Below are 53,505 nucleotides of genomic sequence, written 5' to 3' on the forward strand. Positions count from 1 at the left end.
CTCGCCCCTCTTCCCGTGCCAGCTATAGCCGAAATCAGTGGAGAGGAGCTTTGCCGCGGCGAAGTGCGGGGCGGGGGGCGAGGGACGTGCTGGCCTTGTCCTGTGCGGGAAAGGCGCTGCAGGAGGAGGAGCGCACGCACCTGTGGCTGCTCCCCTCCTCCCCCTCCCCACTCGCAGCGGGCCCGGGGCTGGCCCTGCGCAAGCGCCGCCGTCCCCCACGTCGGTGCCCGGTGCTGATCCGCTGCTTCCCTTTCGTTCCCGTTTGTTCCGGCGGCCGGACGCGCCCGTGTTGCTGCTCTTTCGGGCAGCGGCCGGTGGAGAGGCCGGCATGGCGGAGAGCCCGGGACGGCCCGGCTCCCTGCCGCTGGAGGGAAGCGGTGTCCCTCGGGAAGGAGGCGATGAGGAAGCGGCCGCCGGGGAGCCGCAGCCAGGGGTGTCCACAGAGGAGACGGCGGAGTCCCCGGACGGGTCCCTCCACTGCGAGGCGCCGCGGCTGAGCGGGGTGGCGATGGCTGGGCAGGAGGCCGCCGAGGCGGAGGTGGCCCCGGGCGGCAGCGCCGGGACGGGGAGCGGATTCCCCGACGGGGCGGCGGAGAGGTCAGGCCGGCCGGGCGCGGAGCAGCGGCCTCCGGCGGGGGCTGAGCAGCGAGTTCCCGATGGGGAAAGCCTGGGGGGCGAGGGTCTGCCGGGAGGGGAGCAGGTGGAGGAGGCCGCGGAGGTAGACGTGCCCAAGGTCTCCACACCGGCAAGGGCGGAACTCGAGGGCGCGGCGGTGTCCCCGGTGAGCGCTGAGCCTGAGGAGGCAGCCCCGGAAGGTACGGAGCCCGAGGGGACAGCCGCAGCAGGGACGGAGCCCGAAGAGGCAGCCTCGGCGGGAACGGAGCCCGAGGACGCGGCCACGGCCCCGGCGGGGACGGAGCCCGGGGAGGTTGAGGCAGCCCCGGCGGGGCCAGACCTCGAGGAGGAGATGGGGACAGTCCCGGTAGGGACAGACCCTGAAGAGGCAGTGAGAGAAGAAGCCCCGTCGGGGACAGACTTCGAGGAGACGATGGCAAAAGACCCGACGGAGACAAACCCCGAAGAGCCGGCCGGGCCAGACCCTGAGGAGGCAGTGAGAGAAGAAGCCCCGTCGGGGACAGACTTTGAGGAGACTATGGCAAAAGACCCGGCGGAGACAAACCCCGAAGAGGCGGCGGGGCCAGACCCTGAGGAGGCAGTGAGAGAAGAAGCCCCGTCGGGGACAGACTTTGAGGAGACGATGGCAAAAGACCCGGCGGAGACAAACCCCGAAGAGGCGGCGGGGCCAGACCCCGAGGAGGAGGTGAGGGAGGAAGCTCCGGCGGGGACAGACCTCGAGAAGCCTGCGGGGATAGATCCGGCGGGGACAAATCCCGAAGAGGCGGTGCGGGAGCCAGCCCCCGCTGGGACAGACCCGGAGGAGCCTGCAGGGACAGCACCGGCTGGGAAAGACCTCGAAGATGCGGTGCGGGAGGCAGCCCTGATGGCAGCCGAGGAGGCGGTGGCCCCGGCGAGGAGCGAGGTGGCTCCCAGTAGCGGTGAGGAAGCAGAGGTGGCGTTGCCGGCCGGAGGAGAGGCCGACGGCGGGCGCCGGTCGTCGGTCGGCCCTGCCCGAGAGGACGGAGTGGAGACAGCGGTGGCGGAGGAGGGAGCCGGTGCCCCGGCGGTGGCGGAAGAGGGGAGCGAGGCCGCAGGGGCAGGGGGAGCGGCGGAGCAGCGCAGCGGGTCCCCGGGCCCCGAGGGGGACACGGCACGTCGGAGCCTTAACGGCCGGGCGGAGGACGAGAACGAGAGAGGTTCGCCTGCCGCCCTGGAGGAGGAAGAGGAGGATGAGGAGAAACAGGAACACGACATCTCTCTCTTCGTCAAGGTAAGGTGCTGGTGCGGAAACCTGGGTGCGCGACCTTCCCCTCCTCCAGGAGCCCTGGACAGCTCCTGTGATGGGTAGCATTTAAATCTGGCAGGCAGAAGTCCAGCCTAGCAAAGGTGACTCGATTATTAACACCTGTAATAAACTTACTGCTGGCTCCTCGTTCCTCCAGCAGGCAGGATGGTATAGGGCTCCCAGCACGGTGACTGAAGGTCAGTCCCTACTCCTCCCCTCGCCTCTGGGAGCTGGTGGGGCTGCACAGATATGACGGTCTCCCCCAGTTTCCCCTGATGGGCCCTGTGCTAGTCTACTTGAGGATTCTCTAGGTTGAAATGGAAAGGGTATGCAGGGATCTCAGTTTTTGTGGACTTGGGCATGCTGCTTGTGACCTCCTCACCGTGGGGCTGGGACCGAGAGCAGAGGTAGGACTGTACCCAGCAGCATCCGTTTGCTAGCTGGGACTTGTGACATGAGTTCTCAAGGGATTTTAAGATCCACAGAATGCAGTGAGAAGGGGTTGAGGTAGAATAAACTGGAAAATACTATTTAAAATGTGATACTGGGATTTTCCAACATGAACTGTGGTTGACGGCCATGCTGTCTGCAATTTTCTTCAAGCAGTAGTAGTTCGAATGAATTATGATAAACATACTCCTTCTCCACGAGTATCTGGGTTTACCTTTGCAAGGTTAGGCTACCTTTGCAAGGTAAGGTTACCTTTGCAAGGTTAGGTTACCTTTGCAAGGACCAGTTTGTAACTTGCTAAATTCTTGTTGTATGCTCTTACGTTCATCAGAGAATGCTGGAGAGTGGCAGAGGCCAAAGTCAGAAGGACTACGTGTGCATTATTGCACTTGGGTGCGTGCTTCATGGAATAGCAGTGTGGTCAAAAGTAGAGCTGTTGTGACTTTGTAGTCCCCAAATACTAGGATTAAGCACAGTTTTTGAAAATATCTGTGAATTAATAAAGACCAAAGAAGGAGCATTTTTTCATGATTGACTTAGCATTAGTCACTTAAGAATGCCTAGAAAATAATATAGCTGCTTTTCTAATGATTTCAGGGGAGAAATGTTACAAAGCTTGAATATTTTACCTCACCTGCAGCTAGATTATTATTTTTTTTTAGCTGAGGCTGGTTTAGTTGAGATTGGATTAGTTTTTTAGGGGTTGGAACAAATTTCTCCAGTTTAATGGAGGAAAAAAGTACCTGCAAGACAGCATCTCCCTACCCACCAAAATGTTCCAGGCCACCATCCTGGGAAATGAGAAGCACTTCCATTTCCTGCTGTCAGAAAAGTTCATGTACATGCTGTTCTTGCTGTCATGTTGAGACACACTCGCTATCTTTCCACTCTTCTCTTGGCAGCAAGAAAGGAGTATAAAAAGAGGGAGATTGTTATGTATGTTAAAGTAGGTTTTAACATACGTAATGGTGTGCTTAAATAGCTGCTGATACATTTTGATGGGGAAAAAGGGGAGAGTGGATTCCAGCATGGGAAACCATGAACTCTGGGATTATTGAATGTTTGTATCTGATCACAGCATGTGGTCCACAGACATGGTGCTCCTTTCTGAGCCATTGCTAAAACTAAAGGGTTAAGGAAGTGAGAAGGTGATCCAAACTGGATGCAAACATTTGTTTTCAGCCTTTAATGCTTTCCTTCCCATGTGTGTTTCTAATGGACATGGTCACCCCTCTTATGCTCCATAATATCACTACTCTATGTCTGCCTATTAGGTCTTACATGCTTTTGAGATTTTGACACCCACCTCTACTTTGCAGGTGCTGCTGACTTCTTCCACCCTTCTGCTGCCTTTCTCACAAGCACCTTCTGTGCTTCCTCTGTGCAGCTGGGGGTTTCCTTATAAATACACTATTCATCAGCTCCCTGACCTTCTTCAAACATCTGTTTAAAAGTAGCATTCTACAGCACTGCTAGAAGCAGGGAAGTGATTAGGCTGTTTAAAATACTGAGACTGATGTGTGTCCTGTTTCTGATTTCTTTGCCATGCCTATTGCTGTTAATTTCACCTGTCTATTGATTTTTGGCTTTTTCATAAATGGTCAAGATGGGGGGGTGGGGGGTGGGGGGGTGGGGGAATGGGACTGTCAGCCTGCTGTCTCTGCCTGCATGCACAGTGCTAGAAATAGGAGGGCTGTGCCATGATTTGATAGCACAATACAAATACAGAAGAATTTTAAGAGTAAGTCCCATGATTAGAGAAAACTCATAAGAAAATAATACAGTAATAGTGATTGAATGATCATCACGGTTTCCCTGCTAGGGAGCATTACACTAGATTTGGCTAACACTGAAGTACTTGGTAATAATGTTCCAAGAATAACAAACAGAAGCATGACCATCAGAAAGAAACTTTTAAGAAATAACTGTATGACGAGTAGTGTTTCTTGTTTTAATTATTGTTGATCAAGCTTGTTCTTTTTAGAGTGTTAGTAGCATCTATCGTAGATAATGCCCTTGTGGACTAGCAGCTCAATGCCAGGCAGGCTACACTAGGGCATCTCAAAGACAGCAGACAACTGTGTTTGGGTGACGGAATTTAATGAAGCTGAACTACATAAGACTTTTTGGTTGTAAGGACAAAGCCGTATTAGAATCGCTTTGAGATTTTCACTTAGGTGCTTACCTGGTTTCCATTTTACCATGAAACAGTATCTATCATATATTTCCTTTAGATAGCAACATTGTGTGTTGCTGGTGTTTCAAAGGTAAATGTTTGCAAAGTATATCATCCAGATACACTTTCCAATCAGTCTTTGGTAATACAACCAAGCATATGTGGGACCTTGGGTAGGACACCCTGTGGATGTTGAAGCTTGCTAGCTGGTCTTCTAAGGTCAATGGTATAGGTATGCTTTTCTTTTTCCTTATGTGGTAAAAGACCTTTATTTGCCAGGAAACTTCAGTAAATGTCATATTTATCATAACATTTGAATGAAATGGAGTTCTCACTAAAATTAGTCAGTTAATTTTAAGCAATTTAAACCTTTATGTAGGACTTAAGAGTTTATTTCTAAATGAAATAAACCCCCACAAACCTAAACCTGAAAACAACAACAAAAAAACCCAAACAGAATCCCCCAAAACAGTCAATCATAAAACTCCCACACTCCTCAAAAAAAAAAAAAACACGAACAACCAAAAACCTCCAGGGTTATCTACTGATGAATTTCAAATTTTCTTACAGATAGGAAATATAAACACCAGAGTCAGAACTGCGTAATTCATTGTTCCAGAGATTTCTAGGGATAGTGATTTATCTGTAGTTGCTGAACACAAACAGTCAGCCAAACAACCAAGCTTGAGCACAGGGCCTTCTCTGAAAATCTTCTTCTGAGATTTTGCTCATCTTCCAAAACATTACTTGCTTAGTTTCTGGGTTAAAGAGTATACAGTAGAAGTTGACCATGAACCTCAGGGAATAGATTTTATTCAATGAAAAGTAATAGACTTTCATAACATATTCCATTTCATGACATTCTTGGTCTCTAAATCAAAGTAATTTATTTTGGTTCAGTTATTTAATTCCTGCCAGGGGCCAAGGTTACTTTACTGAAACAGAATTTCCTTGCACCATTCCTGAGACGTGCTTGACTGATTTCACATACTTAGAGCTGTGCTGAATTATCAAAAGTGCTAATAAATGAGAAAGCAAAAGCCTTGTTGTGAGTAGAGACAGGAGATAGGACAGGAATAACAAGTGTTTGCATCTGTGCCTCCAAACGCTGCAGTTAACATATCCAACTTAAATGGCAATGGGTGTTTTATACTAGAGCACAAAACAGAATCTCCTTTTCTGTGATGCGATGGATCTGTGGTTTATATATATTTAAGGTATAAACTGAACTTCTGGGCTCTGAGTGCTGTAGGTAAAAAGTCCATGGGCAGCAGGAGCTCAGATCCTTGGAAAAAAGCCTGTAATGCCCATTCAGTGGACTCTGCTGTGTATGATGCTTAATGTAAACATCTACAGTAAGTATTTGTGCTTAAGATCTTAATTTTTGCTCACTGATGCAATCAGTCTGTAAATCAGTTAGGTGAGTATGGTTTATAAGGAGAACAGCTGATGTAGAATCATAGAATAGTCAGTCATAGAATAGTTCCAACCCCACCGCCATGGGCAGGGGTACCTCGCACTAAAGCAAGGCTATGTCCAGCCTGGCCTTGAATGCTGCCAGGGATGGAATCCTGTATTAAAATGCAAGTATACACATGCTTATTGTCCTATTTTAGTGCAGGTTCACCATGGGAGCCCCATGTTTAGATGACTTTGGGAAAGTGGAAAGTAAAGATTTCTATGTGCGGAGTCATGCTAGCTCCGTGTTTACAGATTAAAAGAGTTTTGGGGAAAAGTTTAGTTATTGAATATTTATCCAAGCAAAGGGAGCTCTACAGAGCTTGCCAAAGGTGAGCACATTAGGTTAGTGTGATGCCACTGAATACAGTTTGCCATGAAATGAGCAGGGGACCATTTGATATGGTTTGGGCAGTGGTAGAAAACAGCCAGCCTCTCTTTGCCTGCATTCCAACCACTGCTGCCGCATTTCACTTTCTGTGAAAACCACACTGCGTTTTCCTTGAGGAACACACCTACTCCTTTCTCCTCACCCTCTGTTTTTATACTTCTCAAGTTCCATTTTGTGTACCTTCTTCAAGCATGACATTTCTGCCGGTAAAATTCTGTCACTTTTTAAAATACGTTGTTTCCCTCCACCACTTTCGGCTGTTTTGTTTTACAGTTGGCTAAGAGACCTATGTGCTTTTATAACTGAGTAGTCATGAAAGTTAACCTAGAACAAGGGAAAAGTCATTCAGGAGAAAGCCCCTCCCCTGGAGTGTAGCAGGAGCATGGTGTAGGCTAGATGTGCTGAAACCAGAATCAAACCAAATCTGCTCAGGACTGAGCCTTATGAGGCTGCCCAGTGAAACCAGCATGGCCCTTCTTTTCTGGCTCCTGGTTAATGAGCTATTTGTATGGTGATTTTGATTCTTTGACTACTTACAGCTGTACAAGAAGTACCAAATCAGCAGAGGTGTGTTTGTTCAAAGACATTTTGTGGGTCTGTTCCCAAGACTGTAGTACAAAGCAGGAAGCTGGCTTCTTTCCCGTGGGTATTTGCCCTTTCTCAGCCCTTTTTATTTTCTATTCAGAAATGGAATATGGCAATTTTGGGTTCCGTAATGCAGCTTAAGAGGAACTGGCATTACGAATTCCTTTCATACTCTTTAGGTTATTGTGTGTGCTGGGTGCACCTGCAGCAGTTTTTCTGGGAGCTGAGTACTCTTCCAGCAGTCTTCAATTAAACTGTGCTTGGTAGACTTTGGTGTGAAAGCAATACCAACCTTTCTCTGGAAAAGCTGTGCAGATTTCTTGAATGTGCAGTCTTTTTCATTTGTACTTCTCATGCTTGCTTTCTGGCCATTCAGGTTGCCACCTTCCTAAGGCTTAGACTGCTACAGAGAAACAAGGATCCTTGGAACTGCTGACTACAGAGCAGTTTTGAAAGCTACAGCAAAAACAGTTTTGCTGCTTTGCTCCCGGAGGGGCTCTTAGCAGAGCAGTGGTGCGCTCTGTTTATGCCAGTGTCAGTTCTGACAACTGACAGGCCAAGTCCTGTTTCAGAAAGACACAAAGCAACAGATAGACGTAAGTGATGAGAAATGCAAAGTTGCATGTAATGTGCTCTGTGTGTGTGTAATCTAGTCATGCTTCTTGGAGTCATCTTTTTGTCCGTGCTTTGGAAGTCCTAAAATTGCATGTGCCATAGGACTGTACAAGCCTTAAGCATCTATTTATTGTGTGACTGCAGATCTCTGCACTTTGCAGGCTTGTTTTAGTCAAAAGAAGTTCTGAAATAAAGTAAATTTCTTTAAAGCTCCATTCCTAGACCTTTTCCCATCTTTTCTTACTCTGAGCTCACTGCTTCAGTAAAGCACCTCACCATGTGTTTTGCTTAAGCACAAGCTTAAAGTCACGTGCTATTTTAAGCTGTTTGCTAAACAGCGGAGAGACTGTCCTGATTCAGCCGTAGGGCACAGCTTGCATTTCTTGCTGGCTGAATCCAGCAGCAGCTTCTGACAAGGTCAGTTTGCTGCCCAAAATTCAACCATACTGCCTCCACTCTTTGAGGTTTGTCTTTGTTAAAAGGCCGGTCTTACCTGTGCTCATCAGAGACCAGGGCAAGGATGGAAGTTTTCCTTGTCTGCTTTCTGTCTTAGGTCCCTGTTTGTCTGAAGTGAACCTTCATTTCATAAATCTGGTTGGAGACCTGCAGCCTTCTTCAGAAACATTGGTGATTGCTGCATGATTATCGTGCAGTTGTGCCTGGGAATTTTCATGCTGTCTGTTTAATTTGAGGCTTGATTCCTGTTTGTGTGTAGATGGATAACAAACCAATCTACAGGACTTATGGCATTCATGAATATGAAGCATAAGTGTGTGGTGAATGATTTTCTGGGCAAGTGGAGGAAAGGGATTTAGCCAATTAGTTAAAAATTACAACTATACTAAAATTAAACTATTAGAAAATTCAGGTGAAAATTTACAAATGGTCTTCATTAAATAAAAATTAAGAGCTTTTTTTGGGGGAAATATTACCTGTCAATGTTAGGCCTATATTCATTCATAAGGGGTTTAGGCATAGCTGCCGAAACGCAGGAGACAGCAATAGCTGCCCTGTACTTAGGATGTCGGATGTGGGTGACTGAGATTGTGATGTTACCTGGATCATAAGTGGAAGATCAGTGTGTGTCCCTTTGTCATGCCAGAGCCATAGACACATAGACTTATCCCTGCTCTCTCTCTGACACCATCAACATACAATAATTGCTTGCAAAGTGAGACAGCATTAGAAAGATAAAATGCAAGGAGCCAGGAATATCCAGTGATCATACCGTTAGGCAATATATGGCCTATTTGCTGTTATTTCCCATTGTAGCAGTATATAGGTTTTCAATGGCATTCAGCAGCCTCTGGTTTCTGTGGATTTTGCGATTGCTTATGGAATAAGAGATGTGTTACTCATGTGCTTTGAGAAACCAGGGTACGATAGGCATTAAAAAGATGAAAAGGTACCATGTCCCTTTCCCAGCAAGATTGTAACAAATCATGCCCAGTCCACTTGAGAATCTGGATTTTGGTTTTACTAACATCCCTAACACTAAATATAAACCATTATTTGTTGATTTTAAAAAGTCTGTTTCTGTTTATTAGATATCTTTAATACTAACCCAATTTTTTCTCCCATGACTTCTTCCATTTGAAATGGGTTCACTGCAGGACTTTGCTGTCCTGTTCATGGGAAGGATTAGGCAACCTTGTGATGGTTCCACTTCCACAAACAATTCTGCCTTTTTGGGCTTTCCACCTTGATGGGTATACCAGCCAAGGTTAGCCATCCTAGGACCATTGTGTTTTGGCATTTCCTGCGGTCTCGTATGGATTCATGCAAAATTATATTTGTGACTGTTTTTTAGAAGTTAGTTTAAATATTGTGAAGCAGGAGTGACAATGGAAATTATTAATATGACCACACTTTTTCAGGATGCTGACCTCTGGTGAAGCCGCTTTGAATCGTCAGCGGACATGTACTTTTAAGCAAGAGACAGATCTCTGATCTTTAGAGCTAGGAAAGGGAGTAAGGTAGTGAAAGGAAATGTTATACATATTACATGAAAGGGGAGGTGAAGGATGGAGAATGACTCCAGCGCCATCACTGACTCTATTCTCTATGTCTCCCCTAAAAAAGTCCTGTTGCTTCTTTTAAAAAGTAAGAAATTGCATGTTCCTTGAACTCTGCCCGAGGAGTGTAAGTAAATGCCATGTGAAGGTTAAATGATTATTTTCATGCTCAGATAATAAAATGTCACACTGTGATAAAGACTTGTATGCATTTCCATTTGCAATGTCTGATTATTTACTGATAAAGGCCTGAACAAGTTGAGTGACTCCGTTCCAGTTCCTTTCAATAATACCTGCCTTGTCAGCGCTGAAGTGTTTTAATTCCTTCATAAAAATATTTAGCTTCTCAAAGCAAACAGCGGTAACTTGTACAGCCTGCCACCAACCCCATTGCTGGAGGCTTTCCCTGGGAAGAAGGTGCCTGTCACAGCCTCCTGCCTGCAAGGAGCCTGGGGCTGGCACACCGGCTGGCTGCCTGGTGTGCCATGTGCAGAGAGGTGGTTATGGTGAAACCTCACAGGCAGGCAGAGATGCCAGTGTGGCATCTCTGGTCTTGTCTGTTTCCTCTTCATATGCCGAAATTTTAGCACATATGTGAATATTCAAAATAGACTGGAAATATAATTGTTAAGAGTGAACTACATACAGCAGGACTGGAGTTGCAGATTTGTGCCCTTTTCCAAGTTATTCAAATGGGGTATTTATAAAGAAGTTAAACGTTTACTCAGATTTCAGAAAAATGCTAATTTGTGTCTTGGAGAATCATTGACATTTACCTGATAGTTATTTTTGAAATTATTTTTAAAAGCTGTTACATAACCTGAGTAGTTTTCTTTCCGTAATGGTGGCAGATGAAACTTGAAATGGGATCCAAATATACCATGAAGACCTAAAGATTTTGAGGCCTATGCTGCCTGCAGAAGCAAACACGCTACCAACCTCTCAGCAAGTCCATCAGCCTCCTTTTTGCCAGGAGCACAGCAGGGGCCAGGGGCTCCCCAGGGGCAGGGACCACAAACAGTCTTTATTTTGAGGAATATCAGTGTTATAGCTGATTGGTTTGCAGCATGGTTCATGTAGTCTGTATTTATTTAAAACCTGTATTTTAATTAGCAATACCGTGTATCCCATATTTTCCCAAAGCCTGTGAATAGAAATGAGGTGGTGGGGAGAGCCAGATGAAGAATACCCCTGAGTTAGAATTTGCACCAGGAAGGGAAGGAATAGAGTTTCAGCTACCCTCTCTGTCAAGCTAATGGGGTTTGGCTGGTACTTACGTCCAGTTTTCAACTGCTCTTTCAGGACACATCTTTGCCAGTTCCCTCTGGAGCTGGCAGGTTTTTTATATGATATTTTACCTGGTTATTTGAATTATGTGCTATGTGGACCAAAATATCACAAATTGTTGGAGGGTAATCTTTCACTTTCACCTCTTGATTTAAACATTAGACTTTGGAATGCCATTGGCAAGTTATTTTCTCAGGCCTTCAGTGACCAACTCCCTGAAGCTACATTAAATAGTTTATTTATTTGGGTATTTCTTATTTATTTGTTTACAACACAAATCACAGATATATAGTTTTTGCATTTAGATTGAAACAGCATGTCTGTGTGTCACAGGTTAAGTATTATATGATGAAGTATAAAACAGGATGTGTCATTGAAATGCCAGTTAATCTTTTTTTCCCAGACCTATGTGTTCAAGAATATAATGCTCTTTTGTTGAAGTAATTCCCTGTAAGACTTTAAAAAGGATGTAAGAATTTTGTCTCCATGTAGAATGTTCAGCTGGTATCTTGCCATGTTATTAAATACGGATTAGAAATAGCACTGAGGTATTTAAACATAATTCTTGTAACAGGATAAATAGCTAATAGCATTTGGTTTGCTGCTTGTGTGCTTGTGACCTGGTAATGTTCCCATTAAACCAAACACAGATGGCCCAAGCTCTGTAGGCAGAATTCCCAGCAGAAGAAAATTTGGTTTTGAACTAGTTGATATAAGATTAAAGCAGTGATCTCTAACTGAGTGGTGCTTCCCAGCTCAGATTTTCACCTGTGTTCACTTAAAAGGCTCTTGGTATCCTTAGAATACTTGCAGGTTTTTGAAGATAATCTTGAATCATAAGGAATGGATAGGAACTGGGGGGGGGGGGGGGATCTTTTTGAATACTGTGTATTTTTATTTACTAGCCAGGATATTTCTGTTGTGGTTAAAGTGGATGATGGTATTCCCTCTCCTCAATTGCAGGGGGAGGGGAGCTTGGTCCCCTGCGCAGCCATTCCCCTTTGCCTCTCCTTAAAACCTTCCCTTTTGAATACACCACTTGATTAGTTTTTTGATTTATTTATTTTTTCCTCTAATAAGCAATGGAGATTTTTGTCACGTCTCACGTTAAAATAAACTGGCTTCTGTATTGGAGGGGTGGCAATGATTCTTTACATTGCTTTGAGAAGTCTCGGTCACTGTGTGTAATACACATAATTCATTATCATTGTGTAATAAATAAGTAAATAAGTAGTGGTGACTGAAAGTAATGCTATTTTGAGTGAGACACAAAACAAGTATAGTTCATGCAATATGCCAATTACTTGTGTAGAAGAATGATATCCATAAATTGGGCAAGACTAATTTATACCCTACTAAATTATAGCTGATTTTTTTCCGGTGGTTGCTATACACACATTCATTTTCCTGCTTATTTTTACATTTAATTTTTCTTGCCTTGCCTCTGTTCTCCTGGCCGTGCACAGTTCCTGGAAGCTTGCTCTTCGCTGTCATCTAAGTAAGTCTTATTTTATAAGAGATAAGTAATAACTCATTGATAATAATGGTGGGATAAAGCAGTATTTGTTGAAATAATTTTCCAAGTTGTTTTAGGGAAAAAGTAAACTGTCACAAAGGGCTGCTGTATTCATGGATTGTTGCTGGGGGATAGACGTCTAAAAAACCATAGAAAGGATGTTTACTTTGCCTTAAGCGTTTAATATCTGGCAAAGGAAAGACTGTGCATGACTGCTGCACTAAAACCAGAGATGGAAACCTGGGAAAATGCTGAATTTTGCCCAGCTTTCTACCAGGGCTTGCTGGCCTCCTCCCTCGGTTGCCAGCTGAATGCGACACAGAATGGGAAGCACCACAGGCCACTGCCCAGGTGGGCACTCCTGATTGGCAGGAGCATGAGACAAAGATTTCCCCATCAAAGCCGAAGCAGCACCAGGAGAACCTCTTTCTGATGCCCTCTCAAATGCTGGTGTTGCAACAGGAGCATCCAGTTTCCCCTCTCCACAGCGGGAGAGGATCTGCTTGTGCAAGGAGCCTCCTTCAGAGAGCTCTGCTTGGCCAGGACTTATCACTGAAACAATTTATGAATTATTTAAGCAAATGATTGTTGAGCTCACAAAGCAGTGGATTCCTGGTTGCTGATTGCTTTTGAGTGATCGCCACATATTTACTGTTCTGTGGATGGCAGGTAGCTATATGCAAGCATCTTCTATGTTTAATTAGTTGCCTTCCCATCATGAGAGGCACCAGTCGTTTTGCTCTAAAACCAGGCTCAGCACTGTGCCAGGTTATGCTAAATACTGTAGCTACCAGAGTGGCTTTATGTGTAGACCTGGTACAGGCAGCTGAAAGATATCTGAGAAAATAAACCTGTAATTTGCATTTTTCCTTTGCGATTTCTTTTGGTTTTAGCCATTTTTTTAAGTACCTCTATTGACTGCCTTTAGTTGCCGTGTAGAGAGCCACAGCTGTAGATGGGAATACCTGTGGCCACGTGAAGGGCCCGGCCTAAGGCCAGCAACAGCAGTGTACGTAACATCACAGAATTGGTTTACTTTACTTTTCTGTAAGACTGCATACATACATAAGTTTAATCTTCAACCTCTTTAGTGCAAATAAGAGTGAATATTAGTAAAACCTGCATGGCCAGCAGGTTGAGGGAGGTGATTTCTCCCTATCTGCTCTGCTCTCTTGAGACCCCACCTGCAGTACTGCATTCAGCTCTGGGGCGCCCTGCACAAGAGGAACATGGACATGCTCGAGCTAGTCCAGAGGAGGCCACAAAGATGCTGAGAGGGCTGGAGCACCTCTGCTATGTAGACAGGCTGAGAGAGTTGGGGTTGTTCAGCCTGGAGAAGAGAAGTCTCCAGGGAGACCTTAGAGCAGCTTCCAGTGCCTAAAGGGGCCTACAAGAAATCTGGAGAGGGACTTTTTACAAGGGTGTGTAGTCACAAGACAAGGGGGAATGGCTTTAAGCTGAAAGAGGGTAGATTTAGATTAGATATTATGAAGAAATTCTTCCCTGTGAGGGTGGTGAGGCACCGGCACAGGTTGCCCAGAGAAGCTGTGGCTGCCCCATCTCTGGCAGTGCTCAAGGCCAGACTGGACGTGGCTTTGAGCAACCTGGTCTTGTGGAAGGTGTCCGTGCCCATGGCAGGGGGTTGGAACTGGATAAGCTTTAAGGTCTCTTCCAACACAAACCATTCTGTGATTCTGTGAACCACAGCCTCTACAAATGTATTACAAGATATTGCACATCTTAATTTTTACCCACAGTCTCTTGTGTTTTGTTCACTTTACAGTATTATCATTTAATGATTCCTTTATTTATAATTTTTGTCAGAACTGTAAGGTCAGGGTTCAGGCAGACCTACTGTTCAGCAGAAGTACTGGGCAGACTGCTATTGAAATCAAAAGTAAACAGATTTCATCTAAGTAACAGGAGTGAATTTGAGCCTTTTGTTTCTCATTATTTATAAAGTAACTGGACAAAGGTAAAAAGTTTATTGCTACAAAGTTCCTTCTTAATGAAGGAAAATTTCTTCCTATGCATCAAAAGCATTTAATTGCTTACTAAGTAATCAAGTTAATTTCAGCAATAATTACCCAGCAGACCGTAAGTACATAATGCAGCTAAAGTTAGAATAAAGGAGGCTTTTTCTGCTCTGAAATGGCTGCTGGCACGTAGGGGAGAGAGAGACCTGAAACCAGAGGAAATTACAGCTTCAGAATTCTTTACCTTTCTGTCATCTGGAAAAGACTGGACTTGCCAGATGTATATAACCCTTTTAAGCTGTGACCACTGCTCACTACATAAAAACAGGGTTGAGGGAAATATCCCATAAAGAAACTCCAACACACTGTTAATCCCTCAGCGTGAACTGAGGACCAAGACCATTTGAAGAACCATTTCTAGCAAAGTGTTGTACTGAACATTTGAATTATGAAATCTAATAAAACAAAATAATCATAAGTTAATGCAAGCACTGCATGAAAAAAAGTATAGTGTAATTTCAGAAGCCTAACAGAGTGAGAAAAGCCTTAATAATGAAACTGTTAGAAGATGTTATGAAATGCTAATGGGTGGCCAGGCCAGGAGACATAAATTGCCCAAGCTTCAAATGTTAAAATATGAGGTAGCAAGAGTTTCATTGTTTCTCCAGGTGGGGACTTAGCCCGAACTCATTGTCAATTCCAGAAGAACCCTAAATTGCATAAATTATCATCCTGTTTGTAGGCAGACTCGGCCTTTACCTTATAATCGTGGTCACGCAAAAAACAGCTTAATGGTGTTTTGTGGTCAGTTGAAGATGTGCAGGTGAAAAGTTAATTCCTTTTACTGCCTTGCACCTGCACGTGTTTCCTTTCATTCTCTTTCCCTTGACATCTCTTTTTGGCCTAGCTTTGTCTAATCTCCATCATGTTTTGTAAAAAGACTTCCAAAAATCATTTGGCATTCCCACTAATGGTCTATATATAAGTTTTCTGTTTGTTTTTTTTTAAGTTAGGAGCAGTCTTTCAGTTAATATTTTCACTGTACTTATACATATTTGTACAGTACTTAATTTTTAGTGCCTAGATGCTTCTATAATGGTCTACATTTCCCTGTATTCATGAGTTAAAAAAGGAAAGCAGGGCTAAGAAATCCTTCTGTCTGAGGATCCCAGCCACACCTTTTCCATAGTTTTGTATTTGCATCAGTTTGGCAGCTGCTTGGTGTCCTGGAGCTCCACAAGCTGACAGCATTTTAAAGCAGGACTCCTAAGATCTCATCTTTGTAGCCTGTTTTGTGGTTGGCTATTAACATCTGATGAGTACAGACAACTGCTGATGGGTTTCAGCACCCAGAGCAGCCTCCTGATGTCTGGTCCATGAACTCAGTGACTTAGACCTGTCTGAAAGTTACCACTTTTTATCACCAGCCATTTTGCCACTATCTTAAACTCAGGGTTATCAGTTTGTGGCGTATTCACTCTGTTCAAAAAGCACTGGAAGTGCTCCTGCTGTTCCTTCTGGTTCGCAGGCTCCATCTGCAGGTCTGGTTGTTATCATTAGATAGCTCCCCAGCATGGCTCTGGCTGAAACTTGTCCTTATGTTTTGCTGAAATGCCAGACAGGACCTCCAAGGTTCCCTCCTGAACCATTGTGCATTTCCATTTTTTGTGAGGTGGAGGAAGAGAACAGGAAAGCTGGCATACCCAGTGATCTGAAACACTTCCAGCTACCCTGGTGCTCTAGAAGACATGTGCTTCTTGGTTAATCCCATTCTGTTCTGTGCAGTGGGACTCTGCACTGCTGCCTGTCCATGTGGCACATGGCATCCATTGACCTGGATGGAGAGGGTTCGTGTTTCTGTAACAAAACCAGGCTCTCCCCACCAGTATCGTAGCAGGTAATGGTCAAGCCTAGTGCACACTAATTGAGTTGCTGGTTCTCCCCCAGGTTTCCTTCCTGCAGTTGTGCCTGCAGCTGTCTTCAGGTTTTGTGCATCTTGCTAATCTGGGCACCTACCCTTTTTTAATACGTCCTCTTCCCAAAGCACCTCAATTTGCAGATTGGATTACTGAGGTGTAAAGTCAGCTAGTGCTCTACTTTGTCATTTCCCCTCCACTACTTAGTGCACAGGACTTATGATGAGTCTGCTTTATTCTAAAGCCAAAATCAAATCCACTTGAGTGGATAACCAGCTGCACTTCATGCTGTCATTCAAGAGGATATTTAGCAGATACAAAACTTAAAGAATCTGTCCATCCATTTGCAGTTGGTGAGCTAACATGCTTGTTTAAAAGTTATAGGCACACCTAAATACATTGGCTGATTGTGACTTCAATGAGAGGTGGGAGAAAGGGGAGAAAGTGGAAGACATCCAGAGACCAGAGACCCCAGGGTCCATTTTTCAGCTGACCATCCAGATTAGAAATTTTGCATGCTCTGTAAGATCTATTGCAACGTGTTGGCATGTTTTAGCTTGGAAGAGTGGTCATGGGGATCCTTGCACCCTGGCACTGAATGACCTCACTACTGAGGCTATCTCATGAAACACCCAAACACGTGCTTGAGGAGGGGTGTACAGAGTGAGAACTGCGATACAGCTGAAGGCTGCAGCTGTGATATTCTTTGCAGCCCTAACTTGGTTCTTATGTAGGGGGTGATGGGTAAAGGGGATCATTCCTGCTCAAGTGGGAAAGGGCCATGCTTCCTACAGAGTTCAACATGGACACTCTTCTGAGGGAAGACTTAGCTACTCAATTGCTAGAAGCTGTTTGCATTGGAAAGAGAGTGCTCAGGGTTTGTCCCCAGTTGCATTTGAGTCAGCAGGGGCAGACTTCCAGCTTTAGCAGGAAAAAGGGGTCTTACGAGTGATATCATAGGAGAGGGTGATGGAAGTCAAACCACCTCTTCTCATTTTAGTATACTTGCTCCCTCCTTCCCCTGCATGCTTTTGTGTCTTAGCACCTTAAAAAGAGAAAGAATCTATTTTCAGCAGGATGCTTGTGGTTACGTTTACTGTTGCCTCCTTAACCTGAAAACTTAATTAGGGTTTAGGACAAAAAGTGTGCTATGAACTTGCATGTTAAAAGTTGTAATCCTTTAAGTATGTTTGGTGTTCTCTAAACCTTGTAATACTGTTCAAGATAAAAGATAGATGTTATTAGTATTTCTAAATATAAAATAAGATACATTTGTTTTAAAAACAAAAATCCTTATGGAACGCTTTCCATATCAAGGTGCTTATTTTGTTCTTAAAAGAGAAAAGGAAGTGGAAATGGGAAATTATTTTACCTGAAGGAGCATCCAACTGCTGTTTAACACAGGTTTCTCATTGAACTTCTCTACTGCGGATGTCACACACAGCAAGAGTCTACCCTGGGGAGTACAAAAATTACAGTTTATGAGCAGGAATCACAACTACCAGCCACATTTGCATATGACTATTCCTTCTGTTTGGCTGAGAAATTAAACAGCAGCTGGAAACATCTGTTTTAAGTGTTGGGTATTATCGGATAGGCAGACCTACATGACTGTTCAAAAGTATTGGAATAATAAGTCGCAAAAGTTTTCTTTGTCCATTAAAATGTACTTTAAATTGCAGATGCTGTATCTAAGAACTTAGCCTGGAAGCACAATTTCAGCATCTTAACTATTCTTATAACTGCCATTAGCGAAAAGCAAGGGTTCTTGCTGCAGAGGTGGCTCTGAGCTGAGCTTCTCATGATGAGATATACTTATGTCTGAGGCTGCTGCTGCTCATTGCTTCAGGAGCACAAATCAAGATTTCCATTTCAAGCCCAGTAGGTGGCATCAAACGAATTCTCTAAAATCCAGTGTTTAGGTGTTCGTGTCCTAGCTGTAGCCACAAAATAAACACAGTGCTTAGAGAAAAATCCAGGTAATCTGTCTCACCCTCACAAAAAAGCTTTGTTTTGAATGTGATCTAACCCAAATGACATGCCTGTGGTGCTCCTGTGCCTAGCACAGAATATCGTATCTTATTAAGTGTATTAGAGTTGCTGTCAGTGAAGCAAAATGACTTGTAGTAACTATATTTTTATCGCATTCATAACAGAAGTAATATTGCCAATTTTAGGGGTTTTTGTCAGTGCTGTGATACAGCTACTGCTGTCAGGCTGACATTGCAGGGCTTAGTTTATGGCAAGAGTCGGGGCTAGGAATGCGGTGGGTTCAGTTAATCCATGCCAGTGCTGAACAAATGAGTCTCTAGAAGGAATTAGAACAAAATAACTATTGGTCTTGAAAGCTGCACCCAGCCTTAAAGTTGCTTCCCACAGGAGGCCCAAGCTTGCAAACTCCTTGTAGTTTTTCAGGCAGTAGTTTCCAGGTAGTTGCTGTGGTTCTATTCTTTGACAGAAGATGAAATGCGCTGTGAAAAAGGAGGGGGGAGTTGTTGGTGTGGTATAAGAAGGAAGAGCACGCACAAACTGCCTCATAGCTGAGGATCGAATAAGAAAACTTAGAGGCAAGTCCCAGTTCAGCCTGAAACAGCTAGCTCAGCAGAACAGGCAGGGGCAGATCCATGGTACTGGTCACAGCTGGATGGGTCGTTTCCCAGTAGCAGCAGTTCTGCTCCACTTGCTGGGTAAACCTGCTTCTTAGCCAGCATAAATATGGAAAAGAAGGTAACTTAGCTCCCTTGTGTTGAAGGAAGAAAATGGAATTGCAGTTCAGCTTTTGGGAAAAAGAAAAAGATATGATCCTTGTTCTTTTTATTGTAGCTTCAAAGGGATTATATAATTATATGAAAACAAATAAAAAAGTCTGCTTTGCTCCTTCTGAACTGTTTCTTCCATGCTTAACCTTCAAAAGGAAAGAAAAAGTCCAGGAAAAACAAATTCGACTCATCACGATTTTAAAGGCAAAGAATGTTTGAGGTCAATAGAAGAACCTTCAGAAACCTGGCTCCTGAGATGTTTGAACAGAAACAGTTACAAAACAAATTCTTACAACAGCTCTAGGGGCAGAGCACCTCCAGCTCAGGGAGAGCCCTAACTACTGGCTTAAGAATGACATACAGTGTGTGACTCCTGAGAGAATTCACTATAATTATCCTCTTGCTGTGGATGAGGACATGGAGGCAAGTGACCTCTTCAAGGCAACCTAGAAAAGCAGAGCTGCTGCTCCAGAAACTGAATATAGTTCTTTTAGGACCCTGTTTGATATCTTTGCCTAAGGTCTTGCTGCCTAGTGAAATTAGCCTAAGGCACGGTGGTTCTCCTACTCTTAGGAGCTTAAGCAATAGTGGGAAGAAGGGTGTGGACAGCTTCTCCTTTTCCCAGCATCTTTGAGGAAGACCTGGAACAACAACAGAAAAATAGACTGAAGAGCATGGAACAGTGAAAAATAAATGAAAACAGGGAGCGCATGCTAATAATCCTGTTAAGTAATGGCACATCGTTACAGAGAGCTGTCAGAAGTCGATACTGTCACAATTGCAGCCTAGGGCTCTGATGGCTCTGAATTAAAGCTTCTGTGCGCGGCCTGACATTTTTCTCCTCTGCAGCAAGGGCTGTCTTAATTGTTTGATTAATGAACTCATTAAATCCCAGTATTACTAGAAAAAGCACATTGACCTCCTGACCAATCACAATTAAAACATAAATGCCAATTGCTCAAGATGCTGGTTTGCCATCTATTGAAGCAGCAGAAGAGCATAAAAAACCAGCTTTGTGTTTTGGGGACTTGGCCCACTTCACCCACAAGATCTGAATGTTAAGAGAATGTCACAACAATTGCAGGTGGAGGCCATCATGCAGTATTACCTACAATTACAGCAGCATTTGCCTGGTTATTACGATTATAACCAGTCTGGAAACACAATCCTCCATTGAATCAACAACAAAGGACTCCAGCTGACTTGACTGCAGTTAAGATTTCACCCTCCATCATCACTAAGCACAGTGGTGAGGAAGTGTAATTAAATTCTGCGTGTGTACCAGGCACAGCTCAAAGTTACACATCCCTGAGAGGTGGCGTGGAGAAAAATGCAGGGAGTTTTGCTCCCAGGCTGCAATGCCCCTCGTTGCACTATCTTCCTGAGGGTATTAAATATGGATCTTCTCTGATTCTCTTACAGCTGCATTGTGTCCTGCTAGGTAAGATATCGACACACAGTCTTACTTCTGTAAAAAGGGCACCCTTGCTTTGTTGGAAGGTACATTATCATACAATGATGGTATATTTCAGGTATTGTTGTCTTGCTCATTACACAGCTATAAAGCTATTTCAGTGTCCCAGCTCATGATTTTTGAGTGGCTGGTGTCATCATGGCAGACCCTCTGTTAGGAAACGTGAACAAACACTTTTGGCATGTGTCACTGATGCTTTTATGTCCAGTAGGAGTTGTAGCCCCCCAGATTAGGTGAGCTGAGTTAGGAGAACAGAGTTGTCTCCTGTAAGCCAAAATGCAAGCTGAGGTATCTGAAGGCATTTAGCTAGCTGTATTCATTCTGTGTTCCACAGTAGGCCAAAATATCCACATTCTGGGCTTTCAGCAAAGGTTATAGGAAACTGTAACATCTTTGAGGTGCCAGGTCAAACTGTGTCAAAGTCTGAATCAGATTTGGTGTTCAGGGTCTTGCAGTCATTCAGACTGCTGGTCACTGTTACAGTAGGGAAAGGTTTAATCACTGCCTGTGCTGTTGTGTGGGCTACTGTAATCTGCCTTCAGTTCTGCAGAACTGAAAGAAACCTGGAAGTGTCCACCACTAGCCCTGGTGTGGCAAACCTGGAGATTTGTCATCCCTTCACCTCACACCCAGAGCTCAAGCCCCTGGGGACTAAATGGCTTTCAGCTTCCTAAAGCCTGATCCAGTTCACCAGCTTCTCAGTTGTCTCTACTTGAATGGCTGCTGCCTCCTTTACCATAGGACCTCAGCAGCTGAGTCTGACTGAGGAACTCTCAAAGCTATGACTGTTCTTCTCAGTTCAGGCACAGCAACCCCACAGCACAGAGCCCCATCTAAGACATTGGGGTGTACTACACTGCCTGGATAGCGTGGGCTTTTAGAATGGATTTAAATCAATAAAGTTCATCAGTGATTGCACAAGGAAACTGATCAGATTTTCTTCTTAGCCTGTGAGAAGGATCATGGCCACATCAGAAATGGGGAAACATCCTAATCTCTGTGAATTTATTTTCTGCTGTAAAAGCCAAGTGCTTTCCATAACCACTGGAGACAACAAAGCTGGGCAAACACTGCATCACTTCACTAGAGACTGTAATGCCTGCTTTGCACAGGACAGCTAAGAGAGCAGTGTGCTATTGGTGTTCCTTGTAAGCAGCATGGGAGAGGAGGCAGCACAGGATGTGAAGGTCAGATGCCTTTTGGCTTTCGTCAGTGTGTTTAACACCATCAGAACTAGCCCATAGAAGTCATCAAAAAGTACCAAATAAACAGTTGATCACCTCAGTCATTGCAGTTGGCAGAGCATTGTTGTAACCAGTAATGCTTAATCCCTTGTTTTATTCAAGTCCTTGTTTTTTTTTATTGCTAAGTTATAGCTAGGTTGCTAGCAGGCTAAAGCCATGAAGGTAAAAGGCTGAGAGATTTGCTGTTTGCTGTTTTATCCAGTGCAAAATAGAAAGTAGTGCTGCAGCAAATTTTCCTCCCAGGTAGGCATGGACGTTAAAAAGTTTGCGCTTAGAAACAAGACAGGAGTTTGCTTCTATAACATCTCCAGGACTGACAGTCCCTCAGCTTCCTGGTTGCCTATATGTCCTTCCAGCTACAGACAAACTGGAACTTGGTGCCTGCTTCATGCCTGTGTTTCTCATGGTAGGACACCTGCCCTGACCTGGATCCCTGGCTCTACCTATGGACATTTCCCCAGAAGAGCAGGCTGGGGCTGCTCTGAAGTGTACCGTCACCAAGCTGGTGGGGGACAAAATGAAGCAAAACCCATGTTTCCTTAACTCCAACAGTAAAAGAGGGAGCCAGATGTGCCTGCCTGACTCCTCCAGACATGGCACAGGCAAAACAATGTCCCCTGCCTGCTGCTTCTCCCCTCTGCAGCCTGGTGCAGGGTGCAGATGCCCATTGCTAGCATGAAAGGGGGCACAGTGATAACCATCACCCTCCTTTTTCCTTGGGGGAGTAGGTAAAACCTGACATGAGAGGCAGGGTGAGACAAAATGGTGGTGTTAAGTATTTAGCTCTATTTTAAGCACATGCTAGCAGCATTTCTAGTCTTATTTTTACGAGATGCACAGTAGTTTTCTGTCTTCTTGTTGCTGTAAGCTGTACAGCACTGCAAAGCAGTGCTCTGAGTAGGAAGAAGAATACAATAGTAGCTTTGACCAGCTTTCATTTTTGCCACCTACGAAACAAGAGTTTTCTAACACAGCAGTCCAGCTGTTTTCACATTTCTAAAAGTCTTCATCCCCTGGCAGTATTTATGACAATAAGCTATTACGGTTTTCACTAACAAGAAAGCCGGTGGCTGTGGCAATACCAAAGGCAGAAAGCAACAGAGAGTTATCAGAGGAGGATCCTTCAGGTTGATACGGAGAATAAGAAGGTTTATCAAGCTGCAGGAGCATCCTTTCTCATGCGTCCCTCAAGCTCCATGGCAGAAACTTGCCTGCTCCAGACCAGGTGCTCATTTCCAGACATAGAGCTCTTTGTGAAGGTGAGCACTGTAAAGCAATCCAATGGCAATGTTTGTTTATGGAGAGCTTTTTACTGTAGTTGAGATTCATTTGATAGCGTTGAGGAAGGTGAAACAGCAAGCAGAACTGGTTTCATTAATGTGTGTTGTTTGGTTATAAGGTCTGCAAAACTTAATGGACTAACCTATTAACTGAGTAAATGATACACCTGGTTTTTTACTTCTGTGCACTTACTTTTAATCTAAGTTTTGAAACTGTGCTTTAGGAGAATAATATGAAGGGCTTAAAAATTAGACCTCTGATCTCTTCCAGCAATGCTGTGTGAAGCCTAACTCAACCAATAGCAACTATGCAAGACTGCCTTATTTTAACAAAGTCTCTTAACAAAGTGGAATATAAAGTCCATGAGAGCAACACTTCTGTGGCCACACGTATAGTGAGTTATACCTTTAGTGCTTTATACTGACACCCAATGATATGTTTAGCCAAAAGGAAAGAGGGGCACACAGAAAAAGAGGTTACATGGCTTGGGTATGGCCACACTTCACACTTAAAAGTGAGACCCTTGGGACTATAACAAGGAGGGATTACACAGGGGGACATGGAACTTGTGCTTCATTAGTTCTCAGTTCAGCAAAGCACAGACGGGTGGGTTCAGCACTCAACTTTCCTTCTCTCTGGGGCTCCCATAGTTGTTTACTTTGAAATTCTTAATTGTTTGATTTATTCTGTTCATTCCCTCAAGTGCTTTGGCCATTACATCTCAATTTATGTTGGTAAGTCTCTGTTTGTTTCCTGTGATCATTAAACGACTCAACTGGTTTTAATCACGCAGTGACTTAGGTAGATTTATGTTCACATAGACAAATGAGGTGGAGATTATTTCCATTGGAAGGACTGCTGTAATTTCAATTTTGTTTTCTAACTTACAGCAATATTCATTATGCATTTTAATGAAAAACTACAGCTCCAAGATGACAGGATCCTTCGTCACATCTCTGTGCATGTCTGGAGAAGGATATACAGAAACTTTGCATGAAAATATGTCTTGGTAGAGACGGGTAACATGCTATATGTACTCGTAGCAGACCTGGGTTTTCTGCTTTCCTTCTGCATCTGCTATCAAAATTTGCTATTATCACAGATGTATGTGTGCCTTTTCTTCTTAATTACAGGCTGGCAGTGATGGGGAAAGCATCGGAAATTGCCCCTTCTCTCAGCGTCTCTTTATGATTCTGTGGCTAAAAGGTGTCATATTCAATGTTACAACTGTGGATTTGAAAAGGTGAGGTTGTAACCAGAGTTCTCTTTTCAGAACAGCTCTTCCAAAATGGTGATTTTAAAGGCTGACTTTCTTTTGATAGATTTGAAACGGCACCGTGGCATGGCATTGTGTCAAGTCTGGATGCCTGATTCCTCTTTAGGGTTCACTAGTATAAGGTGGACTAACTCCTTTGAAGCAGTTGAGGTTTTAACCTGTTTTGCAGCAGGCCTCTAACATGACGCAGAAGTTTTGGGGTATGTTTTAGGCATTTCAGAGCACATTCAGATACAGGCTAATGGATTCTCACACCACTGGTGTGAAGCAGCTGGGCTAAGGTTTATTTTGTGAGAAGGATGTAGAGCAGCCTGTTGTTTTAAGGTGAAACTGTTGCAATTAAGTGTAGAAATTGCAAATGTGGTTCCTGCATTGATTAACCCCTTCTCTTTCCTCCCATCAGAAAGCCTGCTGACCTGCAGAACCTTGCCCCAGGAACAAACCCTCCCTTCATGACTTTTGATGGTGAAGTGAAAACTGATGTCAACAAGATTGAAGAGTTCTTGGAAGAAAAGCTGTCTCCACCCCGGTACTGTATTCCTGGCTGCTTCTCTTGCTTTCAGCCCCTCATGGTCCCCAATGGGGGTTCAGTGACCAAACCATTTGGTTTTGCTGGGTCAAGCCTTCATTCATTATGCGTTAGAACTGCATGTGCGGACTTGTCCTTCCGCACCCCAGCAGCTCTTTCCACCTTGCCCCAAACCTTGCTGTCCCACCATCAGCAGCATCCTGTCCCATCGCTCTACCATGTACCTGATGGGGGAAGCTGTCTCCTCATGATCCCTTCTCAAGCATCCAATCCTGACTTAAACCAGGCAAGCGGCTGCTCTTTCCCTTACCTCTCTGCCCCTAGCAGCAACAGCTACTGGGCTGGCTGCTCTCAGCTTGCTGACACCTGAGCTGTCCAGGCAAGGAGGCTGGGAGGAGCAGCAGCTAGTGTGAGTAGGGATTTTCCCTCTGCTTTTCCTAGGAGAGCCACTGTTCTGTTTGGGCAGTGTTTGCAGTAATAACAGTTGTTTCCCATCTCCCTCAGGTAAAGGTGGTCATCCACATGGCTTAGGTATGTTTAAAATCATTTGCCAAATGATTTTCAGTTCAGGATGGTTCCCTTTGAGAGTCCTGTGTATATTGTGACACTGCAGTGTAAGAATAATCTATGTCAATTAATGGAGATGAAAATAAAGGCTAGTCATATAACTTTTCTTGTTCAACTCCCCAGGTATCCCAAGCTTGCACCAAACCACCCTGAGTCTAACTCTGCAGGAAACGATGTGTTTGCAAAATTCTCTGCATTCATAAAGAACCCAAGAAAAGATGCTAATGAAAGTGAGTGCTGCAGTCTGTTAGTCAGACCTAGTAGTTACTGGGAGAAATCAGAGCTGTACAGTTCTAGTACACTTGCTGTCATCGCTCCCAGCCTCGCTGCCCTGCCTGTGGGCAGGCACTTGCTCCATGAATCCCAAGGTGAGAAGTCAGTGTGAAGGCAGAGCCACTCTGCCAGGTCACTCTGCAAAAGCATGCTCCACAGAGGTGTTTGAGGAGCCATTTCTGGTAGCACAGCCCCATTCTGTTTTTTCTCAGAACCCCCGTTTAGCTACTTAGGGCTCTTATCCCAGCATTAAGTTTTAAGCTTAGGATAAGGGAATTGCAGGAGTTGGCATGGCCAGATGTCTGTGAGCTGGGCTGGTGCCAGGAGACAGGATGCAGGAGTTGCCTTTCTGTTTGGTGTCAGAGAGGTCTTGGTACAGGCTTGAATAACCTTTTTATTGTCTTAACCTAGATTTGGAAAAATCTTTGCTTAAAGCCCTGAGGAAGCTGGACAACTATTTAAATAGCCCCTTGCCTGATGAAATTGATGCTTACAGCACTGAGGAGATCACTGTTTCCAGTCGGAAATTCCTGGATGGAGATGATCTCACCTTAGCAGATTGCAACCTCCTACCAAAGCTCCATATAATCAAGGTTTGCATTTGCTTTTTAGCTTCCTAAAGAGAAGAGTGTCACAGAAGCTCAAGTCCTTTTCTAAAATGCAGAGGAATCCTTTTATCTGTTCTGAGGCCACACAGTGGTTGCGTTGAGGCACTGTATGCTAGTGCACAAGGCCATTTCATTACAGCACAGTGAGGCAGATCCTCAGTTTGTTGACTCGGGTGCTAGAATATCTGGTTTCATATCTGGGCTATGAATGCACTCACTAAGCCTCTCGTAAGTATGAAATGAGTGCTGTAGAGAAGTGTTTTCATTTCCATTTCATAGGCAAAATGATTACGAGCATGGACCAGTAAGGTTAAATTATTCTGTCCATGCCAATTCGAGAAGCCAACAAAAACTGAAATTCAGTCCTGTTTCTCCTACTTTTAATCCAAAACTCTTGCTTGGCTGAATATCACTGCTGGTATCAATAACATTAGCAAGGTAACAATCACCCATTGCCTTCCAGCCAAGGTTCTCAGCTTCCTCTTGCAGGGCCGTGGAACATCTACACTTACCTAACAGTCCTAGTGACCAAGGTGTCTGCCACTGGGCTACTCTGAAGCCAGCCAAGCTCTGGCAGAGACATGGCTGCACTGGAAATTCATTGGCTTTCAAACAAACTAGGTCCCTTTAGAAAGTGTCCTTTTTGACTACAGGCACAGCAAAGCTCAGAGGTAGCAGGGTCAGCAGGGCCAATATGGGGCGACTCACCTTATGCCAGGTGAATGCCTGAAGGATGATGGAGGATGAACGATACACCATCCTTTGCTGGCCAACAGGGAGGGGTTAGGTATCAGCCAATAGTTGTTTCCCCTAGCCATTTGAAATTTAGTATTTCAGTTCAAGTTTCTTCTTTCACTGAAAGTATCCAAGTGTGGGGCAGTTTGTTACTATAAGATGATCTGTTAATTCTGGTTTATGCTAGCTCCTTTTCTGTTTTAAGCTGTGTCTCTTCCAGGTGTGGTCTACTGGTCCACATAGATCTGCATAGCTCTAGCTGAGTATTTATACCAAATAAACCCTGTAAGTGAGTTAGCTTGTTAGCTAGCTTTCTTCATTTCTTTACCTTTGTGTTGCATATAACAACAGACTTGCACATTGAAAATTAAAACTATGCACAAAGAGGAGATTTTGGTTTTTTTTTCAGATCATGTATGTAATTATATTTTTCTTTTTTCTTTTAATAAAAGGTTGTTGCAAAAAAATATAGAAATTTTGATTTTCCACCTGAAATGACAGGGATTTCAAGATACTTGAACAATGCATACGCAAGAGATGAATTTACAAACACTTGTCCTGCTGATCAAGAAATTGAGTATGCGTACTTGGATGTTGCAAAGAGAATGAAGTAAACAGAAGATGCCTCTGTTCTTTATTGCTTCCGAGATTCAGATGGGCAGCAGCCAAGATGGAAGTATGCATTCTGCAGTGTAATTTTAAGTTCTGCTATTGGCCAATCCTTCTTTTATAATGATTGTATAGCTTTATTTGCTCATTCTTAAGTTATGTATGTGTATGTTTATGTGTCTGTACAGATGTCTGCACACATGAATATCTGTTGTGCATTCCAAGTTAAAGGCATAAGTCAATATTCAAGCATCTGTTGGGGTTAGGGGAACAGTGTAGGTTACACAATTATAGCAATATTACAAACTAGTGACTTATGATAAATTGCTGAATTTTGAGAAGAAATTGCCCTGTTTCTAACACACATTTAACCTCTTGTTATCGCTGCCTCTGATCTCTGTTTCACAGTTGTTGCCAAACTTCACAGTTACCGGGAGGGTTTCTGTTTGCTTCTCTGCAAGCCTCAGAGGGCCCCAAGCCAGCCGCTGGTGCCCATGCAGCACCTGGCTTAACCCAGGAGAGAGGGCAGCCTGTAGGTGGGACTACACCTCATGTCCCAGAAGCCCTCTCCTCTGTGCTGGAGACCTGCAGGGCAGGTCAAGGAAGTAGAACTCCTTTTTACATTGTGTGAGTCTTCTTTGGTATAATAATTAAATAAATTAATCCATCCTGCCTTCTCCTCTCTCAGGGCCGCAAAACCCATCGAACTTCCCTCCTGGTGCTCCCAAAGAGAGAAATGCAGAGTGCCACTGGCTGATGGACTGTCTGATAATAGATATTTGATGAGGGAAGGGGGAGAAACACAGTTTTCACTGTAGACATAAGAAAGGGGTGAACATCTGTCCTCTGCTACTGATGTAGAATTTCTTTGTCATCCTTCCGTGGCTTTCATCTGGTTTTGGAAAGCAAAGAGGAGGAGAGGGTCTAAGAAAGAAACAGTCCTCCTATACTTCCTTTTCCTGGTTGAGCTCTAACGTATTGGCTTTCCCAAGGCTGCTGTTAGGATTTCATTGCTGAGAGCTTTACAGCTGATTAGACAACACAGACCTACCTCGTGCAGTAGGCGGGGGATGGATTAGATGGACCCCTCCAGACTTGCCTGTGTCTGTTAAATCAGTCAGTACTCGGGAGCATCCTCTAGCCTGGCACTGAGGAGCACACGATGTATGGACATAGAGATGTATGGGCTGGGATAAGTGATGTTCACAGCTGCTTTTTGCTGAGCAGGTCCTCAGCAAGCACACAGGAGCAGAGTGTGCACTGCTTTAGTCATAGGGTCACGTGGAAGTTTTCTTCTGATGGATTTTGCCTGTGTACAAAATAGATGTAAAAATGGCTAAAAATAGCTTTACAGCACCTACATCCACAAAAATACTCTTTTAGGTCAGTCACTTGTCCTTTCCCATGTCAAACATACGCTTGCTTTCTAACAAAGCTTTACTTAATGGTAATAGTCGGTGTTAGATGCACTGTGCCTGCACTGTCTTCCTCTTACACACTGCCCAGCTCTAATGCAGATGTGCTAACGTCACAAGTATTTGTAAGCAGTGCCGAATATGTGGCTTTAGTTTAGCTTGCCTTTAGAGAAAACAGGCACAATAACTTTCCCCTCCCACCCTCCACTGTGAACTCTCATATTGGGGTTGATAGCTGAGCAATCACTCATCACGTATTACTAACACTTACTTTGTATTTTCAAATACATACATATATATATAAATATAAAAAATGAAACCTGTATACTCTTTTCGTATGCCTTACAAATTTAAATAGAAAATACACAAATTCATAAGTAATTTGAACAGTGTTCTGTCTTTATTTTCTTGGTAACTTCCTCATAAGCTGCATTGAAACAGTGGCCTAGATTTTAAGAAACACAGGGCAAAATTTAACCCAGCTTTCATTTGTTTTGGGGGAATCATGTATGTTACAGACCTGCAGTGAGATCTTGGGAGCAATACATACTGACTGTGCCTACTACTGGTGAATAAGAAACCAAAGGGCTAGAATGAGATCCTTGACGGCTGAACTGCCTAGCACAAACTGTCCCACATCCATGCTGGTTTAGGGCTGTCCACATTTGTAACTGCTTGGTCATGGAGAGATCCACTTGAGATGATCCAAAACCACCAGGGACTGTCCACGCTGGTTGGCAGCTCTTGAGCAATCCAAATGCAAAATGCATGAGAGGGCTCCTGGCTTCTCCATAAATAGAGGTATCTCTGTTTATCCTCAATAAATAACCCCAAGCCTGGGCTATTCTGTGGCCCTAAGGGCACATAGCAATGTGTGGGTCACATCCCTACTACTCTTTTCTACCTCCTGGAAACAGGGTGGCCATGTTGGTTGTGTGGACCAGTACCTATGGCCAAATCATGTTTGGACATCAGTGAGAACAATGCTCTTGGCACAGGTCAGAGTATTTGTAACAGAAGTCTTGAGGTTAGTGAAGATGAATAAAAATGTGCATGTGAAAGCACTGGAAGAAACAGAATAGTGTTGAATAAAAAAATAGGGTCATTGCTACAGGGCATTGTAGAAGTAAATTCATTCAAAGGACTTGGTAGCAAGAAGGCAAAGAGCAAACAAGCCTCAAGCTAAGGTAAAGAGATGAGGAGGAACAGGAGAAGTGCCATAAAACATGCTGATAAGGAAAACAGAACAATAGGAAGCAGGAAATTTGCCTTTGACTTAAAGATCCTGACAGATCCCTGAAGGGTACAAAAGGCACATCCAGAAAACAGCTGGTTGTCGCCAGCAAAGAACCCAAGAGCTGTGCCAGGGCTCAACAGCAGGTGGCACTGGCCTGCCACCTCACGCACAGAGGGGAAGGGTGTCTGGGTGCAGGTGACCCACGGGACGCTGACAGTGAGCAGTACCTGCCATTCAGAAAAAAACATCACCCTTTGATTCCACAAGGTCCCACTCTGGTTTCCTTTCCCTGGAGCCACGGTAACGACCATCCCATGGCCTCACCCTCCCTGCTTTCCATACCCATCACAGCACCCATGTCTGTGTGGGGGTCAGCTGTAACTCAGGAGCTGATGTGCTGCTGTAACTCAGGAGCTGTTCAGCTCATTACCATTTATTTTTCACTGACTGGAAAGGGCAAGAGCAATAGCTGCGTGAAACACCCTGGGCTGCTTTGTGGTATGCCCATGTTTTTTGTTTATAGACATAATGAAACTTCTTCTTAGCTCCACATCATTCATTTAACCTCCCTTGATCTGTCTTCTTTTCTAAGGCTTCACCAGAATCACCTGCACTTACAGTACTGTCAGGTGAAGGGGAAAAAGCCTCAGACACTCGGCAAATAGAGGTGTTGGGTGTTTGGTTTGTGTTTTTTTTTTTTTAGAATAGAATCAGAATAGTTAGGGTTGGAAAGGACCTCACGATCGTCCAGTTCCAACCCCCCTGCCATGGGCAGGGATGCCTCCCACTAAACCATGCCACCCAAGGCTTCGTCCAACCTGGCCTTGAACTCTGCCAGGGATGGAGCATTCACAACTTCCCTGGGCAACCCATTCCAGTGCCTCACCACCCTAACAGGAAAGAACTTCTTCCTTATATCCAATCTAAACTTCCCCTGTTTAAGTTTGAACCCATTACCCCTTGTCCTGTCACTACAGTCCCTAATGAAGAGTCCCTCCCCAGCATCCCTACAGCCCCCCTTCAGATACTGGAAGGCTGCTATGAGGTCTCCACGCAGCCTTCTCTTCTCCAGGCTGAACAGCCCCAACTTCCTCAGCCTGTCTTCATACAGGAGGTGCTCCAGTCCCCTGGTCATCCTCGTGGCCCTCCTCTGGACTTGTTCCAACAGTTCCATGTCCTTTTTATGTTGAGGACACCAGAACTGCACACAATACTCCAGGTGAGGTCTCACGAGAGCAGAGTAGAGGGGCAGGATCACCTCCTTGGACCTGCTGGTCACGCTCCTTTTGATGCAGCCAGGATATGGTTGGCTTTCTGGGCTGTGAGTGCACACTGAAGCCGGCTCATGTTCATTTTCTCATCAACCAACACCCCCAAGTCCTTCTCCGCAGGGCTGCTCTGAATCTTTTCTCTGCCCAACCTGTAGCTGTGCCTGGGATTGCTCCCACCCAGGGGTAGGACCTTGCACTTGGCATGGTGAAACTTCATGAGGTTGGCATCAGCCCACCTCAGAAGCGTGTCAAGGTCCCTCTGGATGGCATTCCTTCCCTCCAGTGTATCAACCGAACCACACAGCTTGGGGTCATCAGCAAACTTGCTGAGGGCGCACTCAATCCCACTGTCCATGTCAGCGACGAAGATGCTGAACAAGACCGGTCCCAACACTGATCCCTGAGGGACACCACTTGTCACCAGTCTCCAGCTGGACATTGAGCCATTGACCACAGTGCTCTGCATGCAGCCATTCCAGCCAATTTATCCACCGAGTGGTCCATCCATCAAATTGATGTCTCTCCACTTTAGAGACAAGGATGTCAGGTGGGACAGTGTTTTTTCCTTAAAAACTGACATTGAAGGATATTTGATTAAGTGCTTGTGGCCACTGATGATAGTTGTGAAATCTAATGCTTTGTGGTTTGCTTACTTCTCTTACTCATGCAAAGGAAGTCCATGGTGCACATGATGCTAAGCCAGGGTTGGTGTTTCAATATTTCTGGCAACACAGGGAGGAGGTGTCACAGAACTGATTCAGTGTATCCGAAAACTGCAGTCACTTCATGTGTCCTGGGATGGGGTCAGCTAAAGTGTCTGCACAATCCCACAGTAAATGAGTCCACAACTTCTACACATTTTAAATGTCTGAGTCTGGCCCTTCTTAAAACTCACTGTTTTAAGAAAATAGCTTTGTACACATTTGAGTTATTTAATTTTCAAAGGCCTATCAAAAGATTACTTTTTAAAACAATTTACTGGAGAACAAATTAGATGAGATGAAAGAGAAAGCAAATTGTGGTGTTAATAGTATCACCAGCTGTCTAGGTGGCCTTGACATGCAGCAAGATGTAATATCTAGACACAGATTTGTAGTGCTTGATCCCATGCCAGGGCAGAGATCATGTTCTATTATTTAAAGTCATGTTTGTGGAGATAGACCTGCTGATTTCCAAATGCTTATTAGCACAAGTAGCCTTCTGTGTGGTGTTGCTTGTACAAAAAATGTTATTGTAATTTTAAATACCATTTTTGCACGTCCCTTTTCAACGTCTATTATCCACAAGACAAATATGGTCAGACAGTTACTTTATTAATTGCTCTTCAACCACTTGTGTAGGAAACTCTCCAAGGTTGGAAGGTTTCTTTCTCAGCTTTAGTACTTAGTCTTCAGCATGACCCATCAGCTTGAAGTTTAAACGCTCTTTGAGCTCAGTGCACTATTTCCAAAAGCAAGCTGAGCTAAAATCAAATGAAGGGTAACAAACTGTAATATATTTTCCCCAATGCATATTCGGTATTTTTTAAATAGCTTCAAAGCAATGAAAAAAATAAACCTCATGAAAGCAAGTTAGCATTCCCTACCTACATCAACATGTTCTTTTTTTTGAGTATAAGCAAATATCTAGATTTCACAAGCACCTTAAAATTGGTTGAGGTTCAGTTTAAAAGCCTTTTTTTTTTTTCTTAGGTTATTAGGAAGGTTATTTCTAAGCTGTCAAGAACCAGTATTCAACTGCTAAGACTGGCCATGACCCTGAAAGCTCAAGCCAACAGAAACTACCTACAGCAAGGCAGAGCCTTGGCTAGGTCAGCAGACACCCCTCTAAACCATTCCAAGTGCTGATACCACCCAATCACTGCCAGCCACACAGACGCCCCCCATGGATCCTGAAAAGCTACTTAAAGGTTCACAAAGTGGACTTTAGTGACCACACATGGGAGCTGCTGCCCTACAGACTGAGTTTCCTGGTCCTAGATCCTGAGCACCTGACAGGGCTCGCAGAGCAGAGGTTTGCCACACGGATCATGCTATGTTCTCCCGTCAGCAGCCTTATCCCTTGACTACTCTTAGTTGTCTCATACGACAAAGACTCAAATGCAGACCCTATTCATGAGAGAAGGGGTAAAGCAATTTGGTTGTTAATGCATGGCTCAGACCAGAATTCAGTTTTCCTTCACTAGCAAACTCAAAGAAGTAAAGGAGCAAGGTTTTTCCAGGTCCTGGTCTAAATCGGACTCCTGCTGATTAAGATGTTTTTAGTGATGAGCAGCATGCAAACAGAAAAATCTCTTCTGGAAATGAACTAAAGGAAACAAGAATTTTATTTCAAAATTTGAACATTGTTCAACTTTTTGATTAAATCAAAGCAATGAACTGAAATAAAAATAAATGTTACATTTCAAAAGCTAAGGCCATTTATTTTTCTTGGGTTTCTTCCTTCTGCCTTTTTTTCAGTGATGAAAGGGGAAAAATGAGAGGCAGAAGTGCTGGAGAAGAAAAGACCACAGAATACCAAACTTTGTGTTTCAACTCAAGATTAAAAAGTAAAACAAAACCTAAAGTAAACCTGTATCTTCTTTTGTTGAAATACATTTGAAATGTTGCTTTCATCCAATTTCTCGTTCTTTATTTTGAAAGCATTAGCATCATCACCAAGCTCCTAAAAGTTTCATTCCTCTCAGGTGATCTTCAGTGAAGACAAGGTGTCTCTCGAGGTGAAAACTCTGATGTTCCTTTGCTTGTAGGAATAATCACAGGACAGATCTTCCAGCTCACTCCATTTCAGGACACTGAAATAGTCATAAATTGCTCCAGGTAATGAAGTCATAGTCCCATGAGAGGCTACAAGGAGTTGGACCTTACACAGGCTTCAAGGAGGATGCTGCATGTCAAATCCCTCTAGCATACATAACATCCCCTCTAAGGTTCTGTGTGCCTTACGTGTAGCTGTGCTGTAGCAAGCAGAGCATTAGAAGCCCATCCGTGCCTAGAGATGCCTGAGCCAATAGGCTGTAAGGCAAGTAAGGATATTAGTTATAATACCTTGTGATATGGATGGCAAGTCCTGCCACTGCATCTGTATGAGTCCTCCTGAAGGTGTCTCCTCTGCTGGTATCAGCAAAATCTCCTCTGAAAGAGTTCACATCATTGTGGGTATAATTTGAACTAAAGTGAAGGCCTCTCCCCACCTTCTCCCTCCCTCTCTCATCTCATTCTAGATAAAGCTTGTGCCTTGGGAAATGTGGTAGCAAAGGCACACCCAGATAACCGCATCAATAAACTGATAAGACAAGCAGGCTGCTGAACCACAGCTACTGTAGAGGTGAGAGTGGCTGTAGCAGCTAACCACGTTCCTGCATCCTTATGAAGACAGTCACCCTGGCTCTGCAGGCTTGTGCAACAGCACCTCTAACCCAGTTCAGCTGTCCGAAGTGCCTAAGTTGCCCTCATTTTCTTCATCAGCATGGTTCTCTGTCCAGGTTAGAGTACCTGATTCGCAGTGGAGGAGGGATACCCACACTAGGCTGCTTGCATCATGCAGACACACCCCTAATACCACAGCAAGGTTGTTCTCACTGAGTTACAAGTTGTTTCTAGATAGATGTGGGAAGGCACTGGAATGCTTTAGTCTCTGTCCTCATTTTCTTTATTCAAAGACTCTTGTTTTGTTTTTTTTTTTGCTTCTGGCATGAGCAGCATAGTCTCTCTGCCTAAGGCATGCAGTGGAGCTGCTCACTTGCATCTCGTGCCAGCTGGGTCTGAGTGCACACCCTGAGCTAGAAGCTCTCCCAGGCCCCACAGAAATATAGACCAGAGGGATCAGAAATTGAGTTGGACCTACAGTGTGATAAGCACATGAGGTGAATGGCTCATGCTGTGCTTGGAACATACATACTGTAAGAGGGGCAGGATCAGGAGATAGTACCAAGGGCAGCTTCAGGCAGGACTGAAGAGTACACAGTGTGAAAAAAGAGGGACCAAAATGTAACAAGCTTCAAAATATTACTCTGACCACTTCAACTTAAACAATTGTTTTCTTTGCTTGTTGCTTGGCTGTTTAAATCTTCCAGTACATCAAATGTGTGTTGTGCAATGTTGAAGAGCTATTGATGTCCATCTACCACTATCAATCTTTTCAACTGCAACAGTCATGAATTAGACCTTTGGAAGAACGAACCGGCTTAAAAAGTGTGTCAGACTAAAGAGGTGTTTCTTCTGTTTTGCCTGTTTTACTGCACTAACAGAAAGCCAGTGATCAGTCACAAACCACAAAAAAAGAAAATTGTGACTTGGGATTCTCACTGGCACTCAGGGCTATGTACCGCTATTTGGTGCTAAATTGATGTATCTACCGGGAATACAAATCCAAAGTGCAGGAACCAGAAGGGACAAGAAGACAGAAGTAGAAAAGGACATAAAAGAACAAAAAACATTCGGGGTAAACTCAGACAAGGTAAAGGAGCAACAGGCAGTATTTGTACTGTATGCACCGGATATAAACAATGTTTTATACACACACGCATACAGTTCCTTTCAGATTTCATTCTTCTTCTATCAGTCAGAATGCAAACATCCTTCTTCTCCCCCGAATTTAAGAACTTGCCATTAGATTATGTTATAAAATGGATGATCAGTCAAAACCATTCATCTGGATTAAAAACATCTAATTTGTAAAGCTGACATTTTAAAAGGTTTGAAAGACAGTTAAAAAATAGATGTCTTTTTAAAAATAATCCTAGAGGATTTAATACCAAAAAACGTTGACACACTTCATTTCAGCCAGCTTCCCATCTCACTCCTACTGCAGTAGTGTTTGAATGCCTCAGATGTATACTCACATCTGCAACACACTTGCACAAAAGGAAAGCTGTTATTTGCATCTCACACCCACAAAACTGAAGGAGGCACAAAGAGAATGTTCTAGTTAGAAGCCGTAAGGCAAACTGTGGTGAAGTGAGGTCTCTCACTCTTCAACTCCAATCACCAAGGCACTTTCCTGAGAAAGAAGAGGAGACTGAGGGGTGACCTTATAAGTGTCTATAAATATATAAAGGGGGAGTGTCACGAGGATGGAGCCAGGCTCTACTCAGTGGCAAACAATGATAGGACAAGGGGTAATGGGTATAAGCTGGAACACAAGAGGTTCCACTTAAACTTGAGAAGGAACTTCTTCTCAGTGAGGGTGACGGAACACTGGAACAGGCTGCCCAGGGAGGTTGTGGAGTCTCCTTCCCTGGAGACATTCAAAGCCCGCCTGGACACATTCCTGTGTAACGTTATCTAGGTGTTCCTGCTCTGGCAGGGGGATTGGACTAGATGATCTTTTGAGGTCCCTTCCAATCTCCAGCATACTGTGATACTGTGTGATAAGTACATGGGGAGCAGTGCATCTGTTCTCTTTGGCAATGTAACGTAAAATCTGATGCAACTTGATAATGGCTAAAATGTCTGCTCTAATTTCTGTTCAATGGTTTTCACAACCCATATAGATTCCTCTTTGTTTTGGGCCTCATCAACACTTAGCATGATTAGCATGAGCCCAGAGTCTGGATGGCCCTAGAAAGCACACTGCTGCCTCCCCTATGGATATATGTCAGGTGAAAGTGTTTCAGTGAGAAAGCTATGGTTTACATTTACATTTACATAGACATTTTTTAGTCACTTCTAGCATCTTCTACAGCACTAGCTATGGTACCAAAGTGACCTAGTAAGTAGCTAGACAAGGTACAGAATCAGTATTTAAGTCCCACCTTTCTTAATTTTCCAGGAGGTTGCCAGTGAATGCTTCCAGAAGTTCCTTCCATGTAAAGGATTTATTTCCAGGTTCTTGCTCAGTTCGGATGGAAGTTCAGATGGGCTTTCATTTACACCTTCCTACCCAAGACAGTACAAATTAAGGACTTGTCAGTAAACGCAGTGAAGCAGCCTCTAGAAACTGAGAACGCTGGCAATCCAGGAAACACAAACCACAGCATTGCTAACATTACTGAATAATGATGAGATTTATATGAGTATTAGACAACAACTAGAGTAACAAGAGAAAACACAGAACTGCCTGTTCTCACCATTTCAACCTTCTTTTCATAAGTCTTGGCGTGAGCTGAAATGCAAAAAGAGAACACAGCTAGAAACTGTTGTGGAAGACAATGATTCTGCTTTCTGGGCACTTCAGCATGTCCTGCCATTTAAAAACATACACCCATGAGGAAAGTTAACAGAGCTGGCTCCTCCCACAGCTCAGCTTCCATAAATGTAGCATTACCATATGTCCCTCAAAGGTCAGCTTCACCTCCAGCATTGTTTCTGTCCCTTATTAGGGTTGAACAACTGAGTTGTGTGACTCTCTAAAGTGGGTAGGAAGCTGATTTGATCTCTTGACAGTACAATGAACATTTTACTACTGGCATGGCAGTTAAGACTGACAGAGATCTCCAAAGCAAACACTAAAGTGGAGGGAAATTAACTGAAAGTAAACCCTGGTAGGGGGTTAGCTCTATTGTTCTGTGCTGAATCAGTTGCTTTTCTACTGAAAAACCTCACCTGTTTTTTACACTTATGCAAAAGCTGCCTGTCAAGATACACATGGATGTCTTGAATCTCCAGGAAAGCAGTCCCATGCTCTAATGGGATCTTTGAAATTGTCCTGGTACAGAAATACCTAGGTCAGACCACCTGGATTACACAAGCCTAAACCCAGAGCCATTGAGACAAAGCTGCTCAAGCACAATAAATACGTCTGCTGGAAAACCCTTCTGGGCACTGTGGCAACTCTGGCACTGATAAGTATCAGCATGGTCTAATTTGGCTGACTGCAGAGCAGACAGGCTTTTTAGATGCCTATGGAGAAGGCATAAAATTCAGACAAAATTCTCTTATGCTGAGATATCTACCAAATTTGACCTGAGAGTTGCAGAACTCACTCTTGTTGGTTTGGTTATCTGGGTAGTTCTGTTGCACAGAACTTGTGCTGTTTATGGAGGACTAAAATTTAATGCTCATTCTCATAGTAGGATGTTCATGCTGTGGTTTGGAGCAGTGTTCAATGCTCATGGACTTGCATTCTTCATTTAACCATGTCCAGTTAAAAACGAGTGTAATGTCAACTGCACACATAAATCCTGTTCCTTGTCTCCATTTGCTCTCATTAAGTTACAATGGATTCCGTGTTATATTGTGGAATAGTTTTATGAGAGGACTGTTGACAAATATTGAACCTACACAAAGTTTATGACTGAAGTGAGATCCTTGTTTACCAGGCAGATGGTAGAACTGACACACTAGAATATAGTGAGGAAACTTATTTATAGCTGTGAAACCGGTGTACATTAATTGGGTTATACAGCATTCACCTTCTGAAGCTGGAACATGACTTACAAGTGTTAGTAAAAGAAATTATTTATCCTCTTCTAAGATTTAAAAGCAAATGCTCACTGGTCCAAATAGAAGTCAATGGAAATTCTGTGGCTTGTGGGTTTGTTTCTTGTTTAAATCCATCCACCTCCCTGAGTGTGCTTTTGCTTCCAGTTACACTGAATCACGACCTCTGCCCTGCAGATATGATCATTATCTCTTCAGGATTTGACTCATGCTGTGTCATTAGTGCTGAATGACACGGCAACTTGTACTACAAGTAAAACATCCAGAACCAACACTGATAAATGAGGTGCCCTTAGAATACTAAAAAACCATCTGCAACGGCATATTGAGTGCAGTAAGTTTTTTCACACCTTGCTCTCCTCTCCATTCTTGGATTTCGTCACAAAGAAGTATCTCCAACATTCTGGAAACTTGCATGTCTATAGGAAATTTTAGTGAGGAAAATTTGCTCATTTCATCCCTCCTTCCCAAAAAATCTTTCCGTAACACACAGACAAACACACAGGTACCCCTTCCTTAGAAAAACACATTAAAAACAACAGTCAAGGATATAAGGAAGAATCTTACCCCATTCAAAAAGGTACCTGGCACTTTTTGTTACTGGGCTCTTACATGCGTTATAGAAAAAGGCACACACAGAATCAACAATATATAGTGCCTTGGCTATGTAAAACCAGTAAAGGATTTATGAATTTTCAGACCAATTTCTTGCTGGCAGTTACCTTTGATTCCACTGATTTCACGGTCTGCTGTGGGAATGGCACATTTTTGTGCTTCATCAAACAATTACAGAAATTTCAGGATCCTTTCTTCTTGATCTGCTGCAGGGATCTCCAATGACATCTGCCTCTGAGCTTGGTTGGGGGGGAAAAAAGGACTGTTATGATCTTCAATGTCATATATAAAACTGTATCTACAGTTTGGATGGATTCACACCTAATTTTCCTTCTTGGTTCTGTTGACCTCAAAAAAGCAGCCTCGCAGTTACTGAAAATGCAGATCTCTAGTAGAGTTCAGCTCAATGGTAAGGTTTGCTGCAAACACAGCTTCAATACACGAAATAAGAATGAATTATTAAATAATATTATTAAATAAATATAATTATGTAATCATATTATTAAAGTATAATAAACAATTACATTATTTAATTTCAAAGAAAAAAATACTAAATAATAAAAAGGATTTATCAAAAGGAATGCAATATCTTTGTTGTGCCAGTTTCTTCAGTGGGGCTATGAGTGTTACTCCACCTGAGAATATCTTGCTTTCTGTTTTAGTAATCCCTACCATAATACAAAAATCTTCTCTTCCTTCTTTTTACTTACATCTGTCAACTCATCCTTCCAACCAGCACACTTAACAACTACACCCATGATAGGAGACTAGTGTCCTACTAAGACATACCACAGGACAGCACTGGGATCCTGCACTGAACAGACCCTCCCTGTCGGATGCTGTGGGTTTGCAGGCACAACTGGAGAAGCAGCTGCTAGAAAGCCATTTGAAATAACTGCAGCAATTAGAATATTAGCCAACATGTTGGTTGCCATTGTGATCAAACAGGATCTTCTGGGTGCTGAAGCCTCTATCTACAAAGCTTGTCAAAACTCCTTCATGTGCAACTTCTCTCTGGTTGAACAAGCCATCCCATCCCCTGCCTTATAAATCCTTGGCCTTTCTTCATTACCCAGAGAACAAAGTCCACATCCAATTTCACTTTAGAGATCTGCATTTTGACAATTGGAGATGTGTCTTTTTTCTGGTTTCTGTTGTTTGCTTTGTGCCACTAATAATAGTCACCAGTGTCAGCAGCCTTTTCTCTGCCTTGAACAAACACATCAGCTGAGTGCTACCCCTGCTTGAATAGAACAATCTCAAAGGGGTGTGCAAACTTTGGGATTGAGCACAGCACTGCTAACAGCAGCACAGGGATGATCACCTGGATGTACACCATCAAGGCACAGAAGAGAAATGGGGCTACTACTTCAGGAGCCAAGATTTGAAACACAGCAGTGACGCTAGCTGTCAGCACAGCAAACAGTGAGGAACCGAAGAAATAGCAAGGGCTCCAGACTCTGTCATGTGCTCCTAGGGACTAAATTAAAGTGTGACATAGGGGTGAAACCAGCCTGGATCAATCTGTCAGATGCAGGGCTAAATCACTCGACTGCTGGCAGCCAAAGTTGGAGTGGGAGTGATACACCACTGGTTCAAAAGCTTGCCTTAGCTTGCAGGGAATGATAGCCAAGAGCTTGCCTCAAGTGTGTCAGAGGCATTTGGTGCCGGAGGAAGGGCTACAAGGGACATTTTCAGTAGCAGAATGGTGGCTGAACTCCATGGTGTCTTGGGCTCTACTTTCCCCAAAATCCAGGCAGTGTAACAAGGGAAAAAAGAGGAGTACCAGAACCACACTGGGCAGAGAGAGGCAGCTTGGAGTGTGCACTGCCATTTGACTGGGCAGAAGACTACCTTTTGGTCCTGGCACAGGGCCACACCACACTGCAACGTGGTTTGTGTATCTAACTCCGTATGCCCACTTACTGGGCTCTCCCACTGACTAATGGGACTTCTCTGCTTCATAAACCGCAGCTTTCTGGCAAGGAAAGCATTGCTGAGCCTCAGGAAAAGAAGCCTGGAATCCAAGCGACATTCCCCAAGCACAGCACGATGGCTGAGAGCAATGCTGAGAACAAAGAGCAGCTCTCTTCTGTACCTTCACTACAAAATTGCTCTTTTTCTTCTAGCACATGTAAAATGTGTTGCAAGCGCACTGCTGGTGGGAAGGACTGGTTTTATGACTGAAAGAGAAAACACTCAGCCATCCTGAAAGGATACACTTGACCAATCTTCCCTAAAAAGCACACTGGTAGCTTCATTCTGAAGAATTTCTCCAGCCCAACACCTCTTCACCCAAAATTCGTTCACACTGAGTAAACAGTACAGTATCTGCCTCTGTTCCAGATAGTTCCTGCAGCTATTTTGTCCGCCTTTTGTCAGTCACCTGTGGCTGGTCTTAGGTGATCTGAAATTTCAGCATGACACTGCCTCCTGTTTGTGATCTGAGCTGAGTGTGGGCAGATTTTTGCCATGCTTTTGGCTAAGGAAACCACAAGAAAGAGACTAGTGAATTGTTTTGACAGAATCCCACATAGCTTGGATATAAAAAAGAATTGAAGCTGCTGTTTGAGGCCTTGGGCAGGGAAAGGCCGGATAAACTTCATTTACTTGTATAACTCTTCTGTCGGGACTTGACTGGCAACAAGGGCTGAGTTCAAATCCTACAGGTCACTTCTAAACACAGATGCCCATCCAGAGGCTTGGGAAAATTAAAACTAAACTTTCTGGTGCTCAGCAAGCTAATTTTCTTCATTTGCAAACATGACTCAGTTGACTTAATAATCAGTGTTTTATTTATGGAAGAAAAACAAAGGTAGATAAACAGCACAGCAGAAAATATTTAACTCCTAGTGTACTCCTATTCGACAGTCATCTTTTTTGGGGGTGGAAGTTGGTTAGCTCAGCTTTCAGTTGCTTCCCTACTTCCTGTAACATTCCACTTCCAGCATGGGTTGGTCAAATCTTTTTGATCAGCATGGTCTGATTCAGGATGTGTGCCTCCTTTCCATTCTCTCCAGTCCTCACTCTCCAAGCTAGTGCTGCAGTCAATTTCTGGTTTTCGATCTCTTCAGCAAGACTGCACTAACCACCTCAGATTACCCCATCCCTGTGCATTCAGGAAACCCTTTATCCCATTCTTGTCTCACACTTTGGAGAATGCTTCCGAATGGATTCTGCTCTGGGTTACTCTTTAAAGAAAAGTTTTAGTCAAAGCCTTTTTCTTTTGCCGCTGCCATTTTGGTTTTGGTTTGTTGTTTTATTTTTTTGAGGCTATAACTTTTACATTCCAGTTCTGGAAGCTATTGGCCTGGTGAGGGTGACCAACTCACCCCAGGGACACTGAAGTGTAGCTCCTTGGCCCAGATTTGTATCCCTAGTTACAATTACAAACATTCCTCCATTTAATTATGCTCCTCTTTTTACTAGAAGTAAAGCCTCCCAAACATAATAAAATAATATGCACAAAGTAAACATGTCTGAGGCCTGCTCATGGGTACCTTTCATTTATCTCCCCTCTTCTCTACTAGAAGTCAACAGAGCACTCTATTTCTTTTGCATTTCCTTGGGGTGGTGAGGACACTGATCTCTCTTTAAGGCTGCTTGTTAAAGCAAGGCTGCTAATTGTCAAAAAGGGGAAAACAAAACCTCCTCACAACACATTTGCAAACAGGACTGCACCACCAGGGGCCATTTTCACTGCTGGGAAGATAGCTTAGGTCAGCAGCATTTCCACGTAGAAACCTCAGCACTTCTGGAACCTCCTGAAGAAGCAGCTGCCCAAGCCTGCACCTTGTACGACTGACCAGTAGTAAGAGTTGCTCTCAGCTACTATGCAGCAGTCTGAACTCACAATGCTTAAGATTATGGTTCATGCATATCTAACTCCCAGGACAGTAATGAAAATAAATGCATTAATGTTTCCCAGATACCTAATTTACTATATGTTGAAGGCAGGTGCACCTAAGTGAAAAAGAGAAGGAATTTCAGTTTGCAGTAAGTATGTAAATCTTTGCCTGTTATTTTATTTCTACCATAAAAAATATATTTTTCTGTGAAAACATGTGAACTTGTGAAAATGCACTTGTCTTATACTTTACTGTAGAGCTTCTTTTTCAAGGTGTGCACCAAGCCAAAGAACACACACATACTTTCATGCAAACACTATTAGTCAGACTACACCTCTGTTTGGAAAAGTTTGGTGCTAAAAATTAAGCATGGCAATGAAACACAGCATCCCAGCAGTGTACCTTATGTACTGACTGGCAGGGTGTTGGCATGCTGCTTTGGAGGATTAGGTCTGTACCAAGGATCCAGACATGGGACATAAGGGGTTCAGTAAGGTTTTCTTATTCATTTCTGTAGGCACCCTGCCAGCTCCTCCAAGAACAGAAGTAGTTGATCCTGCCTTTTTTTAGTGCAAGTTTAACAGAAACAACATTGACGGCTACCTCTAGGCATACTCCTTCAAACTAAATGGCAAAGCAAGGCTCTTGGGAAACTGGATGACAAGATCTCAGTGCTTGTTTTACATAGGTTCCGCTGAGTATTAAAGGCTAACTTCATGGGTCTTTCTATTGCACTACAAAAACAATGACATGTAATTTGGGATACATGGCTATTTTATTTCCCACTCCAACCTGACAAACCATGTTGACCTGAGATCACAACTTTCTTTCATTACAGTGCTATTATTATCACCATGTAGCTCTATTAAATTCTTCAGCATTTCATAGAATTATCATAGAATCATGATTGCTTTGGGTTTGAAGGGTCCTTAAAGATACCTAGTTCCAACCCGCCTGCCATGGGCAGAGACACTCTCCACTACATCAGGTTGTGCAAAGCCCCATCCAACCTGGCCTTGAACACTGCCAGGGATGGGGCATCCACAGCTTCTCTGGGCAATCAGTTCGAGTGTCTCACCACCCTCATAGTACAGAATCTCTTAGAATCATAGAATCATAGAACCGTTAGGGTTGGAAAGGACCTTAAGATCATCTAGTTCCAACCCCCCTGCCATGGGCAGGGACACCTTATGCTAAATCATATCACCCAAGGCCTCATCCAGCCTGGTCTTGAACACTGCCAGGGATGGAGCATTCACAGCCTCCCTGGGCAACCTATTCCAGTGCCTCACCACCCTAACAGAAAAGAATTTCTTCCTTACATCCAACATAAACTTCCCCTGTTTAAGTTTTAACCCGTTACCCCTTGTCCTGTCACGACAGTCTGTAATGAAGAGTCCCTTTCCAGCATCCCTATAGGCCCCCTTCAGATACCGGAAGGCTGCTATGAGGTCTCCACGCAGCCTTCTCTTCTCCAGGCTGAACAGCCCCAACTTCCTCAGCCTCTCTTCATACGGGAGGTGCTCCAGGCCCCTGATCATCCTCATGGCCCTCCTCTGGACTTGTTCCAACAGTTCCATGTCCTTTTTATGTTGAGTACACCAGAACTGCACACAATACTCCAGGTGAGGTCTCACAAGAGCAGAGTAGAGGGGCAGGATCACCTCCTTCAGCCTGCTGGTCACGCTCCTTTTGATGCAGCCCAGGATACAGTTGGCTTTCTGGGCTGCAAGTGCACACTGCCAGCTCATGTTCATTTTCTCATCAACCAACACCCCCAGGTCCTTCTCCGCAGGGCTGCTCTGAATCTCTTCTCTGCCCAACCTGTAGCTGTGCCTGGGATTGCTCCCACCCAGGTGTAGGACCTTGCACGTGGCATGGTTAAACCTCATGAGGTTGTCATCAGCCCACCTCACAAGCATGTCAAGGTCCCTCTGGATGGCATTCCTTCCCTCCAGCGTATCAACCGAACCACACAGCTTGGTGTCATCAGCAAACTTGCTGAGGGCGCACTCAATCCCACTGTCCATGTCACTGACAAAGATGTTAAACAAGACTGGTCCCAACACCGATCCCTGTGGGACACCACTCGTTACTGGTCTCCAGCCAGACACTGAGCCATTGACAACTCTTTACATGTGGCCATCCAGCCAGTTCTTTATCCACCGAGTGGTCCATCCATCAAATTGATGTCGCTCCAATTTAGAGACAAGGATGTCGTGTGGGACAGTGTTGAATACTTTGCACAAGTCCAGGTAGATGACATCAACTGCTCTACCCCTGTCCATCAGTTCTGTAGTCCCATCACAGAAGGCCACCAAATAGGTCAGGCAGGATTTCCCATTAGTGAAGCCATGCTGGCTGTCACCAAGCACCTTGTTGATTTTCATGTGCCTTAGCATGCCTTCCAGGAGAATCTGCTCCAAGATTTTGCCAGGCACAGAGGTGAGACTGACTGGTCTGTAATCCCCTGGGTCATCCATTTTCCCCTTCTTGAAAATGGGGGTTATATTTCCCTTTTTCCAGTCATCAGGAACTTCACCTGACTGCCAGGATTTCCCAATTATGATGGCCAGCGGCTTTGCAACTTCATTTGCCAGCTCCTTCAGGACCCACAGATGGATTACATCAGGACCCATGGACTTGTGCACGTTCAGATTTTTAAGATGGTCTCGAACCAGTTCCTCTCCTACAGTGGGCGCAAGGTCTTCATTCTCACAGTCCCTGCATCTGCCTTCCAAGACTTGGGTGGTGTGGTCAGAGCCTTTGCCAGTGAAGATTGAGGCAAAGAAGTCATTCAGAACCTCAGCCTTCTCCAAAGCCTGTGTAGCCAGTTCTCCCGAGAGCTTCCTGAGGGGGCCTACATTCTCCCTAGTCTGTTTTTTATTAGCTATATACCTGTAGAATCCCTTCCTGTTATCTTTAATACCTCTAGCTAAGTTTAATTCTAACTGTGCCTTAGCTTTCCTAACCTGGTCCCTAGCTTCCTGGACAGCATCCCTGTACTCTTCCCATGCCACCTGTCCTTGCTTCCACTTATTATAAGCCTCTTTTTTCAATTGAATTTTCCTCAGGAGCTCCTTATCCATCCAAGGAGGTCTCCTGGCCCTCCTGCTACACTTCCTTCTGGTTGGGATGCAACACTCCTGAGCTTGTAGCAGGTGATACTTGAATATCAACCAACAGCTTGGGCCCCTCTGCCCTCTAGGGCTGCATCCCATGGAACCTTCTGAAGCAGGTTCCTGAAGAGGCCAAAGTCTGCTCTTTTGAAGTCCAGGGCAGTGAGCTTGCTGCACGCTCTTCTCACTGTCCTGAGGATCTAAAATTCAAGCATCTCATGATCGCTGCATCCAAGGCTGCCCTGGAGAGTCACATTTCCAATGAGCCCTTCCCTATTGGTGAGCACAAGGTCAAGCATGGCACCTCTCCTTGTCGGCTCCTCTATTACTTGCAGAAGGAAGTTGTCTTCCACACAATCGAGGAACCTCCTGGATTGCTTGTGCCAGGCCGTACCGTCCTTCCAACAGGCATCAGGGTGGTTGAAGTCACCCATGAGAACAAGGGCCTGCAAGCATGAGGCTTTTCCTATCTGTCTATGGAGTGCCTCATCCGCAGGTTCTCCTTGATCAGGCGGTCTGTAACAGATGCCCACAGTAATGTCTCCCATAGCTATATTCCCTTTAACCCTGACCCACAAACTCTCTGTGGAGTGCTCACCTGTCCTCAAACAGAGTTTCATACTCTCCAGCCTATCCCTAACATAAAGGGCAACTCCCCCTCCCCGCCTGCCAGGCCTGTCTTTCCTAAAGAGCCTGTAACCTTCCTAATATCTAATCTCAATCTACCTAATCATTTATTTTTGAAGTGAAACTAAACATGTAGATGACACAATATCAATAAAGCAAAGAAACACATCTGAACAATCTGGTTTGTTATCTGGTACTTTCTCATGATTTTTGGATCAGTCTGGACTCTCCTGAAAAAAGCCAAAAATCTCAGGGACAGCTCATCATATGTGACTGGAAACATGCTGTCACAGGGCTCAAGCTGTCTCACAGATCCAGGACAGCAAAGTGTTTGGCACCCCAAAAGTCTGGATGTGAAAGAATGGAAGGCAAGCAATGAGCGCTAATATTCTGCATATTGTTAAAGGAATAGGAATTGGCCTGGCTCAGGAGTCAAAGTCTCCCTATCAGCCAGCCAGGGTGCCTGATACATTGCTGAGATTACAGCCATAACACAATACTGCAAACAACCCAGACTCTTAGCTTTGAACCTCTTATTACAGTCGACTTTCAACATTTTCCAAGCTTCCAGGTCTCTGATGTGGCAATGGGAAGTTCTTCTGAGCTATTTCCCATCTGGATGTGTTTATGGCTCCTGACAGTTTTGATCAAGACTTCTTGAAATTTATTCCACATTAGCATTTACGGATCTGCCTGGTTGTCTGATCAGCGCATTCGCAGCTAGCCCATCTGTCTGGAAAGGTCAGGATTTCTCCCTGAATGGGCCAGAAATAGAAGGCCCAAGCCTAGAGATACTGTACTGTTTACCTGACTTCCAGGTTTGCATTCAGTTAATTAGAAAAGCCTCTTATAGGAAAACAGTTGTTTTTGTTTGGTTTGGTTTTGTTTTTTTTTTTCTCTTTTTAAGAGATCTGCAATTGTCAGAAGCTTTAGAAAAATCTTTATCAACTTAGTTGTATGCTTGAACCTTTTCTTCCTCAGATTTTACTGCCCCTTCTCCTTGCAATGCTGTGTTTCAGGCTGCTCCAGGCCGTCTTTCCCTTGACTCATACTGCTAAAGTCCCTCACGCTGTGGCAGAGTGAGCGACAAGACTTTTTTCCTGATGAAGAAGGGAGGAGAGGATCCGTGGCTGAAACTTGGAAAGAAGCTCCAGATGGATGTATTCCATTCATTTGCACAGAAGATATGTAGCTACATACGCCCTTGGCACAGCTTTGAAAATCTCATCCAGCAGCAATGAACACAGTAGGTGAAAATAAATGTCTTGCAGACAAGATCAATAGCTTTTTAAAATTTCCCTTCTGTGAGAAGGAAAAGCATGTTGTTATTCTTCCTACAGGTACTGCTAATGTATATCCATTCCTTCCAGGGGTGCCTGGTTGCAGCCTTGCTGAGCTGAAGGGCTACCCCGGCTCTGCTGTGGGACCCAGTGAACGGCAGAGCCCTTTCACCTTCCTGCCCATGTTCTTCCCCTCCAGCCTGGCACCTAGTTACTACTTCATATAGTGTTCTTCTCAGTTTAAACCCAGCAAGCCACCACCATGTGAACTGAGAAACTGCCTGCTAAGCTCACAGACACCAAATTTTGAAAATGCTCCCTTTATTGATTTAACAGTGTATCAAACAGCTTTCACATCCCTGACAAACAGGAGACCGGTGCTGTGGGGGCTCAGCCTTCAGGCACTGCTAGATTTAATGCCTGACAATTACCTGTATTGGTTTAATCCCAGTTTCTTGTTGCTCTGAGCGGCTGTCATGCTGCAGCTTCCCATTGAGGGTAATTCTTCGAAAGGGCAGCCGAAGAATGAATCATAAACCTGAACCCCTGGCACCTTCCAGCCTCGCTGATCACACAGCGCTTCCCGCTGGAAGAAGAGAGGGAGTGAAACGCTGGAGAGGGCAGCAGCCACCAGGCTTGGGGGAAGCCTCACCCATGGATGCAGGGCTCTGCGAACGCCCAGGGTAGACGACACCATCATTTTACAAAGCTTTCTTTCATAGAATCATAGACTTGCTTGGGTTGAAGGGACCTTAAGATCACCCAGTTTCAACCCCCTGCCACGGGCAGGGACACCTTCCACTAGACCAGGTTGATCAAAGCCCCATCCAACCCGGCCTTGAACACTGTCGGGGATGAGGCAGCCACAGCTTCTGTGGGCAACCTGTGACAGTGCCTCAGCACCCTCACAGGGAAGAACGTTTCCTATTATCTAATCTCAATCTCCCCTCTGTCAGTTTAAAGCCATCCTCCCTTGCCCTATCCCTACACACCCACACAAAAAGTCCCTCTCCGCCCCGGCCGCCAGCCGCGCACCGGCACTCCCCCGGCAGCTCAGCAGCCCTGCGTGCGGGGCCGTCCCGCCGCCAGCAGCACTGCAGTTAGCAGCGGCGGCCCTCTAGCGGCCTGTGCCTCGGCTCCGTGTGTACGGCCCCTTCCCTCAGCCGGGGCTGCGGACGGGCGGGGGCTGCTGGGGACCTTAAGGGCTGCGGGAGAGCAGCCTCGGCGCCTGCAGCGGGGCCGGGTCGGGGCTGGCAGCGCCCTCCGGGCGCCCAGCGTGACTGAGGTGGGGGAGCCCCCCTTGCAGCAGGGGCCCTCCCTACCTGCTCCGAAACCCCGGGGTCCCGGCTCAGGCCGGCGCCTTTGGTGCGCCTCTCGGGAGCAGAGGCTGTGCTCTGGCGGGGCAGGTCGGGCCGGGCCCTGACCACCCCCTTAGCTTGCCAGCGCCTCTCAAAGCGAACCGCACAAGAAGCAGCTAAGCTGTTCTGGTGGGGATCGAGTTCTGTGCGCCACACTATCATAAATGCACTTGTATAGCTCAGTGTTAGCGCAGTGTTAGCTGTGAGAGACCTGCTGCTTTCCAAGAAGCTTCCCGTCCCTTCCCTGCCCCAAAAGGCAGGCATCACAGCCTCATAAAGCTTGGAAGGACCCATTACAGTTCTCTGACCTGAACATTTCTAGCGCAGGCCATCCGTACAGCTTGTGTTCAATATTTCATCGAGAGGCAAAATGGGTGTGGTAACAGCCTGGATTTTTATATTTCCAGGGCCCGTGTCCATGACAGTCATGGCCTCCACCTCTTTCCCTGTTAAGTCCCTCTACTCACCAACAAGGAAAAATGATTCCTTCTTCCATCCACCCCTGCTCAGCCGTTCTCCAGGAAGACCTGAGTCAGATGTTTGGTACCTAAACCAAATACCTGAGGAAGGTGGGGAAGAAGGAGACAATTGCTGGAGGGAAATACACAGTTACTAAACCAGCCTAATGTAAACAAGATCTAAAGCAAGAGTTCAAAGTTATTAAAACTAGGGGAAAATGCCAAAGAAGGAAATTCTTCTCTGTTCAGTCACCCAGCTCCAGAGCCAATGAAACCTGCTTCACCATCCCTAGAATATGATTTATGAGCATGTTTTTAAAGTGCAGACAACAATAACAACAACTTTCTCTCTGTGGACCTTTTCATCAATGGAGCTCAAAGGAGGTCAGTGTCACTACCGATTTGCAGATGCAGAAACCGAGGCACAGGACGGAAGGAATTTTGTTACAGCCATCCGAAAGTGAAGAACCCAAGAACAGATCCTTAGTCAAGTACACTCTGTGCTAAAATATGTCACTCGGCAAACGTAAGTGTGAATTTACAAATGGCACCTGAGACAAGGCACATCTTACTGCAGCAGCAGGGGTTTACCTCCTCATCGTGCTCTCCATGGACTCATCTGAAAGAGACACTTCTGATGCGACCACACAGGGTGGGTACAAACCAGAGGTGATGGAAGAGCACAGCTGACTAGGCAAACAGATTGATATTCCAAGGTACAGGAAAGGGGGAAAGGTACAGGCATAGCTGCATTTAATATAGCATTGTAACAACTGTCAAGGAGATAAGCAACTTGTGGGAGCCATGTTACTTTCTAATGGTGGGTTATTACCAGCAGCTGACAGTACTGGATCATAAAGCTCCACAGTGTGTGAGTGGTGGTGCAAATGAGAAAAGAGACACTTGAAGAACTTACTTGTGAGAGATGCTGAGCAATCCCTGTGAGAAGATGAGGTTAATTCTCCTCCTTGCATCGTCCATCTCTGTTAGCATCACAGAGGAGTACCTAGTCCCTAGGGTGGTTTAACTCTAACATATGTTTGTTTTATCAAGGATAGGAAAAAACACCTTAAGAAGTATTCCCTTTCTTCAGCTATTTACAGCCTCCTGCACTGGAAGGAGAAATCACTCTTTGGGGACTGTTCTTGTACCTCTTTAACAGACAGTGAAAAACCTCATTCTCTTTAACAGAACTTGGTTGGTTTTTTTTTCTGCTAGGCCCTTTTCCTTTTTCCTAGTTGCAAAATCCAGGTGGGAGGATAACATGCAGGGAATGTAATTTTGTTTATTTAAAGATTAGAAATAAATCTGACCCCCAAATCACCCTTTGTCTCCCCCACAAGACAGACCAAACAGAACTCACTCTTCCCTTCTGCGTAATTGTGTTACTGAAACCACCAGCTTCTTGTGGGAGGCAAATCTCAATATGCCTGTAGTTACTATTGCAAACAGGGCACAAAAATACCCTTCACAGAAGTGACCGAAGGGAACTCTCTCTTCATCCACTCTTGTCTCAGAACACCATTGCACTGAAAGCCTTGAAAAGTGGCAAAATTCACCATCCCGAAAGAGGGGACTCATCAATGAGTGACTCCTTTTTAATTTTTAATAGAACCACACTGACTGAATGGACGCTTGGAAACTTCTTGACCATACCATGTAGTTGTATATATACTATGGCAAGGTGTGGATGAATGATAATTCTTAAAACTTTAAAATAAGATAAGCAGACATTGGAGAGAGAGGCCCTTGGGAGAACTAGGAGAAATGCACCCAAAAACTTTGTGTCTTAGGGAGAATTAAGATGCATGCAAGACTTTAGAGAGCAGAAAATGCCCAGCTTGGCCACAGGGCCCTGCGAAAGAACACAAATATTTGCCAACAGGTGACATGCTTTAGGATTCAGGGAGGTCAGGGATTATACAGGCATTACAAAGGGATCTTGTTAATCAAGTCAGACTAAAGGGATCACATTTGGAAAGGCAGAACTACAAGGCAAAATATCTACCCCCTAAGACTTTAGGTCTGCAAGGTCACCCAAGTGAACCCATGGGATCATAGCCGCACTGACAGCATTGAAAGTAGCCAAAATGTCTGTGTAGGAAGAGCTTGCTTTTGACCACTCATTCCTGGGGCTGGTTGGAAATATTTCTGATAAGCTGCAGTGCAACATGCTGACTCACCCCAACCATGTCACTGTTGCTGCTGATCAGCAGCGTTCCTTGCTTCCCACAGAGTGAGAAGCCTGGAAGGCCCAGGATTCTCAGCTAAGCTGGCAGGCTCCAACCTTTGGCAACCAAGATGATTTTGGCTGCAGCATTTTCAAAGGGATACTACTGAACATTATTTCAGGACCACATGGGCAGATGTTTGCTGTGTGCAGAAGGTTTTGGAAATGTAACTTTCTGTTCAAAAATAGAACAACCATTCTTTTTATCATCCACCACCAAATTCATAATACCCATGGGATGGTCATGTTGGCATTAGACTGACTGTGGTCACACATCCTTCAAAGTTACGTGTGTCAGATTGACATCACCAGGCTCTGGGTTCTGCAGGAAGCTGGAGAAATATCAGAGAAGCATGTTAGAGGAGGGAGCAGAGTAGAAAAAGAAAAGGAGGAGGACAGTTGCTTTGCCCTTCTGCAAATTTGCTACCGTTTTATGCAGCAGAAGTGAAACAGAAAACATTCCCCATGTAAAATAACCCATATTGCTTTGTTTCAGAGCAACTCTTATCACAGACATTTAAGAGAGGAAGGGTGAAGTTTGCCACAGGGGCTTCACGCAGAGATTTTACTATTTCAGTGAAAATCATCTGATTTTCAGCCAATTTTGAAACACTTCCATACCTATGATGCTCACCTGATGCAAAGACATAGTGCAGTTTGACCACTGGACTCCTTTGAAGAAGGCCATATAAAAAAGTTGAATGGCAGTTGGTATTAGAGGACATGGAAATACCCAGGCTGAGCTCTGTGGCATGGGGGTCAGTGCCCCTTAGGCACTGCTGGGGCTGGGAAACCTGCATCCTTGTATCTGCAGGTACCCCTGCAGAAGGCAACTGGAGCTACCTTCTGAACTGGAAGGTCTTAAGGGATTCTGGTGTGAGCAAACAAGGGAAATGGGAATGAGAAGCCAGCAGGCATAAACCTGGTGGTGGCAGGAAGCACAGTCAGATGTCAGAGACCTCCCAGGGAACTGTAACTGCAGGCTGCCCTGAATACAGGCTCTCTTCTGTGCTTACAGGATG

The 53,505-nt window shown here is 44.5% G+C and overlaps 1 protein-coding gene across 1 annotated transcript; it reads left to right on the forward strand.

The window, feature by feature from the left end:
• The first annotated feature begins 243 nt into the window (after positions 1 to 243).
• CLIC6 (chloride intracellular channel 6) lies at positions 244 to 29,439 on the forward strand. Its single transcript, XM_062622282.1, has 6 exons — positions 244 to 1,888; positions 24,180 to 24,289; positions 24,726 to 24,851; positions 25,542 to 25,648; positions 26,103 to 26,284; positions 27,487 to 29,439. Exons 1-6 carry the CDS (start codon positions 329 to 331, stop codon positions 27,646 to 27,648), a joined length of 2,247 nt encoding a protein of 748 aa, XP_062478266.1. The 5' UTR covers positions 244 to 328; the 3' UTR covers positions 27,649 to 29,439.
• Positions 29,440 to 53,505: the final 24,066 nt, after the last annotated feature.

The sequence above is a fragment of the Pezoporus occidentalis genome, unplaced genomic scaffold, assembly GCF_034315485.1.
Source record: "Pezoporus occidentalis ecotype Australia unplaced genomic scaffold, CSIRO_AGI_Poc_V1 ctg24, whole genome shotgun sequence".
NCBI classification, from domain to species: Eukaryota; Metazoa; Chordata; class Aves; order Psittaciformes; family Psittacidae; genus Pezoporus; species Pezoporus occidentalis.

Bases quoted from the DNA above. Each gene is read 5' to 3' on its own strand.
- CLIC6 (XM_062622282.1), top strand. From the start codon at position 329: ATGGCGGAGAGCCCGGGACGGCCCGGCTCCCTGCCGCTGGAGGGAAGC. The intron at 24,290-24,725 runs GTGAGGTTGTAA...TCCTCCCATCAG, and splicing joins ACAACTGTGGATTTGAAAAG to AAAGCCTGCTGACCTGCAGA. The intron at 25,649-26,102 runs GTGAGTGCTGCA...GTCTTAACCTAG, and splicing joins AAGAAAAGATGCTAATGAAA to ATTTGGAAAAATCTTTGCTT.